The following is a 72,089-nucleotide window of genomic DNA, read 5'->3' on the forward strand; positions in this document are numbered from 1 at the left end:
AGAACACCTCTGGGAACTCTCGTAATATCAGGACTGAATCTAACGGAGAAGTCTCTCTACTAGTGTCTCGAATATAAGCCAAATAAGAGAGACAACCCTTCTCCACCATCCTTTGAGCCTTGAGAAACGAAATCACCTTCTTCAGATACTGACTAAGAGTACCCTTCAACTCTAAGTGAGGTATACCCCGCATGGCTAAAGAGACCGCCTTGGCATGACAATCCAAGATTGCATGATAATGAGATAATCAATCCATCCTAAGAATGCCCAAAGTCTCCACACTCAAAGCAACCCTTGGGAACTGTAGCTCGCTAAGAAGATGAACTATCACCCGAATGTCTCTCATGACCAGATATCCTATAGGAACTCTGAGACAACTGCCCCTGTGCCATATGAAGTACGCGATGATTGAACCCTCTCAGAAACTGGCATAGCTGCTACCACTGGCCTAGCAATTGGATGGTGATGACCTCCGTTGAAGTGTCCCCTACCTCCAGATGAGGTACCCACATGAGTGCTTAAATGGGGCCTCTTGACCATCCTCATGCCTAATGAACTCATCCTCTCGAACTGCATCAACAATATGTTGAAAGGAAGACCTTGTGGCAGCCATCTATGCTGCAATCAAATGAAAGGGACAAATCAATCCATAGGTGAACCTCCTCACCCTCTCAGCCTCATCAGGAAGAATCATCAAAGGATGGTGAGATAAGGCATGGAATTAGGTCTCATACTTTGTCACAGACATATGCCTCTGGCGTAACCCCTCAAACAGAGCCCTGCTTCTCTCTCGAATACTACGAGGCACACACTTCTCCAAGAAGGCCTGAGTGAATAAATCCCAAGTGAACGGAAGGGACCCTACTGGTCTTGTCTCAACAAATGAACTCCACCACTGCTTAGCAGGGCCAACTATCTGGAAAGTAGTATAATCCACACCACGAGACTCTGCTAACTTGAGATTACGCAACCTCTCATGAAAACTGATCAAAAACTCATATGCGCCATCCTCGGGGACTCTATTATACTTGGGTGGATCCATCTTCCTGAAATGCTCAAACATCTTCTGCTCCTCCACAGACATCATGGGTTGTGCAGTCGCAGGTGAAGCTAGGCCTGGCACTGGCATGGCCATGAATCAGGGAGCAATAGTAGGTGCGGGCTTAGTACCTGGAGTCTAAAATTCGGGAGCAAACCATGTGATCTAGTGTATGTCCTCCCACCCTAGTCTGGAAACTATCAGAAGCAGCTGGTAGTACTCCAGCCTATACCATACTATCAAGAAGACCCATCATACGAACCAGTGTATCCTGGAGCACAGCGCTAGCAATGAAACTCGGAGGTGCCTTTTCTAGCCCAACCTCCTCAGCATGAACTGGCTTATCCTGATCAATCGCCTTCTGCTCGGGAGATGTTGCTCTGGCACGGCCCTAAGGTGCCACTAGTTCTCGTCCTGGGGCCGGTGCTGCCACTCAAACTCTGCCTCTGCCACATCTCCTACCCCTTCCCAGAACAGTAGCCCTAGCAACGGGTTGGGGTCCAGGTGAAGGCTCTAGCCCTCCAGCCGCGGTCGATCTAGTCCTTACTATCTGTGGGAAAGAGTGAAACAAGAACTCAGTATTTGATATCGTCAAGGACACACGATAAGAATGAAAGAAATGAAATTTCCTAAAGGACCTTTAGCCTCTTGAAGATAGGTACGGACATCATCGTACCGATCCGCAAGACTCTACTAGGCACCACTCATGTACTTGTGAGACCATTGACCCTAGTGCTCTGATACCAAATTTGTCACCACCAAATTTCCCCAACATTCGGCTAAGTCGCGTAACACAATTAAGTACTGAAATTAAATAAAGAAAACGATCTAAGTCTCATAATAACTCTAATAAAACATGGACATAATAGTCTAAGTCGATACAATACCCCATAATCTGGAAGCCACGGTACATGAGCATCTGCTACGAGTACAAGTCTGAATACTAATACATGTACTGTTTGAAATGGGAATAAGATAGAAATAGTAAAGATAAAGTGAAGTCTGGTGCTATGGGACCCTCATCAGCCTAGCCTCGAATTCCACGAAATGCTCTAGCAAACTCCAAGAGATGTGCTCAACTCGTACCCAAGATCAGTACCGGTACACAAAAGGTGCAGTAAGTGTAGAGTGAGTACATAAAGCACGTGTATCCAGCAGCATCGTTGACCGACCCTAAACTATAGTGATGATGAGGGTTGGTACTTCTGATATTCCACTTCTTGCTTTGTTAGTTCAAATCCACAATAAATATAAGTATTCAACAAGTAATGTAGGTATGAACGCTAAAGGCACTCTTCCAATCCACTCCTATGCCAACTCACTTGTAAAGATTCAGTCTTTTACTTAGTTAAGTCCAATTCGAGAATAAAGATTCCACCCTTATGTTATCGATGTCAAGTATAAGCCTAAAGATCCCATCTTTAAGTCCCTTGTCACACATATGCCATGAAATCAAGTCAAATCAACATAAATAGTATGAGATGTAGAGAATGCATGCAATGCAAGTGAATAATATGCAATGCAATGGCCTTATGCACCGATATACACACGCTCCTGCAGTAGGTTTCACATGACCCATGGGGGACTCATGAGGTCCATATACCCACCCGAAATACTAGATCTCCCAAATCACATCGGATCTTAACTATTGGATAAATATCATCATCACTCCGTATCATGTACCATGTCCAATATCCGGCCTCCAGGCATCTGTTTTGCCATTTACCAGTCACATGCAACCAATATTATGAAAAAGTGAATGGATATGCATACATCATGAAAATGCAAAATAACAAGTCAATATCAAGATTTAAATTGCCTTTTTCCATAGATTAGACGAGATGTGGAGTGATGAATGCAACTCAAGTCATTATAAACAAGTACTTAGTCAATCATGGCTGTCATGGCCCAAATAAACAACAATCGCACCAACCTAAACGGATTTATCCACCATTCTCATGGCACGAAGGCTAAACACATAATCTCCATCAAAATTATAATACTTTCTTATTTTAATTACACAAACAGATAAAACGGTACCAGCACAAGTGCTCGTCACCTCACGAGTACAGGACCCCCAACTCCCATTTCGCCACTTATTACATGTACCAACACAAAACACTACATAAAGGGTCTAGTAAGTCTCAACTTGCCTGAATCTGAAGCCGAAGAGTCACTCCACGGCCTTGCCTTTCCTCTGAGCCTCCAAACGAGCCCACTCTTTTCAAATACACATTCTCGGTGAGAATACGAAGCTATAGATATCTATTTCTCCATAGAGAATTCAAGTTCAAAAACCATCCTAAAACCCTATCCCAAACCCCAAGGGTAAAAAAGTAATTAAACACGATTTTGGGCTCAATATGGTCAAATCAGTAATCTATACGATCATACAAACCCAACAACACCCATATTGCTAAGGTTTAGTCCAGAACCCAAAAAGGTAACCCCGACCACACTAGGTAAAATCTGGAATTTAAGCCTAGAATCATCTTAATCATAACTTAGATAGTCTAAAACCCAAAAATCATCAAGTTCTAATCACATTTGAACCCTCAAATTCATAAATTCATTAAACCGATTTCTATAAAAAAAAACCCCCCAATTTCTACTCTGGAAATCATGAATTCAAGCTTAATCTAAAGTAAGATATCAACGGAAAATCATTAGACGAAGGTTACGATCTTACCCCCAATGAAGAAACTTGATCTTGACACTTCTCTCAATTTGGAGCTCTCTAGCTTCTAAAATGGTTAACGAGAAATAAAACTCGGATTTGGGGTTTTGATTCACTGTTCAGGCCATTACCATTCGTGAAAGCGAACGCGACTTTACCCAGCCCAGACCATCGCGAACGTGACTGGTCGATCGCGAATGCGACCTTATCCAGCCCAGACCATCACAAACGCGACTGGTAGATCGCGAACTCGACTTCTAGATAGCAAACGCGATGACCAGGCCAGCCTGGCCCAGACCCCGACTACCCTACATGAACGCGAGCCGCATCTCGCGAATGCGATTCCCCACCTAGTCCCCCTTCATCTCGCTTCCGCACTCAGATTTCTCAAAAGAGGTCGTTTTGACCCCGAGTTGATCAAGGTCAACTCCAACACTACTAAAACTCAACTTTCCAAGCAAGTACCCAAAACGCACCCGAACGCCTTGGGACCTGAATCAAAGGCTCGACTAAGTCAAAAATGACATTCCTGACCTAATGAAATTGACGAAACCACAAAAATGACACATTCACCCCGGTGTTGACTTTGGTCAAACGTCTCCTTTAACTAACTCTCAAACTTCTAAACTTACAAAAACTAATCCGAAACTCGCCCGATTATCTTGAGAACCTCTTCACCCATCCATGCAAGTCAGAAACACATAAAAGCAACCTCAGGAAGGGTATTTTAGGAATTTCTAGGTGAAAATATTAAAACTACTTAGCAAGTCGTTACACAAGTCAACTCCAACCAAACCAAAACAAACATTTTCAACCAATGACCCACACAAACAGACGCCTTTGGACCCAAACAAAAAGTTCAACTTAGTCAAGAATCACATTTGGACCTAACGCAACTATCCGAATTTGATTCCGAATGCAATTTTCCAAAAGTCAACTATTGGTCAACTCTTTTTCACTTATTCAACTTAGAAATCTCTAAAATCCTCAAAACCAACGAAGACCCGCCCAATTGCCTCGGGAACCCCGCCACCTATCCCTGCAAGTCATAAATACATAAAAGAGACTATGGAAAGGGTATTTTGGTGAAAAGGATAAAAAACCCTAAAAGCTCAAAACGACCAAAGTGGTCGTTACATCTACTAATATGTTTCTAACCTAAATGATTAAAATCCCAGCGGAATTTGAAGATGAGTTTTTTATTTTTCATTTTTGTGTAAGTTTAAATTTGTTTTAAGTTCATTAATATTAAGTTTTTTTAAAACTTATTGCTTCCTTTCAAAAAAGAATTGTTCTAAGTTAAAACAATTCAGTAATGATTCTTTACATTTGGCAAAATTTAGCGTATTAATAATAATTTTCATAAAAGCTTGGTAATTTTCAGATCTTAGTTTAACTTAAAGATCTTTCTGCCTTTTCAAATTATTAAGTTACAGGTCTAAAATAATTATATTTGTCTAGTTTCGTAGTTGAATTTATTTCGAAGTCGTAACCCGGATAAGTATAATTAACCGATGAAATATTACTTAGCTTATTTAAATGTTGAATAGTTTCACAAAGTAAAAATTGTACAAACGGCTAAGTATTTATAAAGATTTATGATTCGATTTTACGCGTTTAAAATAATCATGTTTCTTTATGTAAAATAAACTCTTTTCTTAAATAAGTAAAACTTTTTTTCTCCACAAAATGTTTAAATCCACCGGTAGACGTGTTTGTGGATTTCCTGAGGTGCTTAACACCTTCCTTGGAAAATCATCAGAACCCCTCCCCTTTCTTTGGTACTAATAAAGGTTTTCGTAAATATCTTTTTTTTAAATGGTTTCCTTATTCCGTAAAAATTAGGTGGAAACTCTGTGTTCAAACAAAGAGCTAAGTTATTTGTACGTTTTTATACCCAAGTTTAAAGTGGATCGTAATAGGGATTAACAAGAGAAAAAATTTCAATTAGGAATAAACTATTTTAAAAAATGAGGCCGACATCAAATAATGTCAGTAGGGATGAAGAAAGAAAGAATGAGGTCGATAGAGAGGCGGAACTAAAACTAAAAAGAATACCAAAGGTGAATACATGTACTCACCACATAGGGACTTATCGACATAAATGAACTTAAAATAACCTGGTCCCTATCCCCTCACAGTTTATACCAAACCCAAATCCTACTAAAAATCGACCTGACATTCATATCTATCCTTGAATTTATGGAATGATATGTAACGGTCTTTGGTTTGGGTCATACGACTTAATGTAGTGCATGCAAATATTCCTCTGAAGGTTTAAACAAGATTTAGTTTTCAGAGCTCTTGTACTTACTTATTATATTTTAAGATGTCAAAAGGGAGAAGATATTTTATTCAAATATCTATTATCATATGCCAACAACAACTCTAACATATCAGGCAAAGACATATCATGACAAGAACAGATTATAGATGGTGCAATACTTGAAAGTTGCATATATATACCCATGTGCCACTTAGGAAGACACTTGTTGTAAAGCAACTGTTTCTTAAGTATAAAAGAACGGTCCTATTAGAGGCACCGGATGAGGAGTTATAAGGAAGGAAAAAATTGGAGGTATAAGGAAGGAGCGCTGGATGAATTATGTCCTGAGCTAAACAACCTAGTCCTTACACATCAAGGGACAACATATCATCATCAAAGGTTCTATACAACCCAGCCACCTAACAGGTTGCAATGACTGGAGGGTAAGTCCTGCGTAATTCAAGCAAATTATCATACTTGGTTAGCTCTATAACTTGGCCACCTACATGTGTTGCAATGAGTGGAAGGTTAGTCCCTAGATTGAGTAATCCCTCTTACTCAGTCTTACTGACTCAACGAGCTTACAAACCTTTTTGAACTCAAGGGTGAATTAATGCGAGCTTACAAACCTGCTGTAGTCAGCCTTACTTGTATCAACATGAAGTTGTAGTGTTGGAACAAAATGGAGCTGGTTCTAAGAGGGAAGATTGTCAACATAGTAGCAATGCTTAAGTGAGAAGAAACTTATGTAGAACTAAGGATGAAGTAAGCTTGACATGTGAAGATCATATGAAGTTGATCCATATTTGAAGATAATGTAAGTTGGACGCAATATTATTTGAAGATATATATGAAGCTAATATGTGTTTGTCATTATCATAAAGGAGGAAATTATTGAGTAGCTACTGGCTCAATAATTATGATCTATACATTGAAGTTTTGATGATTTGACAAATAATGTACCTAAGACAATCATCTAGAGAAATAAGGAGGAAATCATTTGAATAACCAGATCTCCAAAAGACTTAGTGAAGCAGTCGCAACATTCATGAAGAGCTGCTCAAAGGAACTGGTGGTTATGCAACTGGAGACTTAAGCTATTTCTTGAAGAAAACGGAATATTGATTGATTCCTATTCTACGAAGAGTTGGACTTCAGTTATCATAATATTCTACAATATACCATAAGTTGAATAACATGGAAATTAGCATTAAAGTAAGACAAAGAAGCCGACACGCATACAAGAAAAGAAAGGAAGATCCATGTTTACAAGGTTTGATTTTCAAGTACAATTAATGAAACCAAAACCTTCAAGGATTCAAGAACTGAAGGCGGCAACCACGACTATATATACACAACACTAAGGAGCATTGGAACTCGAACAAATCCAACTACTTCTACGAACATCCAATGGGAGACAAGTGTGACCACAATTAAGACCTTGTTCTCAGAAAGAACCAACTGACCAACAAAGAACCTGAGTTTTGTCAAGATTTATCCATCTAGTTCTCTTGTTGTAATAGGTAGGTTCTGATTATGGTTTCACTTATTTGCCTTTTCAAGTATTGGTGATAAGTGTTTGTGTAATATTGTTCCTAGGATTATGGTTTGACAATGAAGTTGTAAACCTAGTTATCGCTCCGGATTATAGTGAAGATTTCCATAAATAATATTGAAGATAGGTCGTGGTTTTTGACTCCCTTGAGCAAGAAGTTTTCCACGCGAAAATTCTTGTGTGATTATTCATATTTCACTGCAAGTCCTTCTTAAGAAAACTGCTTCAAGAATATGATTCTTGAGTGCATAGGAGTAGCACGATCCTAAAATTTCATTATTCTCTTAATCTACTCTGTAAATTCAATTGATTTTTTGTTTGAAAAATTTAACTCAAATAATGTATGCTTCCAGTTTGTCCTTGACTCGAAGGATTCAACTTTTTGGTGGCTTTGGAAGAATTGGTCATAACACAAATGCATAGGTTTTTCATAAGGAGGTTGGTGATTTACCCAAATGAGTACCAAAATACACTTACTACTTGGATCATACTTTGACTGGTTAAACCATCAAATGAGAAGTATTATATAAAATAGTTTTGAACACCATCACGATGGAAAATAATTTGATAGTTGAACTAAATTTCAAGGAGAACGTTACTACTATCTTTCAAAAGGTATCAATTTTTAAGAAAAAGCACATCAAACGTCTATATTAAATTTACCTTTTGTATGTAAATATTATTTTAAATATATTAAGTTCTTTAGGAGGACATTTTAGTAATTTAATTTTTGGCAAAAGGGCTCCCGACTTTTAATATAACTAGTACTAGTATATATTTTTTCCCTTAGGATATCTTTGTATAACAATTAGCATGTTTTAATAGTACAAGTACATGTAGAGAAGACCAAAAGAGCAATACAGAGTTTTAGCAGCCACTAAAAATAAGGTGTAGCCTTGATTGGAGGTTTGGTAGCTCTAGTAGGAGATATGTGTTTCTTGATCGACTTTTCACCTCCAGTATTCTTTGCGACAAGCAGGATTGATGTTTGGAAGAACCCCAAATAGTGTCTAATCATATTGGTAAGAATCCTCACAAGCTCTTTCCCGTTTCTCAAAGGCGTAAATCTAATAATTAAAATCAAGAGTAAAATTCACTATTTATTAGAGAAGTTATGATTTTAGAAAAGTGAAAAATAACTTAGACATTACATAATTAAATCATTAACAACATTCTTCAAAGATAGTGTTAACACACACACACATATACACACATACCACACACTAATGATCAAATTTACAATGTGAAAATCTTATTTAAAATAACACAGTGAATCTTATCTTCTAATAGTTAAAAAAAACAATTAGCATTTAAACATCAACTAAAGAAATTTTCTTCCAACAATAGATATATATACCACCTAATGCATATAAATTTGCTAGAACCAAATTTTAATTTCACTTCTTGGCAGCACGTAATAATTAAGAACCATTAGCCTTCCAAGCTCTTTTTCATTCCTCAGAACCGAGAGAATGTGTTGATATAGCATTTTCTGATAATATCATGTGCTTTAACAACATGAAAATTGGTTGAGAATCATCATCTATGAAATTTGGTGTTATGTATATGTATCGTTTGAATGCTAAGAATCACTATAATGAATGGTCGTATTCAATGCGGTAAAGACAACATTTGGCCGTTTTGTTTTCTTTGTAATTGAATTTAATTTTATCATTTACTTAGTTTATTATGATATCTTTCAGTAATTTTCTTTTTCGTTTACTACGTTAATTGCAGTATAAAATTATAAATTTACCGATTATTTATTAGAAGATAAATTTACTTCTTGGTATAAAAATATTTTGGCTTTACCAGAATATGCTGAAAAGTGATCGGTCATTGAGGAAGACTTAGCTTAGGGCTGAGAAGTAAGGAGACTCCAAGATTCATTTTCATTTTCTTTTTGTTTTTAAGCCTATTGGTCGACATTGGCATTAAGAAACGACGGTGGCTCCATACGGGGGATTGTCGGGTTCTTATGGGTGCATTAACTAGAAATTGGTTGGAATTGGAAGTAACTGTAAGCGAGGGAGGGAAAGGAAAAGGCCGCCTACCAATGATGCCTTTCACTTTCAGATAGTTCCTCGCGCATGAAAGGACTTCACTTAGAAAGTCAAGATAAGATATAAAAGATAAATGCAACAAAATTAAAGTTTAAGTAAAATGCAATTCTGCCATTGTTTTCGTATAGCAGCTTACAAGCATCTTTTACCAAGTTCCAGCTAAATAGATGTGATGACGACGTGCTTTGACTATTACCTTATTTGATATATTGTTAATATCCATATTTGAGCAATATAGCTATCATAATACAAATTCAAGATATAAAAATATTGGCAGATAAATAGGTGAAAAGGTCAACTAACATATCCCTTGAAATCCTCCTTGTTGCATGTATGTATGACCTATAAAAAGCAAGATGGAAAACCAACGGAATATCAAAATTTTATTTGCGATTAACAAAATTTTCTCCAAGATTCTTGGATCTGAGAAAAAATGGCTCAGCATTTCAGCCTAACCACCATCTTCCTTCCACGTTTATCTATTTTATGCATGATCACATCATTACTACTGTATCTGCAGGTCGCCTCCTAGAGATGCCTCTCCCTGAAATTCCTAAACCAGAATTCCTGAAAGTCCTAAACTTGAAAAAGCCTAAAATTCCAAGTGTTCCAAAGCCCAAGCCTCCATATTGGCCAAAGTTTGAGGTCCCAACTGCAGCCCCTAAGCCTGAGGCTCCAACTGTTGAGCCAAAGCCTGAGATCCCAAGTGTGCTAGAGCCCGAGCTACCAAGTTGGCCAAAGCCAGAGCTCCCAGCTGTGGCAAAGCTTGAAATCCCAAGTGTACTAAAGCCCGAGCTTCCATCTTGGCCAAAGCCCGAGCTACCTGCTGTCCCAAAGCCTGAGGTCCCAGCTTCGCCGAAGCCTGACATCCCAAGTGCCCCAAAGCCCGAGCTTCCAAGTTGGCCAAAGCCTCAGCTTCCAGCTATGCCAAATCCTGAAATCCCAAGTGTGGCGAAGCCCGGGTTTCCATCTTGGCCAAAGCCTGAGCTACCTTTTACCCCAAAGCCTGAGGTCCCGGCTGCGCCGAAGCTTGAGATCCCAAGTTGGCAATAGCCCCAGCTACCAAGTTGGCCAAAGCCTGAGCTTCCAACTGCGCCAAAGCCTGAGGTCCCACCTGCGTATTACACCTCGTAGTTTTGTCTGTTGAGATTCATTAGGCGTAGTTATCCTAATCGTGGAAACGGGAGTTACCTTAGGATATATGGGATTAAATGTTCCCATATTATGGTTATGGGGGTTTAAGCCCACGAAATGAGCTATGGAAGGATTTAAGAACAAACAAATAAAGGAATGGAGTTTGGGGGAACTTTGGTAAAACTTGGCAAAATTTTCGGACAGGATTTTGGTCCAGATTGGGGGAGGCATATCTCCTAGAATATGAGAATTTTTGGTGTGTTTATTTTGTCCAAATTGAATTTCATCTAGTCTAGTTTCCAACGCAATAAACCGTTCGTTAATGTGACATTTGAGTAAAAAGTTATGCATGTTTTACGACAGACTGTCTGAGCAGAAAATTTCTGCGGACCATTTGATGGCCCGCGAAAATTTTGACGCCCCGCAGAAAATTTTGCGGTCCGTCAAATTGTACCAGCCCAGCGTCAAATGGTCACAGTGAACCATATTTGACTGGGCAGTTCTGCGGACCATTTTGACGGTCCGTAGGAATTTTTACGGCCCGTCAAAATGGGCGCAGAATTGCCAACGGAATTTTAAGTTTCACTTTATATAATTTACTCCACTTCATTTGGACATTTCATTTCACCAAATCAGATCCAAAGGCTCTCCAATAACCCTCTCTTCCACTCCATAAAATAAGCCAAGCCAAGCCAAAATCCAAGGGAGATTAAATTTCAAGAGGCAAGGATCAAGATACCCATGTGCTAGAGGTCTTGCTAGGGTTAATAAACTCCAAGAATTCTTTGGATAGTGAAGCAAGGGTTTTTATATAAGTTGATAGCTTGCTCTAAAGCTCATTTTTATTAGATAAAAGGTTAGTTTTCATACTTATTACATGTTATCAAGAATGTTTAGTTGTTGAACAACTTGGATAGAAGCAGAAAGTAGAAAATGAGTTCTAAAGGTAGTTTTTATGATGTTTTTGAGTAGTATGCTAACTTGAGTTATGATTATTAGTGTGATATGGATATAATCTTGCTATGGGAGGTAATAATGGTGATAAGGAAGCATTATATGAAAATGTGCTAAAATGGGTATGAAGTGGCTAGCATAAGTTAAATATAAGGATGAATTTTGAAGGCTTAGAGAAGTGTGATCACTTGCGTATGATATTATGAGTATATTAATGATGTTATTGTGGTTGTTGGGAGTTGTTTTGTGATATGGTGGAAGTTGACGAAATAGGGGAAATGCTGCCCAATTTTCATTAGAACATGAATTATCCTAGTTTGAATTTAAGAGTACCATCAAGGCTTAACCATGGTATAAAATCCTTCTAAATATAGATTACTCAAGCTTCAACGGTGAACGTTAAATAGCTGAGGAGACTAGAGGTATGTAAGGCTAACCCTTCTTTCATTAAAGCATGGTTCCCGTGCTACATGTATCCTTTCATGAGCTCAATAATGTCTTCCAAATGACTCTATCTCTAAGATTGTCAAAGCTTACGATTCTCGATACGTTCACGATTCTCGATACGTTCACGATTCTATTGTCTCTTTTATATGATAGTTGATCCTCTAAGGATATATGTAACAAAAATGATGATGCCAATGATGACGATGATACTCATGAACTCCTACGTATACGGATTTAAGTATGTATGACCATTATGTAACACCGAGCTCATATGGCCGGGTATGATACCTATCGCGCGCACACCACTGCAGTTGGGTACGGATAACACTGAGCCTTGGTAGGGCCAGGTATGTATAACACCGAGCCTTGTCATGATTGGGTATGTGAAACCACCGAACCTTTATGGTCGGGTATGCTATGGTTATGAATATGTATATGAATACGGATAAGAATATGTATATGAATACAGATATGGACATAGGTATATGTATATATGTATGTACACGAGCACGCATTAGAAATGGAAGATCCCCATGAATGACAAGTAAGTAATTACGATAATGGCTACTATCCCCTGATTTTCCCATCTTATGTTATTTCTTATGCTGTCTCTTATGCTCCTATTATGATGTTGATTATGCTTTACATACTCAGTGTATTATTCGTACTGACGTCCTTTTGTTTGTAGACGCTGCGTCATGCCCGCAGGTGGACAGGGAGACAGGCTCGATCCCTAGATATCTTGTTCAGGGACCGCATAGAGGAGCTCCATTTCATCCGGAGCTACAACTTTTGGTATTTATTCTTTTTTGTACATACCTATGGGCATGGCGGGGTCCTGTCCCGTCCATATGATGTGGCATACTCTTCTTAGAGGCTCGTAGACAGTTATGTACGGTTAGATGTCTTGTAGCCTTGTCGCCTTATATTTTGTATATCATTTTGACAGCCTCTTCGGCTTGTATATATGGATATGGGCATTGTTATTGATGATGATATAAATGTGTTGTTGCCCAACGAGATTAGCACTATCGATGCATATAAATTATGAGTAAGCCATGTGGCTCACCTAGATGTGAATATGAGAGTATGATAAGATGTACCCGGGTGGGTTAGCACCGGGTGCCCGTCATGGCCCTCCGGTTGGGTCATGAAAAAGTGGTATCGGAGCAGTTCTATCCTAGGGTGTGTCTACGAGCCGTGTCTAGTAGAGTCTTGTATCTGGGTGTGTTGCGCGCCACACTTATAAATAGGAGGCTGCTGGCATTTTAGGAATGAATGACCTTCTTTCTTCATAAGATCGTGCGATAGAGCCATGATATAAGGATTTCTTTTTCCCTAACCGTGTATTATGTATTTTAGAAATGCCTGTAAAGAGAAAAGCTACGGCAGCCCAAAAGGGCAAGACAGTGGCAGGAAAACGGGCTGAAAGAGCACCGCCAACGGTTGTAAAGAAAAGTAAGTCCCAGAATACGGCTTATTCTCAGTCCTCTCACTCAGTTCCTATTTCTAAGAAGCATGAGGGAGCCTCAGCCCCAACTCCAGCACCCCCAGCTCCTCCACCGGATGCTTCAGGCCAAGATGTAAAAGAGGTCATTCATTTACTTGCTCAGTTGGTTGCCGGCCAGACTCAGCGGCAAGGTACAGGGCAAGGTGATAGGGTTGTTAGGGCAAGGGCCCGTGATTTTATTAGCTTGAACCCTCGGGAATTCTTTGGGTCTAAGCCGGATGAGGACCCTCAGAATTTTATTGATGGGATGTTGAGGACGCTTCGGTTAATGCATGCTTCGGACATTTAATCGGTGGAGTTAGCATCCTATAGATTGAGGGATGTCGCAGTTCATTGGTAAACAGTTTGGATGGCTTCACAGGGAGTCAATGCACCTCCCCCGGTATGGAAAGAATTTGTGGATGCCTTCCTCCAACATTACTTGCCCCCAGAGGTTCGGGGAGCTAGAGCCGATAAGTTCTTAAATCATAGGCAAGGAAGTATGAGTGCTTTAGAGTATAGTATCCGCTTCAACTCTTTGGCTAGGTATGCTCCGGCTATGGTAGCGGATATGGGTGACCGAGTGCACCAATTTGTGAGAGGCCTAGGGCCACATTGGATGGATAGGTGCTTGACTGCATCCCTTTAGGACAACATGGATATTTCACGCATTCAAGCCCATGCCCAGAATTTGGAAGAAAGCCAAAAACAACAAAGGAGTGAGCGTGAGCATGACAGAGGGTATAGCAAGAGGACTAGATCTTCGGGTCCGACGAGTGAGTTTATAGGCGGGCAGAGACAGTATTTTTCTAGGCATTCAGGACTTTCTATGACTAGTGCGCCTCCACAGTTTACAGGCCAGCGATTTAATAGGCTTACTTATTTCGGGCCGAGTCAGAGTTTCAGGGCTTCGGGTTCTCAGTTCAGGGGTGATTCGGGTCAAGCTAGGCCACCCGTGCCATGATGTTCCCAGTGTGGGAAGTTACATTGGGGCCAGTGTCGACTAGGTTCAGAGGTTTGCTATAAATGCGGTCGGCCAGGCCATATCATGCGTGATTGCCCCTCGGTTGGTGGTAGGGGTAGAGTCTAGCCTTCAGGATCGGCAGCCGGGTCTTCATCATCGATACACCCTATGGGGCAAGGTTCACAGGCATCGGTCAGCCATGGTAGAGGTAGAGGGAGAGCTCCTAGTTCTAGTGGTCCTTAGCACCGTATTTATGCTTTGGCTGGACGCTAAGATCTTGAGTCTTCCCCCGATGTCGTCGCAGGTATATCATCGGTATTTTCTCATGATGTATATGCTTTGATGGATCCGGGCTCCACGTTGTCATGTGTTACCCCATATATTGCGGGTCAGTTTGGGGCCAAACCGGAATCGATCAAACCTTTTGAGGTATCTACACCTGTTGGTGAACCGGTAATAGCTAGTCAAGTATATAGAAATTGTGTAGTCGTGATTTATGACCATCGTACTATGGTTGATTTACATGAGTTAAAAATGGTGGACTTTGATGTTATCATGGGCATGGATTGGTTGGCTTCTTGCTATGCCAATGTTGATTGTAGAATGAAAAATGGTTCGCTTCCAGTTTCCGGGAAAACCAGTTTTAGAATGGAAAAGAAATACTGCGTCCCCAAAAGGTAGGTTTATTTCCTATCTCAAGGCAAGGAAAATGATCGCCAAAGGTTGTATTTACCATCTAGTTCGGGTTCAAGATGTAGAAGCTGAATCGCCAACTCTTCAGTCTATTCCAGTGGTGAATGAGTTTTCAGATGTATTCCCGGAAGAGCTTCCAGGTCTCCCTCCCGAACGGGAGATTGATTTTGCTATTGATGTGCTACCGGACAAAAAGCCCATATCCATTCTCCTTACAGAATGGCTCCCGCATAGTTGAAGGAACAATTGAAGGACTTACTTGAGAAAGGCTTTATTAGGCCTAGTTCATCCCCGTGGGGAGCACCCGTGTTGTTTGTGCGAAAGAAAGATGGCTCCTTGCGAATGTGTATTGACTATCGGCAACTGAATAAGGTGACGATCAAGAACAAATATCCTCTCCCAAGGATTGATGATTTTTTTGACCAATTACAAGGCGCCAAATAGTTTTCAAAGATATATTTGAGATCCGGGTATCATCAAGTGCGAGTTAGGGAGAAAGATATTCCTAAGACAGCCTTCAGAACCAGATACGACCATTTTGAGTTCCGGGTAATGTCATTCGGGCTAACTAATGCAGCGGTAGTATTTATGGATTTGATGAACAATGTGTTCAGTCCCTTCTTAGATTTATTTGTGATTGTGTTCATTGACGCTATCCTGGTATATTCTAGGTCCGAGGCAGAACATGCGGATCATTTGCGTACATTGTTGGAGTTCTTCAAACTCAAGAGTTATTTGCCAAATTTTCTAAGTGCGAATTTTTGTTGAACTCAGTGACATTTTTGGGGCATATTATTTCAGCCGATGGTATTCGGGTAGATACCCAAAAGATTGAAGCAGTAAAGACTTGGCCAAGACCCACACTACCTACGGAGGTCCGTAGTTTTCTGGGCTTAGCAGGTTATTATAGGAGATTTGTAGAAGGATTTTCTTCTATTTCTGCACCACTCACGAAGCTGACCCAGAAGTTAGCTAAGTTCCAATGGACAGATGCTTGTAATTGTAGTTTCCAAGAGCTGAAGGATAGATTAACTTCTGCCCCAGTCCTGACACTTCCAGAGGGATCGGAAGGTTATGTTGTCTATTGTGATGCTTCAGGCGTTGGGTTAGGCTGTGTGTTGATGCAACATGGCAAGGTGATTGCGTATGCTTCAAGTCAGTTGCGGAAACATGAGAAAAATTATCCGAACCATGATCTGGAATTGGCTGTAGTAATTCATGCGTTGAAGATGTGGAGACATTATTTGTATGGCATCCGTGTTGATAATTATACAGATCATAAAAGCCTTCAGTATATCTTCAAGCAAAAATAACTGAATTTACGGCAACGGCGATGGTTGGAATTGTTGAAAGACTATGATGTTGTCATCCTGTATCATCCCGGGAAAGCAAATGTAGTGGCTGATGCTCTTAGCCGTAGATCTATGGGAAGATTATGTGATGTTCAGCCAGAGAAAAGAGAGATAGCTCGTGAGCTCCAGCAGTTAGCTAGCCTAGGAGTTTGAGTAGTGGACTCAGGTAGTATGGGAGCTATCATTCAAAATGCAGCGGTCTCGTCACTAGTAGTGGAAGTGAAAGGGAGCTAATACGAAGATCCCATGCTAATTCATTATAGAAATATACTCCCTCAGAAGGAGACGTCATCATTTGATATTTCTAGGGATAGATTTCTCCGATTTCGAGGCAGGTTATGTGTTCCTGATATTGCAGGATTACACCACCAAATATTGAGAAAAGCCCATTGTTCCCGTTATTCTGTTGACCTAGGAGCAACGAAGATGTATCATGATCTTAAATCTATATATTGGTGGAATGGAATGAAGAAAGATATAGCAGAATTCATAGCTCAATGTCCTAACTGCCAGCAAGTGAAAATTGAGCACCAAAAGCCGGATGGATTGTTGCAAGCTATAGAAATTCCAACTTGGAAATGGGAAGTAATTAACATGGACTTCATTACAGGCTTACCCCGTTCTCGACGTAAGTATGATTCGGTATTGGTGATTGTGGATAGACTCACGAAGTCAGGTCATTTCTTACCTGTCAAAACTATACATGTGGCAGAAGACTATGCAAAGCTTTATGTTAAAGAGATAGTGCGACTTCACGGTATTCCAGTATCTATTATCTCTGATAGAGGGACTCCGTTTACAACCAACTTTTGGAAATCATTCCAGGAAGGTTTGGGGACTCAGGTGAGCCTTAGCATGGCATTTCACCCGCAGACGGATGGGCAAGCTGAACGTACCATTCAGACTCTTGAAGATATGTTACAAGCATGTGTATTGGATTTTGGAGGTGGTTGGGATGATCACTTACCACTTATTGAATTTGCGTATAACAATAGTTATCATTCTAGCATCCAAATGGCCTCATACGAGGCTTTATATAGGCGAAAGTGTAGATCTCCAATTGGGTGGTTCGAAGTAGGAGAGACCAAATTGATAGGGCTAGACTTGGTCCAGCAAGCTATACGGAAAGTCAAGCTTATACAGGATTGATTATTAATAGCTCAGAGTCGTCGGAAATCCTATGCAGATAATCGTCGAAGAGACTTAGAGTTCTAAGTGAAAGATTGGATATTCTTGAAGGTGTCGCCAATGAAGGGCGTCATGAGATTTGGCAAAAAGGGAAAACTTAGTCCCTGGTACATTGGACCTTATGAGATTGTACGCAAGGTAGGCCAAGTGGCTTATGAATTAGACCTACCTGCGGATTTGGAGTCAGTCCATCCATTTTCCATGTATCGATGCTTCGTAAGTGTATTGGAGATCCTTCTAGAATTGTGCCAATAGATGATGTCCAAGTTACTAAACAATTGTCTGATGAAGAAGTCCCCATTGCCATTTTAGATAGGCAAGTACGAAAGCTCAGAACCAAAGAGGTAGCTTCAGTTAAAGTTCTATGGAATAATAATAATAGAGAGGAAATGACTTGGGAAGCTGAAGAGGACATAAAGTCCAGGTACCTGCATTTATTTTCACCTTCATAAGAGATTCAGGCATAGACACCACTAACCTCAGGTATGTAATGATTTTCTTGGTGTTTTCTTGGTCGTGTGTGGCCATGGTTATTGTCGTGTTGTTATAGCCCTGTGAGGCGATGTATTTTGGGTTGCTGTGCAGGATGGTAGTGTCATATTATAGGGAAAACTCTGGCGAAATTTTTGTAGAATCCCCAAGAGTCTATCATTCGAGGAAGAATGTTTCTAAGAGGGGGAGAATATTACACCTCGTAGTTTCGTCTGTTGAGATTCATTAACCGTAGTTGTCCTAATCGTGAAAATGGGAGTTAGCTTAGGATATTTACATGTTCCCATATTATGGTTATGGGGGTTTAAGCCCGTGAAATGAGCTATGGAAGGATTTAAGAACAAACAAATAAAGGAATGGAGTTTGGGGGAACTTTGGTAAAACATGGCAAACTTTTCGGACAAGATTTTTGTCCAGATTAGGGGAGGAATATCTCATAGAATATGAGGAATTTTGGTGTGTTTATTTTTTCCAAATTGAAGTTCATTGAGTCTAGTTTCTAACGCAATAAACCGTTCGTCAATGTGACGTTTGAGTAAAAAAGTTATGCATGTTTTACGACAGACTGTCTGAGCAGAAAATTTCTGCGGACCATTTGATGGCCCGCAGGAATTTTGACGCCCCGCAGAAAATTCTGCGGTCCGTCAAATTGCACCAACCCAGTGTCAAATGGTCACAGTGAACCATATTAGACTGGGCATTTCTGCGGACCATTTTGACGGTCCGTAGGAATTTTTACGGCCCGTAAAAATGGGCACAGAATTGCCCGACGAGATTTTAGGTTCCGCTTTATATAATTTACTCCACATCATTTGGACATTTCATTTCACCAAATCAGATCCAAAGGCTCTCCAAAAACCCTCTCTTCCACTCCATAAACTAATCCAAGGGAGATTAAATATCAAGAGGCAAGGATCAAGATACCCATGTGCTAGAGGTCTTGCTAGGGTTAATAAACTCCAAGATTTCTTTGGATAGTGAAGCTAGGGTTTTTATATAAGTTGATAGATTGCTCCAAATCTCATTCTTATGAGATAAAAGGTTAGTTTTCATACTTATTACATGTTATCCAGAATGTTTAGTTGTTGAACAACTTGGATAGAAGAAGAAAGTAGAAAATGAGTTCTAAATGTAGTTTTTATGATGTTTTTGAGTAGTATGCTAATTTGAGTTATGATTCTTAGTATGATATGGATATAATCTTTCTATGGAAGGTAATAATGGTGATGAGGAAGCATTATATTAAAATGTGCTAAAATGGGTATGAAGTGGCTAGCATAAGTTAAATATAAGGATGAATTTTGAAGGCTTAACGAAGTGTGATCACTTGATTATGATATTATGAGTATATTAAGGATGTTATTATGGTTGTTGGGACTTGTTTTGTGATATGGTGGAAGTTGACGAAATAGGGGAAATGCTGCCCAATTTTCATTAGAACATGAATTATCCTAGTTTGAATTTAAGAGTGCCATCAAGGCTTAACCATGGTATAAAGTCCTTCTAAATGTATATTACTCAAGCTTCAACGGTGAACGTTAAATAGTTAAGGAGACGAAGAGGTATGTAAGGCTAACCCTTTTTTCATTAAGGCATGGTTCCTGTGCTATATGTATCCTTTCATGAGCTCAATAATGTCTTCCAAATGACTCTATCTCTAAGATTGTCAAAGCTTATGATTCTCGATACGTTCACGATTCTGTTGTCTCTTTTATATGATAGTTGATCCTCTAAGGATAGATATAACAAAAATGATGATGTCAATGATGACGATGATATTCATGAACTCCTACGTATACAGATTTAAATATGTATGACCATTATGTAACACCGAGCTCATATGGCCGGGTATGATACCTATCGCGCGCACACCACTGCAGTTGGATACGGATAACACTGAGCCTTGGTAGGGCCAGGTATGTATAACACCGAGCCTTGTCATGTCCGGGTATGTGAAACCATTGAACCTTTATGGTCGGGTATGCTATGGTTATGAATCTGTATATGAATACATATATGAATATGGATACAAATATATATATAAATACGGATATGGACATAGGTATATGTATATATGTATGTACATGAGCACGCATTAGAAATGGAAGATTTCCATGAAAGACAAGTAATTACGATGATGGCTACTATCCCCTGATTTTCCCATCTTATGATATTTCTTATGATGTCTCTTATTCTCCTATTATGATATTGATTATTCTTTACATACTCAGTTCATTATTCGTACTGACGTCCTTTTGTTTGTGGACGTTGTGTCATGCCCGCAAGTGGATAGGGAGATAGGCTTGATCCATAAATATCTTGTTCAGGGACCGCATAGAGGAGCTCCATTTCATCCGGAGCTACAACTTTTGGTATTTATTCTTTTGTGTACATACCTATGGGCATGGCGGGGTCCTGTCCCCTCCATATAATATGACATACTCTTCTCAGAGGCTCGTAGACAGTTGTGTATGGTTAGATGTCTTGTAGTCTTGTCGGCTTATATTTTGTATATCAATTTGATAGCCTCGTCGGCTTGTATATATGGATATGGGCATTGTTATTGATGATGATATAAATGTGTAGTTGCCCAACGAGATTAGCACTATCGATGCATATAAATTATGAGTGAGCCATGTGGCTCACCTAGATTTGAATATGAGAGTACGATAAGAGGTACCCGGGTGGGTTAGCACCGGGTGCCCGTCATGGCCCTCCGGTTGGGTCGTGACTCTGCATCCACGACCACAAATTCAATTATCAGGGACAAATAATTTCGTCACTTATAAGTCATATTTCGTTACCAAAAATCTTGTGTGACGAAAAAAAATTTGTCAATCATTCGTCCCGAAAAGCGGGTCGCTAAAAGTATACAAAGACAACTTAGTGTTTCGTCGCTAAATAAAGTTTATTAACTACGAAATCTTCCTTTCATCCCCAAATGCGTAGTATTTGTGACTAACATATTTGTCATAAAAAGGATAGATTATCGTAGTTGATAGCGTGTTTTTGTCACTAAAGAGACTATTAATACCGACGAAACTACCTTGTCACTAACTATTTAGTTTGTTCAGTGACGATATCAATTGTCTCAAAAGTTATATGTATTTTGTAGCTGAAATAATGTAATTTCATCACTAAAGACTACCTTTTATATACAAAAAAATGTTTCGTCCCTAAACGTATAGGGATTAGTGACAAATTTGTTGTTATAAACAAAGTTTACAATTTTGTAGTTGAATCTATCATCTCGTCACTAATAGTATTGCTTTTGCTAATAAAAAAAGAATTGTCACTATAAATTGTCATGATTAGTGACAATTACAATTGTCATAACATAAAGCATTAATTCGTACCCAACAAGGAGGAGGATACTGGGACAAATATATTTTTGTCGCTAAATGTAGTCAACTTATGACGAACTAATTTGTTTCGTGACGAAAATATATTTGTCTAGAAATATTTAGTTTAGTCGTCGCCAAAAATTAATCCTTTAATGACTAAATATTTGTCACTAATTATAGACATTCAATGACGTTTAATTATTTTGTAGGTAATAATTTTTAAAATTAGAATTGCATAAATTGAAAATAAAATAATAAAACATGCCAGATAATGATACAATTCACCCATGATCATACAATTAACAACTAAAATTGTACTGAGATCATATCTCATTACAAACTCCTAAATAAAAGTAAAATATGTCTACTAACAAGAAAATCCAACTGAAATATACTAAATATTACTCCTAAACTAAGATAGACAATGCAGTTTCTTCCAAAGTACCAATCCAACTGAAATATACGAAATATTACTCCTAAACTAAGACAGATAGTGCAGGTTTCTTCCAAAATACTAATAATGTGGTGACACTTAGCTTGCAATCAGTCTTGATTCAATTCCCACATTTAATACCTGCGGAAAAGTGAGAAGAAAAATAAGATTAGATTTAAAGTGTAGAAGTTGAAGAATTCAAAGCTCAATGGTTATGAGTGCACAATCCAAAGCTAAATTGAGTTCATCAAAATGGTTTATCAATTTGGAACATCATCAATACATAAGCAACATTATGGGTATGAAAACATTGAACAACTCTGTTGCTTTCATTAGAAGAATAAATAGTATTGGAGTAGAAGGTACAAAACAATTTTTGGAACATGAAAGCTGTTATTGGTATTTCTTTTCCCAAATGTGATACTACACTGTCTCGGTTCAAGCTTTGTGGATTTGTGGTCTTTGAGACCTGGTCTTAACACTAAACAGGTTATGTGGAGTAAGCCTTTTGGTGGGACAATTCAGGATTAATACTGATGGTAGTTACATGAAAGCTAAAGGTCTTGCAGGTATTGGGGGCATCATTAGAGATTGCTCTGGTAACATGATCAGTGCCTTTGCTGTGCCTATTGACTGTAGCAGTAATAACCAAGCTGAAGCTATTGCAGCCAAGTTTGGTGTTCACTGGTGCATAAGTTTAGGTATAAGGAAATTCACTTTAGAAGTTGATTCTATGTTGATTGCCAATTTCTTGAATAACACAAGACTGATAACAGGAAGCTCACACAATTTATTGAAGACACGCTATAGATCTTGGGCCAAGCAGAGGTGCAAATAAATCATTGCTACAGGGAAGCAAACCAAGTCGCAGATGGTTTAGCCAAAAATGCTACTACATGGGATTAATCCAAGTACTACAACCCCTACCATCAATTGCCTAATAGTTGCAAAGGCCCTTTTCAGCTTGATCACTGGCGTTGCCAAGTTTTAGACGTAGATATGACAAATCTAATTTTTTTGTAAGTTGAACATAGTTGTTTTTCAATTGTTTAGGGCCATAATAACTACTCTTTGTTGTAATATCTTGGTCCAGGGGGTATGGATGTTACCCTACTTTTGGTATCCTTAGTTGGTTAATGAAAGCAACCCCCTACTTGGGTGGTTAATTAATTAAGAAAAAAGAGTAGAAGGAACACAACAAGAATATCACGTCTCAATCACGGAATGGGAAAAACGTATTCTCAACTAGCTATTTCAGTTTGGAGTCATTTATTCTTCTCCTTTGCCTCACACCATCATTGAATCCTGAGCTTAACTATGTTCAAGCAGAAAGGTAAACTTTTGAGCTATATACAGTTTTGGTCACAGTACACTAAAGCCCAGCTTAAGACTGAAAACAATTACAAATCCTTTCCAGGCCATGAGATTGAGAAGAATTTACTTGGGAACACTTTAGATATAACTCAATAGCCTATCATGATGCTATTTAAAGTCCATCAGTTTCTTTTCCCTCAATCAGATTACACAACAAGGTTATTCTTCACCAAGACAAAACGAATTAGTTCTGATTTTTTCTAGCACTACTGCCAAAATGCTTATTCTACATGAGGCTGTCTAGTATTTACTTAAGAACACTTTGGCCACAACTCATTGACTTTCACAACCATAATTCCACTCAAGCTATGATTTTCTTTTCGTACACTTTCTATGTCTTCCACATGTTTTTTTTATTAACTGTGGAAAATAGGACAAAAGAAAAGCTGTCTAAAGAATGAAAATAAATGAATATGATTAAGATACCAATTAGTAATGGCAAAAAAAGAACGTAATAAAGGCCTGAACGTAATGGGAGAGTCTTTAAGCAGAAGCAAAGATCTCGGGAGGCAATAGTGTGATTGATAATCCAGGAAGTTTACTATAGAGCTAGCTTATTTCCCAAGTTAACTAGCCAGTTGAGTAGATTAGACTAGTATCCAAACGTGGTATGAGTGGTATAGAGGATTTGTAGATGAGGAGAGTGTGCACTGGAAGTTGGGGAATGTCCAGTTCCAGTAGTGATTGTTTTTTTATTTTGTTTGAGTTGTACAGACTTACTTGGTAAACAATACAATGTTAGTTACCCGAAAAAAAAAAGAACTAAGAGTTTGCAGAAGCTTAACTGGAACATAAACTAATTACTGCAAATCTGCAATCATGAAAACAATCAACTATTCCTAACTTCAAGTCTAGTTTAGTATATGAAAGAGGACCACCAATTAATGAGTATTATCCTGGATAAATAAGTATCTCAAAGTTTAAAGACTGCTGCAACAACAACAATTCTAATATCTTCTCCTAATAGCAGTAACTCTTTTTATGTTTCAAGTGTCTAGCTAGATTTATGAGGAGTACTACTCTTTCCTTCATGTTTATTCCAGTTTTGATGAGTACAGTTGTATAAGAGGCATATATAATAAAAGAACAAAAATAGAACTTATCATGTAAAGTTGTGTTACTTCTAACCTTGATGGCGATGAGCTAGCAAAATGTTTCATTTTTTTAAACATTTCCTCTTGGCGTGCTGCTAAAGTAACCAATTGAGAATTTAATACTTGTATCTGGGCCTGCTGAGTTTCTATCTGGGACTGCTGGTTTTCTATCTTGGACTGTTGGGTTTCTACCACAACTTCAGCTGCATTTAATCGTTTCTGTAAATCATGTTGGGCACTAGCAGCTTCCTCTTTCGTCTTTCTAAGGGAGTCTTCTAACTCTGCTGTTCTTCTTTGTGTGGCTCTAGTAGTATCAGGTTTCGGACCATAACCGAGACCTTTTATGTACCCCGATTTTCTACCATGTACAGTATCCATAATTTGATCAATAGTCATGCAAGGCTCTCCTGGCTCTCCCGAAGTATATATATCTTTCAAATCTTTCATGGTGTTCTGCATAAGAATAGTAATATTAATTAAATTAATTATAAATCTAGCAGCAAATACAACTATATTGCAGTGAAAATCACGCTACCAAATAGCAGCACAAGACAGAAATTCTTTCAGCGAACACAACATCTAGATTGGAAATCAGTTTTCTGGGAAGACTATAACAAAATCAATATTCCTTGGTAAAATGGAATTCACCAAACTCGCTTGGGAATTGACTTGAGTAGTTGTTTATGTTGTAAAGTAGAATTTTTATTATTTTAAAGTTCAATCACAAGAAAAAATTTATTATGAATTATTCAAGGCTAATCTCGATTTCTAAGACAAAAAGAAGGAAGACACAACTTCTGAAGAATATTTACCCGAACAAATGCAATGGATATGGTATTAAAATAATAATTTTCTTACATAGTTTGTCTCAGCCTCTAGAGATGACCATCCTTTTTCAGTCGAGTAATGAGTACTCTTGTAGAACTCGATTCTATCAGGCTATACTCCATTTTCAGCCTATAAAATAAAATATTAATATGAAGTAGAACTAAAATATTGTTAGTAAAAATAACAAAAATGGTATAACTTACAAGTTCAGCACGAGCCGGTACAAACGCTTTTGACCCCATGAAATGATTAATTTTAAGCTTACTTCGATTGACCCTATTTATGTCGCATCGTTTCTACAAAGAACATATAAATATATGTAACTTAATCAACAAGGATAATAACATGAATATAAATTACCTTATGCTCTGGATCAGCCCAGATGTCACAAAGCTTATTCCAATTTTCTCGGGTCAACTCTGGCACTTCAATTTTACGAGCTTCTTCCTCCGAACGTGCACTTTCAAATAGCTGTTTTAACTTGTACCGCCATTTTAGGCTTCTATTTTTCAAAATATCCTCACAACTATCTTTCACGTAATGCTCGTCCAAATCAATTTCAAACTTCTAAAAAACAGATATGTTATGAAGAAACACACGAACAATCAAAATTCCTTTTATATTAAAACAATAATTAATCATCACATCGGCTAATATATCTGAACGGGAAACATCCTGTTAATGTGCAATGGTCAAAAGGGGGTTCTTATTCTTGGAAAGTTTTTTGTGGTATTAGAAGTGAAGTTGAATTCAATATCAAATGGATTATTGGCAAAGGGTACATTGATTTTTGGTTTAACACTTGGTCTGATAATGGTCCAATTCACCAGTTCATGCCTGAAGATGTCGTGCTGAACAAGATTAGTCTAAAGGATATATACAGAAAGTGCATACTTGAAGATGTCGTGTTGAACAAGACTAGTCTAAAGGTATATACACAAAAGGTAATTGGGGATGGAACTTACTTCAACATCAACCTTCTAATGAGACCAAAATTCATTTTGACCAGTCTTAACTTAATCTTAGAAGATTCTAAACCTGACCAAGCTGTTTGGACTTCTACTTGTTCTAAGAAATTCTCTGTTGGTTCTGCTTGGGTATTCTTTTCAGACAAACGAGAGACCCCAACTCTTTGGAGAGTAAATTCTGGCACAAAGATATACCTTTCAAAATGAGTGTTTTAACTTGGGGAGCCACCCACAATAGACTAGCCACTGATGCAAAAGTGGCTAGACTCGGAATCACCCTTAACACTGACTTTATTGTTGTGAACCTTATAATATGACTAATGAGCTTGAAAATATAGTGACCATTTATTTTGTGCAGGGGAACATGCTAGAAAAATGTGGGACTACTTTGAAACACCATTGGGCATTGAACTCAGGAACATGAATCTAAAAATGCTATTGCTCAACTGGTGGAATATCAAAAACAAAAATCCTATTGCTGATTATATCTTGAAAACATTACCACAAATAATTTGTTGGGAATTGTGGAGTACAAGATGTAGCAACAAGTTTGATTTCGAAAAACCTTCATTCTATAAAACTAGTACTAATATCCTGAATACTGTTTTGCAGGTTACAAAGAAGGAATTTGGAAATGCAAAGCTAGGAAACAGCTGGAGCTATCTATGCCAAGCCAGTGAAGCATCCATACAACATCATACTATCACTAGAGTCAACTGGTACAAATCCGAGGCCCCTTATATTAAACTCTATTTAGATGGAAGTTGCTTGAATGGAAATTGTGGAGGAGGAGGAATTATCAGAAACAACCAAGGAAAGGTCATTTTTGCTTACTATATCAAGATAGTGCCTGGCACCAGTAACCTTGCTGAGCAGTGGCTTTACTCTATGGATTGCAATGGTGCTCCAAGAATGGTTTCACAAGGATCTGGGGAGAAACAGATTCCATGTTGCTTACTAAGTGCATCAAAAGAGAATGGAAACCTCACTAGAGAATTCTCAATCAAATTATGGAGATCCAAAGAATTTTTGAAGAGCATGATTTCCTAATTAGTCATTGCTTCAGAGAAGCCAATAAACCAGCAAACAAACCTGCAGCTTTAAGTCATGATTTTAATGAAGACCATACCTTCAACTCTTTTCCTACTCTCCCTAGTTTTGTTAAAGGACTTGAAAATATGGATAGGTGGAACCTTCCATCATTTAGAATCAAACTCACTAAACCATCCCACATTAGATATGAACCCCCATGAAGCAGATCACTTTTTCAAACTTTGAGTTAGGACAAATCACACTAGCTTCATCTTAATGATCATGTATCAAGTTTAGTATGCCAAACTCAATATGTACATTTTTGCCCATCAATGATCAAAGGAGTCCTAGTTTGAATTAAAAAAAATATGGACAAACTGGACGATAGCAGGTCACAGGAAGAGTGTGAGATATTAAAGAACTAGCTAGAATTACCCGTTGTGAAAAACTTTGATATGTCCTGGAAAACGGGGATTTCACCTTAAAAGTAATTTTAATTCATATCTTGTATGGATAAAATTGCCTATGTCATATTTAAGTAGTAGTCATAAGGTTCTTGGTGAAAAGGAGATTGAGTTTAAACTAAACTCTTCCTTTTTTCATACAAACAGGCAAAAAAAAAAAAAGATAATGCAAATAGATTATTTTAAAAAACTCAGGGAAGAATAAATTGCAGTTCAAAAAATTTGTACTACATCACAGAAAATGATTGTAGTTCATGTGTGAGTACTCTAGAGCCATACGTAGTAAGCGAAGGATACATGAGTTAACTCACTACTAGCTTTCGATGGAGATAGATATAGTCGATGAGTTTGCCAAATAAATAGATGGATGAGTAACAACAATACCCAAAAGAAGAGAACTCACTATAATCACTACCATGTAATAAAATTACAAGAGTATAGAATCCTTACATGGCATCTAATTAGTTGTGCATCTTTGTCCTCTCTTGTGAGTTCCTTCCACTTGTTTGGAAGCGAAAGAAAATTTTGGCAATTATCCCTAGTTCATTGGATAATTTGGCCGATTGAGTTGGCTTAGTTGGCCTCCCTTTACCAACTGGGATCTCAATTTTCATCTTGCTTCCCATAGTCTTCCTCATCCTTTCAAGACCTTTCCCTCTAGTCTTGCCACGACCATTCCTGATCCTAGGGGAATCATCTGAAGGAAAAAAGTCAGTTCAAAATACCACCTATGAGTATCGCACAGGATTAAGAAAGCAACAACTTAAAATTTTGCTTCATTTATTTTAACAGACAACCAAGTCAAGAAATTCATCGACAAAACAACAAGAATATAGGACAGCTAATCCGCTAATAGCATCTCCTTTGATCATTGAGATCATACCCAGTGATTACAAATTTCACAGATTACATAAAATGTCGTTGGATTCCAAAGGCGTAGATCATAACAACTATCCATTAAGGAAAAGGTTTAAATTGTGCATTTGACGAAGTAGGTACCTTTACATATCTGGTTTTTATACCATGATGAGCAAAGGAGAGCCGATCAAGAATAAACCAAGTGTAACTAGCACTAGTTATCATGAAGAAACTATTACATGTAATCTATGCCAACATTTTCAACTTCTTAGACTCACGTATGTAGCTTATATAGCATATTGACAAAGCAAAATCAATCGCAACTGCTCATACAAAATATCCAATGGCTTGCATTTTAAGAAAATATGTAAGATAAAGGGTAATAACATTAAGCACTTCTTTTTAAAATGTTGAAATAACATCAGATAACTTTATGAGTTAAATCCGCAAAACATATCGGTTGATGATTGAATTACTGAAATAACAGTCAAGATCAACATAAGAATTATTTGAGAAATTCGGAAATGCAAGAAAGAGAGGTGAAAAAATTAAAGAACACAGAAGAAAGAGTACACTAAATAATTATTACAGATTTAGTACTTTCACTATTACAACCCCAATTCTAAGTATGTTAGCTCTAAAATTTTCTATGTTCCACTTATAAAGAAGCTCCACTGTGTATCAAAAAGAATTTCACTGTCCTGTCAAAATAATCGAAGGTAAACGAACCTCGTTTCTCAATTACCACTCCTAATTGATAACAGGTCGCCAAAGAATAATATACTGGGGTTGTTATATGCTGCAACTGTTTATCTATTCACCATGTGGATTCATGTACAGGGGAAGCTATTAACTACCGATCGTTTGGTAAAAAGGGGCATGGATATAGACACAAAATGTAGCCTATGTTTACAACAAGATGAGACAAATGAACACTTGTTTGGCTACTGTATAGTGATAAGATGCATATGGGATAGAGTTCTAAGATGGATGAACAAAACTACTCCACAAAATCTCACCTGGGAACAACATAAACAGTGGATCATTGGAAGTGTCAAAGGGCAATCACAAGAAGCGCAACTGTTCAAACTATTATATACAGAGTTTGTCTACAAGGTTTGGATGGAACGCAACCAACGAGTATTTGAGGCCAAAAGCAAAACAGGAGAACAAATTGCAAAGGAAATTATATATACATTTTGTGTTCGAGGTCCTCCGAGACTTAGGAATTTAGTAGACAACCTTGTATTTTAAAGCTTATGTTTCACTTTTAGGCTCTTGTTCTGTTAGATTTATTTGAGATAGCAGGCTGCGGTATCGCCTTGCTACCAGTTTTGTAATGACTACTTGGTGATTAATGGAAAGTTAGTTACCAAAAAAACAAAATAGTCGGAGGTTCCAACAAAAAAGGAGGGACAGCATGACCATCTTGAAGGACATTGCACAGGAACTGCCTATCGCTGGACAAAAACAGTACAAATGGACAGGAGTGTTGAATACTGTGCAAGCATATCCTTAAAAGCATTGTATAGCTATAGATAGGAATCCTTGTTATACAACTTAGTTTTCATTTTAATCTTGCCTTGAACAAGTTCCTGGAGTCACAAAGGACCAGTAGTGTAATTATGCTCAATTTGGTTGAATAAAATTTACACATTTGACCCAAAAAAAAAAACTTACTTATCATTCCAATCATTCGTGGTTGAATGATTTTCGCTAGAGTGAACTGAATCAACTTCATTTATCCCAGTACTTCGTTTGCCCAATATCACTCTCACCATCCTCAAATACTGAGCTAATGTCTATCTCTTTCTTTACTAGTTTAACATAAATGAAAGTTTCAAAGGTTAATGTTTTTATTCCAATTTGGCCAATAACTAAATAATTTAATTCTAACTAATATAATAAAACGTATTACCTGTATTAACAGCGGGAGTAAGGTTATTTGATTCATCCGGGGATTGAGTAGCTTGAATAGTTTCCCCTGTAAGTGTAGTTTGTTTGAAGATACGTCCTCCTGGTGCCATTGATTTGCAAAATTCTACAAAACACAATATCTAATTTTAGTATGTTCATAAGATGTAAACTGTATTAACAAATCAGTAGTTATATAAAAGCACCAAATCACCGATAACTAAAGGAAAATCCAGAAAGAACATAAATCGTGAAGCTGGAAAGTCTCACGCACGTCATTTATTAAGAAGAGTTCAATGTCTTCTTGTTGTATTACTGATTGAATTTTTCAAGCATCACTAGCGTACTAAAGAATCAGTATAACATACCAAAGATATATTTATGCAGGAAATTTCCAAATGTGAAAGCACAGAAACCTTTTCATAAACTTATATAGGCTACAGTGTTAACAAGAGGTTGTGGTCTGATAAATATCGAGCCTCGTGAAGAAATACCCATTGGTTTCGACAAAATATTTAATTAACCTACAAAATATTCATCTCAAAAGATATCGGTTCGATTCATCCGGATTCAATTTGTCATTACCCATCCGAATTCTAATCATTTGACACAAACACATGCTTTAATACCATGTTTTCACAATCAATCCTTCCCTCGAAACCCGAGGGGAAAACGCCAATATGAACAAAACGGAGGAGAAATTATTTCAATAGATGCCTTGAATAATGTCATACTTCACTCGTTATGTGCCACACACCAACGGTAAATATACACACCGCACGAAACTGTAGTCTACACAGTAAAGTAGAGTCTTTTTGTTTCAAAAACTTATAGTAATTTATTTTCTCGAGGTTCTAGATTGATTATATGAGACAAATATAAATCAAGATGAATGGATGTTCAACAAATAATCAATGAACAAATCATTCAAGATACCATTGTCACAAATAACTATCAATTTAATCTTGTTTAAAGATAGAGGAGGAATGATACATACCTGGTCTTCTTGCTCAGGTGCAGAAATTCTGCTTCACTTTCCAATGTAACTTCTTCGTTTATTTTCTCATATATATGGTGGTTATCCTGAAATTCTTTTGGAGTCAAAATTGTGAAAAAATGTAAGTGCCAAAAAACGGTTTCTTTTTCCATTTTTCAGCTTTCTGTAATTCTCTTTGGTGGGAATTAGAAGGACAACGAGTTTGAAGGAAGTGGTTCCTCTGATTAACCCAAAAACTTAGGAAGTGGAGAAGTGCTCAAACCCAGCACTATATATACGATTGTTAAGCTACATTTTAGGATTTTGTTGTTATGACCTGATCCCCTTTCCCCTTTTTAATGTTATGTGTTGCTTGAAGATAGTGGGACTTCTTTTTATTATTTGATTAATAAATTATCCACTAAGCTTGCTTAATGGTATTTAACTAAAAAAAATATATGAAAAGGAGATATACAGGGAGACAAATACTTTCATATATTATATATAAAAATATTATCTAGAAGATCAATGAATATTGATGAAGAATTTGGAAAGGTTTAGAAGTTTGAAGTCACTAAATAAGTATAAATACAAATAAATAAAGAGACCAAAAAAGAAAAAGGCTCTTGGCATTAATAATATGACTGAGCATTTTAGCTATTATAAATGTATTTAAGTTTTTGTATATTATTAACATTAATTATTTCATTATATTTTAAAAGGGGAGAGATGTTCATCAATATTTCCGTCTTTCAATACCGAGCCGAGCCCAACTAAGCTTTGTCAAAGTATCACCGAGCTCAAGTTGAGTCGAGCCAAGCCCGAGTTTGCTCTTTGATGTTTTGTTCTACGTACTGCTACACCATTGGAAAAATTAAAATTATAATAAAGTGGTTGATTGAATTCTTAAATTTAAAATGTTAATTACATTTCGCACCACCAACCACAAAGATATAAATGCTCTTCCGTTAACTAATAACTCCTAATATTGGATTATTTTAGTTCTAATATATCTTTTCATATGTAAAAACTTAAAGGATGTACACCATTTAGGGTGTGTTCGGTATGGTTTTTCAATTTTCTCATGTTCGTTGGAAATATTTCTTTAGAAAACAAGTTCTTTAAAAATGAGGAAAATGACTTTCTTAATGAAACTAGGGAAAGAAAGTTCACAAGTGACATTCCACCAACCACCACACTCGACCGAACCCCAACCACTCCATGCACGCCACCCCCACCCACTACCCCTCTACCACCCCAACACCCCACCACCTCTTCACATTTTTTTTTTCAAATAGACTTTTTTTTTACACCATCCCCCCCCCCCTCTCAAAACCCCGGTTGTTTTACTTTTATAAAACATGAAAAATTTGTGTGTAAAATTGGTGTGGGGTCGGTGGTTGTGGGTAAGGAATTTTTTTTTATTTTTAATGATTTTTTTTAAAAAAAAGTAAAATAAAATATATGAAATAGAATTGAGAGGGGATGAGTGGGGCGGTTGGGGGTAGCAGTGGTGTGGGTGAGGTGGGGTTGGGATGGGTGGTGGTATGGGGTAGGGGTGGCTGAAGATGGAGTGCGTTCAAGGGTGATGGTTGGGTGGTGAAGGATGGGTGCTTGGGGTGGGTGTGGGTGATAGGGGGTGGGGCTGGGGCTTGGGTAGGTATTTTCCGAAAAATATTTTCTACGAACTAACCGAACATGAGAAAATAAGTGAGAAATTCACTTATTTTCCACTATCCAACCGAACATGAGAAAATAAGTAGAAATTCACTTATTTTTCAAGAACAGATTTTCCAGGCAAACATTTTTCGTGGAAAATATTTTCATGTGTGCTCGGTATGAAGGAAAACATTTTTCAATTTTTCCATGTTCGTTTGATCAAAATTTTTGGAAATCATTTTTTTAAGGAAAACAAGTTTCTTATAAAAGGGGGAAATGACTTTCCTAATCGAAGTACGAAAAATAAGTCCACAAGTGACATTTCACCAACCACCCTACCACCACCAACACACCCCAATCACTCCTACAACCCCACTTAGCACTCCCCACCACCCCCACCCCACAATGTCCCCTACGCCCCCCTCCAATTTTGTTTTTTGAAAGATGTGTTCGGTATGGAGGAAAATATTTTTCGGAAAATGTTTTCCAATTTTCTCATGTTCTTTTAGTCAAAAAATCTGAAAAATATTTTCTTTAGGAAAACAAGTTCCTCAAAAATGGGGAAAATAACTTCCCTAATAAAAGTAGGGAAAACAAGTCCACAAGTGCATGCCACCACCCCCACCCGACACACCAACACCATAACCCCCCGTCCTAAAAAAAAATTATAAGTTTGTTTTGATAAAAAAGTTTTGATTTTTTTTTTGTTTTTTTGCACCACCCACGCCTACCCCCACTCCCAACTACCAAACTCCAACCACTCCTGCAACCCATGCACCCTCCCCCCCAGCCACCAAACCCCAACCACTCCCGCAACTCATGCACCACCCCCGCACCCTACCGCCCTCCCCACTTTTTTTAAAAAAATAAAATCTTCTAGGTTTTCTACACCAACACATCCCCCCCTCCCCTAAACCATTTTTTTTTCTTTTTTTCTTAAAAAATGTTTTAAAAGTTTCCCTTTTTATTTTTTCACCCCACCCATCCCCACGACCGCCCCCCCTCCCGACACCCCACCACCCCTCCAATTGTTTTTCTGAAGTTTTGAAAAGTTTTCTTTTTTGATTCTCTACACCCACCGCATGCACCCCCTACCCCCTTCCAAATTTTCTACTTCCTATTTAATTTTATCATTATTAAAAAATTATAAAAATTGAAAGTTTGTGTGGTTAAAAATTAAGATTTTTGGAGGGGGTGGTGGGGTGTCGGGGGGGGGGGTGTAAAAATCCAAAATAAAAAGTAACTTTTAAAACTTTTTTTAAGAATATTTTTAGGGGGGGTGTCCCGCGGGGGGTAGGGGTTGTGGTATAGAAAGCCAAGAAAAGAAAATTAAAAACTTCAAAACAAAAATGGGTGGAGGGGTGAGTGTGGGGGTTGGTGTGGTATGGGTCCACTGTGTGTGTGGGGGGGGGGGGCGGAGATGTGGTGGTGTAGAAAACCAGGAAAAAAAATTAAAAACTTCAAAAAGAAAAAAAATTGGGGGGGAGGGGGGGGGGGGGGTTTGTGTGGTATGGGGAGGTGGGGTTGGGGTGGAGTTGGCGGGGCTTGGGTGGGTATTTTTCGAAAAATATTTTCTACCAACCAAACAAATATGAAAAAATAAGTAAGAAATTCACTTATTTTCCACTACTCAAAATGAACATGAGAAAAATAAGTTGAAATTCACTTATTTTTCAAGATCACATTTTCCTGAAAAACATTTTCCTCCATATCGAGCATGTTATACCCTATTTTAACCAGGGTCAAAATAGTTTACAACATTCCGGTAATTCCGGGGTTATTTAAAGTTAGGGAGTCGCCACCTAATTAATTATGGTGAATTAGGGCACCTAAAGTTCATTAAAGTAATTATCTAAAGTTGATTTTATTTTAAAGTCTACGAAACCAAAAAGATCTATGTAAGGGTTCAATTAGTCTAAAGGGAAGGTATTAGGCATCCTTTAAGACCCATTAACAATGGTTAACCGACCGGACTTACAATTAATTAGGCTATGTGTAAAATGTGAACATTTTATGAAAGAAAGTATATTGAAGATCTGTTTATAAATATAGTATAGAGTGTAAATTGGTTAACATGATGTTTTAACAAAAAGGCCGATATGATTTTGAAAGTAGAACTTTGGTTTGAAGACTTAGGAAAGTTTGGTAAAGAGGGGGGGGGGGGGGGGGCGCTTAGGATTGAATACCAATTTTAATAATTGACTAACTTAATTAGATGTAGAAAGGAAAATATGTCTGGCTGTTGGAGTTGTTAAACGTCCCATAAAAAATGATACAGAATAGAGTTTTGCAAAAAACGTTACTTTTATAACATATCTTTCCTTCTAATTAAAAAAATGCCAAACTTACGAGGAACAATTAAACTCACTTGATTTAAAACCCAAATTTACTAATTAAGGCATCCTAATATAAAATAAGCTCGGTTAAACATAAAGAGCTAAATATTTATCATAATCATACAGTTAGGTAAATTTTAGTCACACAAGTCATTTAAATCACGCCAGCAAATAAACAAAGTGACATAAAATAATTTTAGCCATTTGCGGCTTTCACGAAGGGATAATGATGCTCTTGCAATTCTCTGTTTGCAAAGTGGAAAGCGAAGACGGTGGATGATATGTGGATTCTGTAGGAAGTGTCGATGAGTCTCAAAGTGAAACTCTTTGGCTCCGGTTGTACATGCGAAAGAAAAGAAAAATGTAAAGGATTAGAAAGCAAGCCCGATTAAAACGATTATGGAGGATAAAGAAGAAAGTTAGAGAACTTACACTAAAAAAAGACAATACTTTTACAGATCATGTTAATCAAAGTAATAAAGACACTAGCTAACCAAATGAGACATCATAACAGCAGTAACTTCATAAAGCGTAGAGCCTTCAAGTACAAAAGACAATTACAAAGGCCTGTCCCTGTTTGTACTACCAGCCTTCTTAACGAACTGAACAAAAAATCCATATGCAAACCAAGTATTTCATGCAAGCACCCATATGTATTATGAGAATTCCCTCACTAGACAAAAATCTTGGGGCAGGAATCAGAAGCAAAAAAAAAATATATCATTTGATCGCAGATAAACACATAAAGTTTCTTCCTTAGTACTGTTATCTTCGCCCACACATTCTATTGTTTCAGGAAACTAGCAGATTGCAGGTACTTGTTGCATGCTTAAGAGGTTAAGATAGATAAACAAGCATGGCGATCTATTAACAAACTTAATAATTTCTAGCTAAACTGCTCACAGTTAGTGTATTAACAGCCCCAAACAAACAGCAGAAAGACTTCCACGAGTGCAGCAGTTTTGATTCATTTTAAGATCTTAGAACAATGTCGGATAACGAACTTCATGCTTAAGACCAGACTGTACTAGACTTAACTTAGAAAATGAAGAAGAATAATTGTCCTGTTCATCTTTTAAGAAGCAGATTTCTGTGGGGGAGAGACACGAGAAGAAACCCAATGCATATGATCAATCACGGCAGCCTAACACAAATTGCAATAAATCATAGAAATCTAAGATATGGGGGCTGGCTGAACTCACAAAGATAAGCTATAGACATGGAACTAAGACACTAAACGCTTCTGAAAGTACTAACTAATCTATAGGTCTAGGTTCAGACTGTAATATACATATATGAGCAAGCATGAGTCGAGGTAAAATAACAAGAAGGGTCTGTAACAAGTAAACTGGGTATGGTTACAGATGCACAAGATAGAAAATAATGATCAAAGGCAAAGTCTGTACAACATCAAGCAGACTCGGGTAACATATAAGCAAGTAGGATACAATATATCAATCAATTAAATCAGCTTCACACATAGGTTCTCATATGTACAAGAAAGCTTAACATACTAGTCCATTTTTCAGTATGAACGTTTACAGTATCATGACAGTGTTGCGCGCCAACATAAACATGAACAACAGTAATCGAACACAGATTCCTAACTAGCCTACTTGACTTTAATAACAGCATTTGAGCTAAACATGATCATTTAACCAACGTATCATATAAACTAACATCTTATCGCATACTTGCTAATTGACAAATAAATCACGAATAGATATGTTGGTCTACTGACTACAACACCGAAAGAACATCCTAATACCACCACTTAAGTAAAATATGAACCAAAACAGCAAGTAATCGACCAGAAACTAACTAAATAATTAAGGGAGGAAAAATCACCTTTGTCGGGTGCAGTGAACTAGGGCGTCGACGGCGTCGAATCTACTCTCTCGTTATGATTAGATTCAAACCTCGAATCCCAAATGAGTTCTAAATCTCTGTTGCAACTAAAGTATAAACCGAGATTGAAGAAGTAATTTTGGACGATAAAAGCTCTAAAGTATGCAGATATTGTATGATATTTTAAATCACTGTCAAGAAACGAATAAGACTGTTTGCTATTTTTTGAGAATTGAGGCGGCTAGAAAAATGAACTCCCCCCAACAATGAAATAAGAAGCGACCATTTATAGCAGACCAAAGCTAGGGTTTGGTATTCAAATTTCGAAATCGAAAAATGTCAAAAGGGTGTCACGAGTTTGAAAATTTGGGCGGGGCTTTCCTGTTCAACGTTCGGATTTTTGGTCTACATCTTAACTTATTCGATCAGAACCCAGAGAAATGGACAAAATCCATTTAAAACCCGTACTCGAGAAATACAAAGAAGTTGATAAGGAAAAGATTTTCCCTTCACAAATGGATGAAAAATCATTAAAGTGGTTTCAGATAGCAAACAGAAGCTCACTGCTCACTGTTTTGTTAATTATTAAATACGGCCAGAGTTTACGGCCCGTATTTTGAAATACGGTCCGTATTCCTGGGCGTATTTCACCAGCCGCCAACTGTGTATTAAATAGTGGGATTCAGTTAATTTATGACTTATGCTCATTCCCATAAACCCTAAGGATGAAAATCTTTTCTCCACGTCTCCTAACATAAAGGTAAGAACATCTTTAACATTATTAACCAATCCTAGCATTTAAACCCATGACTCTTAACATGATTCTTGAATGAAAAACCTAGGTTTTTTAAAGTAGTCCTTCTCAAGGTGACTCAAGCTAGGGTTTTGGGTGTTCTTCGTTGTAAAAGTAAATTGTTGAATTACGTAAGGCTTAATTAAGGTATGTCTCTCTTTTAAAAATTTTATTATGGATGTATGTCTTCTTCTCAAAAGTTCTTATCGAATAAAAAGGTGAACTTCTCGTACAAAACCCTAATTCATGTTTTGGTTGTGGTTGGTGTGCGTGAGGGGACAAGCCCACATTAAACCTTGATTGTATTATCCTCTATATATGTACATGAAATCATAATCGTTTTCTTCTGTAAGAGTTAGTCATTAATGAGGGTTAATGTTGGCATGGATGTTTTAAAAATGAACTATGACAATGGAATCTTGTTGAAAGAAGTGGAAACGTTTTCAAAATTATCTATGAAATTATGGATCTTTGTAAAGGCACAATGAACCTTAATGTTAATTGATGGCGTGACATACTTTAAAACAAATTGTGAATCGGCTTCTATGCTATGAAATTTGTTGTTGTGTTTGGCCTAGCTACTCGGGAGGAAAGGTAGCAACTATGGATCCTAGTGTGGTAATTGCCTAGCCATTTTGGGAGGAAAAGTGGCCACTACCGGGTTCGCTACCCGGAGTACGGTTTATGCCTAGATATTCTGGAGGAAGGATAGCCACCGAGAATTACATACTCCAGTGTGGTGCGCTGTGATTAGGGAACCTCTACGGTCATCCCTTCGATGTGCTTGATTCTTGGGCCTGTATTGGCATGTGTGATATTCTTATTCTCACATGGAATTGTTGTTGATAATCATGATCAATTGAAAGGTATATTTGAAGTGGTAACTTGACAAGAGGCTTTATAATCAGTTTTGATCATTCTTATTGAGATACACAAGTCGAATAATTGTTTTTACATTATTTTCACATGATATCAAGACTGATTTCTTTATGTATTGTTGTACTCTATTTTCGTATTACTTATTGTCCCCGAGGCCCTCACTGAGTACGAAGTACTCTGGCATACGTTGTTATTTCTGTTGATATGTTAGGTAACGGAGAAGAGCAGGTTCTTGATACTTCAGACGCTCAGAAAGGACTTGCTGTTGCTGCTGACTTGGTGTGCCCACATGTTCATTCGTGGGACACACTCATTATATTTATTTATTAGTTAGCATTTTAGTGGGTTGTGTCCCGATGTGTTAGACAATCATTCTTTATATTAGAAGCTCCATAGCATTAATTATTTTGGGTAGTTATTGAGTTGTTCAACTCTTGGGCATGTGAATTTATAAAGACTTTCGCTAATTTTATTCTTATATCATGATTCATTTAAATTTATTTATTAAACTGTTGGAGGTGAATGTTGAGCCTGGCGGGTTCAAGTGTCGTTATTGCATCTTTTAGGTCCTTCCGATGTTGTTCATGACTTTGGATGCCGGTCACGTCTAGGGTGGGTTTCGGGGCGTGACAAGCTTGGTATCAGAGCCTAGGTTAAATACGTCCTAGGATTATTGTTGGTGTCTGTGGAGTTGTGTTTAGTGGAGTTTTCCTTGTGCAGCATGATCACCTGCATGACCGAGAAACTCCCAGGACATTTATAGGTGTTTCCTATTCTTCTTGATTCTAGATTGTGCTGTAGAGCTTGAAGTCCTTTTAGGATCGTTCTAATTCGCTCGTTAACTCGAGCCTTGCAGAGATGGCTCTGACGAAATCCAAAAATGGTAACCAAGCACAACCCATGATAACTAACCGAAATCTTAGGGGCGCGAATGCTGATAATAGAAAAGATGCTGGAAAGCTAGCACCACCTCCAGTACCGCGTGGTCCTCCTATTCCTGTTGCGGGTATGCTTGAGATTGGTACTATGCAAATGGCTATTCAAATGTTGACTGCATTGGTTGCGGGTCAGGAGCCGCCTAGAGGTGTGGGACCCCATGGTGGAGGCGGACTTAAGTAATTCCTCGACTTAAAGTCACCGGAGTTCTTCGGGTCACGAGAGATGGATGGCCCCCAACAGTTTTTAGATGAGACCTTCAAGGCATTGAGGGTAATGGATGCCCAGGATTCTGAAGCTGTGAGGCTCGCTTCTTATTAGTTGAAGGATGTTGCTCACGCATGGTTGGAGATGTGGGAATCTGAGAGGGGTGATGCTGCTTTAGCTCCGACATGGGCTGAATTTGAAGAGGCGTTCGTGGAAAGGGTTTTGTCTGATGAGGAAAGATTTGCTATGGCTAAGAAGTTTGAAAAGCTGGAACAGGGTAACAAGTTGGTTCGTGAGTACAGTTTGGAGTTCACCCATTTATCAAAGTATACTTTATATATGATTCTGATTGAAAAGCATAAGTTGACTCATTTTGTGAAAGGCTTGGTACCACGTATCAAGTCTGCATGTGCTGCTGTTGCTATGTCTCCTACTTGTACTTTCTCATCTTTGGTTGGGTTTGCTGAACAACAAGAGAGTTTGAAAAATGAGGAGAGGGTAGATCGAGATCAGAATAAAAAGGTCTGTTCGGCGGTTGGTTTCAATGGTAATAATTAGAAGGGAGGGTAGAGTAAAGGGTATTCTGCCCCTGCTCAGTCTGGCGCATATTCGAATGCTAGTGTGCTTTCTGGTAGGCAAGGTCAGCAGAATAATAACCAAAGCAGGTTCTCCCAGGGTAGTAGTCGGTCCGCTGTGTGGGAAGATCGTATCTGTCATCACTGTGGTAATAGGGGGCATCTTAAGAGGGAGTGCAGGAAGTGGCTACGTGAGGTGGCTACTATGTCTAAACAAAGTAATGATTCAGCTGTTCCTCCATCTGCTAAAAATCTGCCTGCTGGTAATGCTAACAATAACAATCAGAATGCTCGTAACAATGGCAAAGGAAATGAAGTTGCTAACACTTCTAGTGGAGGGACAGCTCGGCTTTATGGGATGACTCGTAAGGAGGTAGTTGAGGCTTCTGACGCTGTGGTTACAGGTATCCTTACCATCTGTTCTCATGATGCTTACTCATTGATTGATCCGGGTTCAAATTTATCCTATGTGACCCCTTATTTTTCTCTTAATATGGGTATGAAACCCGAACCTTTGTTGGAATCCTTTGATGTTGATACGCCTTCTGGTGTTCTTGTTATTGCTTCTAGGGTATATAGAAATTGTTTTGTTGTGATTAAGGGACGTGAGTGGCTGATTTGTATGAACTAGAGATGGTGGATTTTGATGTAATTATGAGGATGGACTGGTTGTCCGCGTGTTATGCTAATGTGGATTGTCGCCATAAGTTAGTTCGTTTTATCTTTCTCGAAGAGCCTGTTATTGTGTGGGAGGGTGAAATTGCTAAGCCAAGGGGTAGATTTATTTCCTATCGTAAGGCTCATAGGATGATTACTAAGGGGTGTATTTACCATTTGGTTGCGGTTAATGATACAAAAGTCGTAGTACCCGAATTTGCATTTGTTCCCATAGTCAGTGATTATCCCAAAGTATTCCCTGAAGATCTCCCTAGTATCCCTCCGGATAGAGTTATTGATTTTGGGAATTATGTTATTCCCAACACCCAACCTATTTCTATTCCACCTTATCGTATGGCTCCAGCAGAGCTAAGGGAATTAAAGGATCAGTTGAAGGACTTGTTGGATAAAGGTTTCATCCGACCAAGTTCCTCACCTTGGGGTGATCTAGTATTGTTTGTTAGGAAGACAGACGGTTCCCTTAGGATGTGTGTTGACTACCGTCAGCTTAATAAAGTGACCATTAGGAATAAGTATCCCTTGCCTGGGATAGATGATTTGTTTGACCAACTTCAGGGTGTTATGTTCTTTTCGAAGATTGACCTGAGGTTTGGATATCATCAATTGAAGATAAAGGATGAGGATATCCCGAAAACTGCTTTTCGCACTCGCTATGGGCACTTTGAGTTTCTAGTCATGTCCTTTGGGTTGACTAATGCGCCTCTGCATTCATGGATTTGATGAACCGTGTGTTCAAGACGTATCTGGACCCCTTCATTATTGTGTTTATTGATGACATTTTGGTGTACTCTAAGAATCATAAGGATCATGCTAATCATTTGAGGATAATTTTGACAACACTTGAGGAGAACGAGCTTTATGCAAAATTCTCTAAGTGTGAATTCTAGCTTGAGTCTGTGTCTTTCTTGGGTCACGTGGTGACTGGGGACGACATTAAAATAGATCCTCAGAAAATCTCAGCGGTTAAGGATTGTCCTAGACCAACTAGTGCGACTGAAATTCGTAGTTTCTTGGGTTTGGCAAATTATTACAGAAAGTTTGTGGAAGGCTTGTTGTCAATAGCCTCTCCATTGACCAAATTGACACGGAAGACTGCTAAGTTTCAGTGGTCTGAAGCTTGTGAAAAGAGTTTCCAAGAGCTTAAGACAAGGTAGACTTCGGCTCCTATTTTGACTTTACCTTCTGGGTCTGGTGGATATGTGGTGTATTGTGATGCTTCTATAATTGGTTTGGGTTGTGTATTGATGCAGAACGGTAAGGTGATCGCTTATGCTTCGTGACAGTTGAAAAGCATGAGAAGAATTATCCGACTCATGAGTTGGAGCTGGCTGCCGTGGTATTTGCCTTGAAAATTTGGTGTCATTATTTGTATAGTGAGCATTGTGATGTTTTTACTAACCATAAAAGCTTGCAATATATCTTTAAGCAGCGAGAGATGAATCTCAGACAGAGGAGGTGGTTGGAGTTGTTAATAGATTATGACTTGAACATTTTGTATCATCCTGGTAAGGCTAATGTGGTTGCTGATGCTTTGAGTAGAAAATCTATGGGCACGTTGGCTTATTTGTGTGCACATGACATGCCCATGGGTAAGGAAATTCGAAGACTTACTAGCCTTGGGGTCAGACTTGATGAAACTAAAGATGGGGAGTTAGTGGGAATCACGCCATCACGGTCTGACATTGTGGAAAGGATTAAAACTAAGCAATATGATGATGAGCTTCTGGGAAAGTTGAGAGATGGAGTGGAAAGAAGTGAGTACACTTCATTTACTGTTGGGACTGGTGATAGTGTTCTGTGGTTGCAAGGAAGATTGTGTGTTCCCGATGTTGATGGTTTTCGACAAGAATTAATGATGGAAGCGCATAGTTCCAAATATTCGGTTCATACAGGATCCACCAAGATATATATGGATTTGAGACAACACTATTGGTGGAAGAGCATGAAGGTTGATATTTCTAACTTTGTGGCGAAGTGTGTGAACTGTCAACAGGTGAAGGGTGAACATCAAAGGCCTGGAGGCCTGGCTCAGAATATCAAGATTCTGCAGTAGAAGTAGGAGGAGATCAATATGGATTTCGTTGTGGGTCTACCCCGCACAAAGGCCAAGTTTGATTCGATTTGGGTGATAGTGGATAGACTCACGAAGTTCGCCCATTTTCTCCCTGTGAAGATGTCATATACCACGGCAAAGTATGCCGAGCTATACCTAAAGGAGATAGTTAGATTGCATGGGATTTCGACATTCATCATATCTGACAGAGGTACGCAATTCACTGCTCATTTTTGGACATCCTTTCAGGAAGGTTTGGAGACTAGAGTGAAATTGAGCACTGCCTTCTATTCTCAAATTGACGGGCAGGCAGAGAGAACTATTCAGACTCTGGAAGATATGCTGCGAGATTGTGCTATAGATTTCGGAGGAAATTGGGATGAACATTAACCTCTTGTGGAGTTCGTGTAAAACAACAGTTACCAAGCGAGTATTCAAATGGCTCCCTATAAGGCTCTTTATGGGAACCATTTTCTGTCTCCAAATGGTTGGTTTGAACCAACTGAAGTGGAATTGCTGGGTCCAGATTCAGTTCATGAAGCAATTGAGAAGGTCAATCTTATTGTGCAAAAACTCAAGATAGCTCAGAGTAGACAGAAGTCCTATATGGATATGAGGCGGCGTGAGCTAGAGTTTTCTGTTGGTGACAAGGTGTTCTTTAAAGTGTCGCCGATGAAGGGAGTAATGCGGTTTGGTAAGTGTTACACCTTGGAAGATTCCCCATTTGCGTACAGTGAATAGACGAATGAAGAATACGAGTATACAATATTTTAATAAGAAAGGAATGACGCTTGACGACCCTAATTAAGATTTCAAAGGCATTTGAGATAAGAGAAGAAAGTTTGCCGAGAGAAGGCAAGGCATACGATGTGTGTTGGAAAGAAATTACGAGTACCGAGTTAATGATAACTAAATGGTGCCTTGAAGAGGATTTATAACGTCCCTTAGAATGTTAATGAAATGATAAACAAGTGCTGAGAAGGTTCCCTAGGGGTTGGAGATCACATAAAGTGGCAAGAAAATGATCAGTGAAAGGATGGATTATACGGTCGATTATACGGACCGTAAAATGTTATACGACCCGTATAATGGACCGTAGGATTGTCACCGAATGAAGTTGCTGAAGGGTCAATTTCACGGTCAAATTATATGGACCGTATAATTGCAAAAGCTGTCCCGACGTCATTATACGGACAATTATACGGTCCGTATAAAATTATACGACCCGTATAATGTGCCGTCAAAGTGACACAAAATGAGACGCTCACTGGAGAAGTTTTACGGTCAATTAAACGGACCGTATAAATTTATACGGACCGTATAATTGTCCGTATAATGACGTCGGGACAGCTTTTGCATTTATAAAATAATGACCCAAGTTCATTTAATTCATTCCATTTTCTCTCTCCACGACCCAATAGCTCTCTAGAACTTTCCAAACTCTTCCAATACAAGAATCCAAGTAAACATTTAAGATCAACTTCATCAAATCCACAAAACTAAGTATGAGAAACACACAAAGTTCATCCAAGTCAAGAAATTTCAAGAGAGGTGAACTAGGGTTTTGGTGCAAGAAGAGTAATACCACTCAAGACTTGTTCCTACACTATCTAAGGTAAGTTTTATGGTATTTTCATGTTATTTAAAGTATGGAGAAGTGGAGACACTTGGATTGTAAGATATAGGAAATGGGTCATGAAAGTGTGAACATTGACATTGTTGAGTAGTAGTTGGAATGAATCATGAAAATGGATATGTTGAGATTGTAAATAGGTTATGAATGACATGTAGAATATGGAATGAGTATTATATGTGAAAGAACACGATAGTGAACTATGGTCATGATTATGGATGAATTAAAGTGAAATTGTGAAATGTGGATAATATAAATGAATGATGTTTGTCGTTTATGATATTGTGAATGTTGTTATGAATGTTTGGAGTTGATATAGAATATGGGAAAATTTGTATAAACGAAGGAAATGTCGTCCAATTTTCTCTAGCTTTAGCAAGCACGTTCTTGTAACCGTTTAGCTAATGTCGATACGAATTCTCTTGAAGGTAGAACGAGTGCATTAAAGGAGAACGAGCAAGCAATAAAATAGTTAAGCGACAAAGGTATGTGAGGCTAGTCCTTTCTTTCTATGGCATGAATCCAATGGTATGATTCTCCTTTCTCTCCATGAATTCCCTATATATATCCCGGAAAGTCAAGAGCCTATGATCATGAATAGGTATATGAGATAAGAGATATGTTATGAGTCCAATGATGATGATGATAAGCCTGAGTCTAAGGATTCTAGAGTTCATGATATGACGTTCCTATAACGCTAATAATGTCGTATGTTGTAAGCACTCACCTCATACATCATTCCCTTCGAGGTAAGGCAGAATACTATTAAGTTAAGTATGTCATGTATTGTACACACTCACCTTATGTATTGTCCCTTCAAGGTAAGGCAGAGTACCATAAATTCGATGTTGTTATACATTGTACACACTCACCTTATATACTACTTCTTTCAAGGTGAGGCAGAATGCTTGCGAATGCTCCATAATGAAATTGGGGGATCACGACCTTACATCACCCCAATAAAGTATAGTTGTCCTTGAGTCTTCATGCATGTATTACGATGAGTATACTATGATGAGCATACTATGATGAGCACATTATGATGACCATGTGATGATGATATTACACCGTACCTATATGGTCGGGTAGACATACACACCACTATAGTGGGCCGCTTATACCCCGGATGCGGGAGGCCTGGACGCAGGTTGATTATTATCACACCGTACCTATATGGACGGGCAGCTTATACTTGTATATTTATGCATACATGATACGATGATGAGTATGAGTAAGTCAGCATGTGTTATTCCCTCTTATATGTGACAGTCATATACAAATGCTCCCTATTAATATTCCTTTCATCTCATTGATGTATCATTATTGTTTATGCCTCTCATACTCAGTACAATGTTCGTACTGATGTCCGTTCTCTTTGGACGCTGTGTTCATGCCCACAGGTAGACAGGGAGGTGATCTTGACCCAGACTCGTAGGAGCTATTAGCAGATCTATAGGAGCACTCCATTATTTCGGAGGTGCTAGTTGGTTGATTCTTTTATGTATATTCATGTATATGTATTTTGGGCATGACGGGGTCTTGTCCCGTCCTTATGTCTAGCACTCTAGTAGAGGCTCGTAGATGTGCAGTGTGGGTTATATGGTCTCACAAGGTCACTACTATATATATGTGTATATTGTCATTTTGATAACCGAGAGGCTTATGTATATAAAAGTATTTATATTGCCAAATGAACTATGATTTTCTTATGATTTGAGTATAAATTTGATAAAAGAACGTTAAATTAGTATGATGAGTAATAGAACGAGCGGTGCTCGGTGGTTAGCCCCAGGTACCCGTCGCGGCCCCTAGTTGGGTCGTGACAGTAAGAAGGGGAAACTTAGTCCCCGTTTCATTGGACTTTACGATATTGTTAGGAAAATAGGGGCGGTAGCTTATGAATTGAAGTTGCCATCCGATATGGCCATGGTGCATCCAGTGTTTCACATTTCGATGTTGAGATTGTACAAACTTGATCCTTCCCATGTATTGAACCTTGAAGAGATTGAAATTAATGAAGGGTTAACCTATGAAGAAAAACCGGTTCAGATTCTAGATCGTCAAGTTATAAGGTTGAGAATGAAGGATGTGGCCTCGGTCAAGGTGTTATGGCGAAACCATAATACTGAGGAAGCTACATGGGAAACAGAGGAGGGCATAAAGAAGAGATATCCTCACTTGTTCCCTATAGCAGGTATGAGCTAGCGTTTTAAATTATTCATAGATGAATCGTTGTGTGTGTTCGAAATAACTTGTGGTTTAGTGAATTCTTTCTGGGCTGTGATTCTCATTTGAGGACGAATGATCTTAAAGCGGGGAAAATGTGACACTTCGTAAATCCGAGTTAAGTGTGAAAGTGTCTTGGAGGATTGGACTTTACAGTTTTTGGGTAATGTAAATACGGCCAAGAATGCGGCCCGTATTTTGAAATACGGTCCGCATTCCTTGGGCGTATTTCACCACCTTCCTGGGTTGCTCACTGTTTCTGTTATCATTAAATACGGCCACAGAATACAACCCGTATTTCAATATACAGTCCGTATTTCTAGGTGTATTTCACCCATTCCCCTAGACTGCTCATTGTTTTGTTAATTGTTAAATACGGCCAGAGTTTACGGCCCGTATTTTGAAATACGGTCCGTATTCCTGGGCGTATTTCACCAACCACCAACTGTGTATTTAAATAGCGGGATTCAGTTAATTTTATGACTTATTCTTATTCCCATAAACCCTAAGGACTAAAATCTTTTCTCCACGTCTCCTAACATAAAGGTAAGAACATCTTTATCATTATTAATCAATCCTAGCATTTAAACCCATGACTCTTAACATGATTCTTGAATGAAAAACCTAGGGGTTGCAAAGTAATCCTTCTCAAGGTGGCTCAAGCTAGGGTTTTGGGTGTTCTTCGTTATAAAAGTAAATTGTTGAATTACGTAAGACTTAATTAGGGTATGTCTCTTTTGAAACCTTCCTTGACGTATGTCTCTCTTTTAAAAACCTTATTATGGATGTATGTGCTCTTCTGAAAAGTTCTTATTGAATAAAACGGTGAACTTCTCATACAAAACCCTAATTCATGTTTTGATTGTGGTTGGTGTTCGTGAGGGGACAAGCTCACATTAAACCTTGATTGTATTATCCTTTATATACGTACATGAAATCATAATTGTTTCCTTCTATAAGAGTTGGTCATTAATGAGGGTTAATTGTTGGCATGGATGTTTTAAAAAGGAACTATGACAATGGAATCTTATTGAAAGAAGTCGAAACATTTTCAAGATTATCTATGAAATTAAGGATCTTTGTAATGGCACAATGAACCTTAATGTTAATTGATGGTGTGACGTACTTTGAGACAAATTGTGAATCGGCTTCTATGCTATGAACTTTGTTGTTGTGTTTGGCCTAGCTACTCGGGAGGAAAGGTAGCCACTATGGATCCTAGTGTGGTAATTGCCTAGCCATTCGGGAAGAAGAGTGACTACTACCGGGTTCGCTACCTGGAGTGCGATTTATGCCTAGCTATTCGGGAGGAAGGATAGCCACTGAGAATTACATACTCCGGTGTGGTTCACTGTGATTAGGGAAAATCTATGGTCATCCCTTTGATGTGCTTGATTCTTGGGCCTGTATTGGCATGTGTGATATTCTTATTCTCTCATGGAATTGTTGTTGCTAATCATGATCAATTGAAAGCCATATTTGAAGTGGTAACTTGACAAGAGGCTTTATAATCAGTTTTGATAATTCTTATTGAGATACATAAGTTGAATAATTGTTTTTACATTGGTTTCACATGATTTTCAGGACTGATTTCTTTATGTATTATTGTACTCTATGTTCGTATTACTTATTGTCTCCTGGCACTCACTGAGTATGAAGTACTCAGGTATACCATTGTTGTTTTTGATGGTATGTTAGGTAACAGAGAAGAGCAGGGTCTTGATACTCCAGGCGCTTTGGAAGGACTTGCTGTTGCTACTGACTTGGTGAGCCCACATGTTCATTCGTGGGACACCCTCATTATATTTATTCATTAGTTTAGCATTTTAGTAGGCTGCGTCCCGATGCGTTAGACAGTCATTCTTTATATTAGAAGCTATATAGCATTCATTCTTATGGGTAGTTGTTGAGTTGTTTAACTCTTGGGCATGTGATACGTTTTGATTGAGGTTAATGTTATTAAAGACTTACGCTAATTTTATTCTTATATCGTGATTCGTTTAAATTTATTTATTAAACTGTTGGAGGCGAATGTTGAACCTGGCGGGTTCAAGTATATTTATTGCATCTTTTAGGTCCTTCCGATGTTGTTCATGACGTCGGATAGCGGTCACGTCTAGGGTGGGTTTCGGGGCTGACACTTACGTGTACGTTCCTCCTTTAAAAAATGCACTTGCTATATACATATCTATTCTTTATAACAAAAGTCCGAATTTCATTTTAAGAGATGAGATCTTTAATTAAAATCGATTCTGTTCTTAGGAAAAATGTTTTTCCTTGTCCGTTTAAACAGCGGGCCTTTGCCCAGAAAAACATTGACCATGATTTTATCATTTTAGAGAAGGCCAAGAGGGTTTTAACCAAAGAAATAATTTTATTTGGGTTTTCTTTTAAGGGGAAACTGCATGGGCTTCGGCCCAAAATATGTCTTATCTCAAGCCATATAGAATATGGGTTTTAGCCATGTTTTCAATCACAGATTTATATATAAAAACCAAACGGGATTTCCAACACAAATAATGGAATATGTGGTTTTTTCAAAAGACCAAACTAAGCGGGCTCTGGCCCAAAGAATTTTCGACGGACATTTTTCTTAAGAAAACTCAGATGGGCTATGGCCCAGAAGTATACATTTTATTAGCCAACTCAAAGCCCAGAAAAGAAAACACTTCAACAATTTTGAAAATAAATGTTTTTCGCCTAACTTACTCACTTTCACACGTTATACCATCTCTATTTTCTCAAAAAAAAAAACCTTTCTGGTTCGCCATTTATCAAGACTAAAAGCAGTTTTGTCTTTCCACTTTTTAATCTTCAAAATCAATATGCATTTTTCCAGATTTTTCAAAAAGATCGTTTTAGGTGCTAAAGTGTTATATCCCGTATTTTGTGCATTGGGACATTTTAAGCCAACCGCAATAAGTTAAGGACAAGGCTATTTTTTTCGATTTTGTTTTAATGCACAAGTTGCTTATAAATTTTATTGGTGTGGAAATATTAAGGGAAATTAGAAGTTAATATATTCATGTTAATTATTTCATGAAATGAAAAAGGCCACAAGTGGCCGTGTGGCATGTGTGGGTCCCACCCATGGCTTGGTCAATTAACTCAAGCCATGAGTGGGGGCATGTGTCCACCTTATATTTGTAGGAGCAAAGTATATATAGAGATAAGTGATGACCAAACAAGACATGTTCATCTTTTTAATTCAAGAAGCTTGGAGAAGAAAGAAAAAAAAAGAAAAAGAAGTATTCGGCCATGGTTGGCCGAATTTGATGCTCTTGGAGTTGATCACAAAAAATAATTTTCTTCTAGCATTTCAACCAATTGGAAGGCCCTTATTAACGTGGAGTAGTTGTTGGAGCAAGCAAAGAATTCATTGTGCAAGTTGTAAACCCTAGCCAAGTTGAGAGGTTAAAGGGTAAAGGTAAGATTTAATCTCCTTTTCTATGTGTTAGGGATGATTTGTGAGTGTTGTAGTATGTATAAATGGATGAAATTCATGAAATATGTGTGTGTAGGCCGTGGCCGAATAGGGACTGTGTTGGTAAGATGTGGTGAATTGATTTTATTTAGTATTTTTGGTTGTTGTTGTTGTGGATTCCATGATAAAAATGAAGGTTTGATGGCTTGAAATGAAGTTGTAATCGTTGTGGGATTGTTGTAGAAGTTAATGTGACGTTAGCATGGTTTCGTATATTTCTATGAATGATGTTGTTAATGTGTGGTTGTTGGTATAATTCATGAACTTGGAAGCGAGGAATGTGTTGTTGTTGTTGTTCTTATTGAGTTTGGAAGATTGTAAGTTGGGTTGTTGTGGTTAATTTGAATGTAAATGAAATGCCGTCAAATTATGTAGAAAGGGTTGCTAACGTTAGAACGCATGTTGAATTAATTGTTGAAGTTGAAAATATGATTGTTGGTATTGTTGTTGGTGATTTGGCCGAGTTGAATTCTCGGGGTTGGTTGAATTTATAGGGGAAATGCTGCCCAAATTTCTGTAGGTGGATTGCTAGCTTAGAACCGGATTCCTAAATACCTATAGCTAATGTTTGATATCTTTTGACGTTGTTGTAGATCTTGTGAAAGCCGAGACTTAAGTTCGGATTAGCTTAGGAAGCGGGCAAGGTATGTAAGGCTTACCCTTTCTTTCTTTTAGCATGTCCTAGAGCTAAGTAAGGTATGACACGCATCTTGGGGTAACTCTATTCTTTAACTCCGAGCTTGTTTACGATTCTTATTCACTTCTTGACACGAGCATACTTGGTATAGTCGAGTCTGTTGTATGATTGAATAGCGAGCAAAGCATAAAGAGTCCCTGTTCCTAAAAGGGTTCTATAAGGATTAATGTCCCTAACTTTCATAGGCGGTCTCAGATTGCTTTGAAACGTTCGTAGAGGTTTCTGTAATGAATAATGTTCATAACTTTCTTATGCAAACTCGAATTGACTCGAAACGTATTTATGATCCTTCAAGTGTCGATTAGTGTACTTACCTATTGAGCCCGAAAAATTTATTTATATGCTTATGGTTTCTCACTACTCTGCTCGTGCACACTGTTGTTACATCTTTCACCGAGTCCCGGGCTGGGTATGTTATCGTGCACAGTGTCACTGCATTATTCACCGAGTCCCTCACTAGAGGGCCGGGTACGGTATATATATATATATATGATGACATGATGATATGATGATATGATGATATGTTATGGCGGCCAGGAGGGCATATGATGACTTTATTCACCGAGTCCCTCACTAGAGGGCCGAGTACGGTATATATATATACATGATGATATGATAGTATGCTGACATGATGACATGATTTTATCCACCGAGTCCCATAATGGGCCGGGTAAGGTATATGATAATGGTATGCATGATTTTGTTTCGTAATGCACAGGTACAGCGATTTCTTGATTATCATACTTGTCTCCTGGAATCTCTATTTCAGTTATGATCTACCTAATCGCATTTCATGCCTTACATGCTCAGTACATATTCCGTACTGACCCCCTTTTCTTCGGGGGCTGCATTTCATGCCCGCAGGTACAGACGCTCGTTGTGGTGACCCGCCAGCCTAGGATATCCATTCTGCTATTTGAAGTGCTCCCTTGTCCCGGAGCCTATACTTTTGGTACAGATCCTTCTGTTGTGAATATGTATATATATATATATATATATATATATATATATATATGTCTAATTAGGGTACGGTGGGGCCCTGTCCCGCCATATGGCACTGTTGTTACTCTTAGAGGCTTGTAGACATGTATGTGGGTCATGGGTGGTTATCGTTCAGTTATGTCAGTATGGATTACGTTTTGGCAATTCCCTACATTACGATAGCCTGACCGGCTTGTGTGTGATATCATACGTGACAGTTTTATACAGCATTTTGTCTTGCATTTATAAAAGCTCTTAATATGCTAAACGCTAGTATAATAAGTGTCCATCTGGTTGAGTCGCGATAGTACAGGTTGAACGATAAATAGTATGATAAGGGGTGCTCGGTAGCCAATACTGGGTACCTGTCATGGCCCTCTGGTTGGGCCGTGACAGAAAGTCAATCTAAACGGCATATGCACCGTTTTGCCTAAGATGCCAAATTCACAAATAATGGTTCCAATAATGTTTGTGGGTTTTACAAATAATGAATACAATACAAGAAAACAATATCAAACAAGTAGAGAAAAATATAATGAAGAAAGTAAATTGGGGTGTACCAAGCCCCAACCATTTTCACCCATGGTTGGGCCTTCATGTCATTTTTACCCATGACTGGGCCTTCAATATATTAGCTTCCTTTTCTTCTTTTTTATTTTGACTCGATGACTTGAAAGAATTTTCCCTATTGGGCTTTTACCCAATAGGGTGGCTGGACCTCGGCCCAAGTGGTCATGCAGCGGAGAGGGGAAAAAACAAAAGACCCCGGTTAGTTTATATTTTACTGTTCCTATCATACGCATGATATACATACACAATATACACAACGCACTACTATTTACAAGTCCTATTCTATTTATAAATATACACGTATAACAGCAACATATCATATTTATTCATAAGCTCATGTGACGGGCATATGTGTTTTCCATGTCCTTAAACGCAAACCCCAAACTGGGTGGTGGAAGGCCAAGTCATCACCCCCCTTATTCCTGATGCCGCACAAGTTCCAAGAGGTTTTATGAACCTCCAGAATGGCTGGTCACCAGGGAAGGGTTCAAACTAGACCTCCCTTTACCTAAACTGCCTCTCAACCAACAACAGACATGAAAGACACAAATCCAACACACACACACACACACATGGCTTAGAATAAATAGTATAAGTCCAATATACATGTATATGGGGGCAATTAAAAGCCAACAAAAATAGATAGGACAAAGAGAGAATGTATGAATAGATCTAACATGCAAGTTAATCTAATGAACCAAAGCCAAAACATCACTTATGTCCTAAACATAGAAGAAACAAAGTGACCTGTATGAACATGAAATAGCCTAGAATAAAATTAAACCAAGTAATTACAACACAGGCATTCACTTGTAGACAACACAAGTCTTTACAATGTTGAATCAAGTAGATATGGCAGAGTATAAAGACACATAAGGATGAGGAAAAAACCAGCCTCTAGATATGGTACCATCACAACAGGTTTGGTCTTCATAAAGTGTATGTAAAAACTATCTAAGTATAATCCTCGAACGAGCCTAGACATTTTATGGATAATTCAAATGAATATTCTTGTCACTTTTTAGAAATTATGTTCCAAAGTCTGGATGATCCCCCTTAACTGGTTTTAATGCTGTTTAGAGGGGAAAATACTCCTATCCAACATGACCAATTAAGTTCTTTATCTGCTTAGACCTTTTTAGACTAATGTGCTCAGAACACATCTCAAAAAATGGAAAGAAAACATGACATTGTCCAAAGTATTACAAAGGAAAGGGTCAACTATACCCCTCAGCCTATACTGCTACCTTGAATGAATGCAAACCATTGACTTCCTCATTTTTAAAGATATTATTATGACTTAGGATACAAGGTGAGAACAGATCATCTTTCAAGCACAAGTTGGACCCATATCAATGCACACAGAATCCATATAAAGGTCAAAATCATGATCCTAACTTAACCAAATGTTAAAGAATCTATTACATGTTATCATATCATCTTCATAAAACTTTTTTACCTTATTATCAAAACAATCAGTATTATCTTTTGAAAAAAAAAACTTTTCCTCTTTCTAGTTTTATTACAATTTTTCAAATCATCACACATCACCTAAACTGGTCCAACCCCTTTTCTTAAGACATATCGAAAATAAACACAGCAAGGCCAGACTATCAATCCTAATGAAAAACTAGTAGATGCACAAGTAATTTCATTTTTTAAGACCCAATGAGCTTAACAAAATGGCAAGGAAACACCAAAGGTGCAAAGGCAGGAGGTTATACCCTATAGGCTTGTGAGGGATGCCGTGACAATCTCTTATTTGGGAGGAAAGATATATTGCTTGACCCTTTCTCATCCTAAGATGTCTTTTAAACGACCTTCCCCATCTAGCGAAGTGGTTTTCAACCTCACCCTCTACACTTATGACCCTTTTGTTTCGCTTTAGCACATACCAAAAGAGACTGGACAGTTCACAGATCAAAGACAAATATTTTCTTAAGTTCTCCACTACTGTTTTTCTCTTCTTTTCCCTTTTAGCCTCTTCTTTCATGCATACTAGAATCATAGGACCTTTCCTATTTGTTTTCATCTTTTAAGTATAGACAACCAAGGATCATAAGTTATTATCACCATACTTTTCACTTATGCACACAGGAAAGAGAACAAAATTCCATATCTCAAAACAAAATGCCTCAATCCCCAAACTGTTTAAGACTGGACAAATCAAAACCAAATTGCTTCCTTTTATTTTCACTTTTCCCCTTTTTACCAAACTCTGCAAATTTAGGAATAAATTATTTTCAGGTGAGGGGCTTATGACATGGTCTACACAGAACAATTTATGGACTCTGCATGTTTAAGCACCAAGTTCAGACAAGAAAGCCAAGCCTTGAACAAACCAAATGGGAAACAAAATTCACACTCAAATACCTTAATCATAATTTTCTTGGATTTGCTATATGCCATGGACAATTAGCACACATTTGTTACAAGTCATAGGCAACCAGCACACATTTACCACAGACCATAGACAATTACACAATCAGGCCTACACTATGTGAGATCATAATCACAGGTACTTCCATGAACAGTTTATCAGTCTACAAACTTAAAACTAAACTTGATACCCCTTTAATTGTAGTATGAATTGACAAAGCAAACAAACTATTGATTTATCTTGTCTTAACTCTATTCTAAGTGAGCAAGATCATTCAAGAGAAAAAGGAAAGGAAAAATAAAGTCATCTACTGTTACACCTTCCAGGAACCAACAAGCAGATTCAACCTACATTTAAGTATTTATTCATTTGTAAAAGAAGAGAACACACCAGGAACTGTATCTAAACCAATTTGTTAAACCAAAACATCTGTTGTTAAGAAAATCCATATAAGAGACTTTGTTTCACAACAGAGTAATTCATGACTAATTAGTAAGAAGATGTGATTTCAAATTAGAAGCACCGTCACACATTGTAGGGAAACTATTCATATCCATCGAAACCAACATATAAACTGCCTTATTTCCTTTAAACAACACCTAGGATTAGACTTCAATACATTGGTCCTACTTAGGATTATAATTAGCAAACTAATGTGACTTTAATAAGGAATGAAAAAAGGAGGAAATACATGAAACTTCTAAAGTACTTCAACCACATCTTTTCACAGCAAACATAGGAATACTAGAATCACATGATAAAACAAACCAATGGGAAGTTAAAACAGCCTAATTTCCAAGTGAGTTCCAACACAAGCTTTCACACGAATTCTACTATATCTACCTCAAACAAATCCAAAAGTTAAGCACAGAACCAAATAGGCAACCCCTCAGCAGTAGGAACCACCATTAAAAAGTATTAATCACAAACCAACTTGAATATATAAATACACCTAGACAAGGAGAAATATAAAAAACAAACTAAAATGAATAAGGAGTTACCTTTTGTGTGCACAGCAAAGAAAACATCTAATTTGGGAGCTTTTGTGCTTCCAAACCTCAGTGACTCGGCCGCACACGAAGATAAATGAAGTAAGAACAAATGTTTTAACTAGGTTTTAAAATTCTTTTTACTGAGAAGTTTCCAAAAAATTTGAGTTTTTTCACTTCTTTACTTTCAATTTTTTCGTCTATTTCCTCTCTACTATTTTTTTCTGACCTTCCAAAACTTATCGTAAAACTTTTTCCAACCTCCCATTTGTAAGAGGGTTGGGATTCTATTTATAGAACCCCAAAAGTTCAACCAAAACAAATTAACAACGATGTGAGATAAAGCCCCTTTTCACAATCAAACTCAGTAAGCAACAAATCAACGACCCAAATCTAAGGCATAGCCAACACACGATCAGATCTGACCCTTCTTGGGTCGATCTTGTCATGACCCAACCAGAGGGCCATGATGGGCACCCTGAGCTAATCTACCGAGCACCTAAGAACATACCTCTCATAATCATTTCTAGGTGGACCACAAAGATAGCTCATGGGCATCATAATCTATAAGGGCATACATCACAAGATAACGACACATCTCTACCAAGACCCTACCCCTACCACCTATCGAGGGACAGTCACGCATGATATGGCCCGGCTGACCGCAGGCATAGCAAACATCTGAACCTAATCGGCACTGTCCCCAATGTAGCTTACCGCACTGGGTACATCAGGGTAAGGGTGTCTCATAGACTGAATCACCCCTGTACTGAGAACCCAAAGCTCTGAAACTCTGATCCGGTCTGGAGTGAATAGGTCTATCAAATCTCTGGCTTGCAAATCGTGGTGGTGCACTAGTCGCTGAATGGCCTGAGTGCCTAGAATACTGCTGCTTCTACCCTCCTCTAAACTTACTAGCCAGACTTGAGGATCTAGCCCTCTTACTATAACCCCTATCATGCTCACGCTCATTCCTTTGCTGTTGTTGCCGTTCTTCCAGATTCTGGGAATAGGCCTGAATGCGAGAAACATTCATTCCTTCCTAAAGTGAGGCTGTCAAGCACTTATCCATCAAATGTGGTCCTAAACCATTTTCAAACCGAAGAACAAGATCTCCCATATCGGCGTCGGAGCATACCTGGCCAAAGAAATAAAACGGAGGCTATACTCTAGAGCACTCATACTTCCCTATCTAAGATTCAAGAACCTGTCAGCTCTGGCCCGTCGCACCTCTAGCAGCAAATAGTGTCGGAGAAAAGCATCTACAAACTCTTGTCATACCGGTGGAGGTGCATTGACTCCTCTAGAAGATATCCAAATAGTATACCAATTAACCCCAACATCTCGTAATCTATAGGAAGCTAACTCTATCGACTCAACATTCGAAGTATGTATTACCCGTAATGTTCTCAACATTCCATTTATAAAGCCCTGCGGGTCTTCATCCGGTTTTGAGCAAAAGAATTTTGAAGGATTCAAACTGATAAAATCACTGACTCTAGCACTGACCGCTCTATCACCGTGACCCGTACCTTGCCACTGAGCCTGAGCGGTAACTAACTGAGTCAAAAAATGGATAGCCTCTTGCACCTCTTGGCCTGAGGGGTCGGGTGGAGGGATTGGGGGCATTGGAGCTGGAGCTGAGGGCCCTTCATGCTCCTCTGAAGCAAGCGGTGAGTGAGCGGACTGAGATGGAACCTCATTATGGGACTCGCCCTTCTCTACATCTGTTGGTGGTACCCTCTCAGTCCGCCTTCCTGCCACTGTTTTGCCCTTTTAGGCTGCTGTAGCTTTTCACTTTACTGGCATCGGTGAAAACATAACACACTGTTAAGGAAAGAGAAACTCTTGTATCATGGCTCTACCGCACGATCTATGATGAAGAAGAAGGTCATTCATTCCTAAATGCCCACAGCCTCCTATTTATAAGTGTGGTGCGCTTCACACCCATAAAAAAGACTCTACTGGACACGGCTCGCAGACACACCCTAGGATGAACTGCTCTGATACAACTTCTGTCACGACCCAACCGGAGGGCCATAACTGGCATCCGGAGCTAACCTGCCGAGCACCTATCATCGTACTTTCATAATCATATCTAGGTGAGCCACATGGCTAACTCATAATCACCATGCATCAATAATACAAATTTCATCGGACTAAGGCACCTTCGCATAAACATCGTTATCTATACCCATATATACACAAGCCGACAAAGCTATCAAAATGATATACAAAATATGAGCCTACAAGGCTGAGATATCTAGCTATACACAATTATCTACGAGCCTTTACGAAGAGTACATAAAATCATAAAGACGGGACAGGACCCCGCCATGCCCATCTATGTACACCAAAAGAATAGTACCAACTACAACAACTCCGGATCAAATGGAGCTCTTCTAGGAAATCTCTGAGGAAGCAGCCTAAGGGTCGAATCTGTCTCCCTGTCTACCCACGGGCATGAACGCAGCGTCCACAAACAAAAGGACGTCAGTACGAACAATGTACTGAGTATGTAAGGCCTGAATAGTAGCATAACATAAGTACGAATAATAACATAAGGTGAATAAATCATTTATACCTCATAATACTTCTTAAGACGTTCATCATGCTTACTCATCCTTTTCTAAAGAAGACATTTCATACATGTACATAAAATGGTACCATACCCGACCATGTAGGTTCGGTCTCATCCATACCCGACCATAACAAGGCTCGGCGTTGTTTGTACCTAACTGCAGTGGTGTGCACACAATAGATATCATACTCGGCCATATAAGCTCGGTGTCATAACATAGCTACATACATATATGACATACATAAGAATCCGAGAGAAACATTACAACTCTATCGGGGTGACATAAAGTTAGTAAACCCCCAATTTCTATTATTGAATCACCATCATCATCATCATCATTATCATCTTCACTATTATCATCATCATTATCATTATCACTATGAGGCCCTTTTACCAAAAGTATTTCAAGAATATTGAAAGTCATGAACTTTTAACATCTCTAGGAATAGGACATTACTTATATCTTAGATGGTATCTCTAGAATTGAAATCATCATCATAATCATTATCATTATCATCACAAAGAACATTGTCAACAATATCAAGAGAATCTCGAGAATAATGAGCTTATAGCATTTCTAGGAGTAGGAATATTGCGGATATCACATATAGGCTCAAAGTAAGGAAATCATCCCTTTAGAAAGAAGGGTTAGCCTTACATAACTTTTCGTCTTCTTAACTATTTAAAGTTCTCCTCCAAGGTCCAAAAAATATACATTCAAGAGGATTCGCACTAAGGTTAAGTCTTGAAAACACTTATAAGTTCAAACTAGTGCAATTAACAAACTAACGAAATTTGGGCAGCATTTCCCCTATTTTGTCAACTTCCACAAAATCACAAGTCAACTCCCAACAACAATAATAACATTTACAATACCATATTCAATAAGTTACACTCAATTAAATCTCAAGTTTACCCAAAATCCCTTTTTCAAGTTCATCTCATAGTCATCTTCTTCACTTCAACACTTTATAACTTCTCCACTTTAATTCTTTTCCTTTCCAAGAGTTACTAAACCTTGATATAAACTCAATCATGTAAATAATAGGAAGATCATACCTTATTATAGAAGAACTTTACCTTCCCCAACTCCTCTCAAGACCAAGGTTATCACAACTTTGAAGAGAAGCTAGAACAATCACCTTTCATGGATTCTATTTGGGTTTTGATGTTGATCTTCTCTCTTGATGTTATGGAAAGGTTTGGAGTTTTATGGAACCTTCAATAACTCTCAAGAACTCTCTATAAGTGTAGGGAAATAATTGTGGAAAGTTGGAATGAAAATGAGGTCTCTTGGGATTTAAAAAGGTGGAAAAATCTCCCCCCGCTCAAGTATGCGGTAAGTATGCAGCCTAGCATACTGAGTATGCAGCCGCATACTCCCTCCACCACTTGGGGATGATTTTGGGCAAAAAGCTCACCCAAAATATTTTTTGTCTAGTATGCGGCCCCGCATACTCAGTATGCGACCGCATACTGCCCTAACTTTTCCGGTTTCGCGAAATCACATTCTTTTCGATTCTCTTGACCTCCAATCCTTACGGAACCTTTTTGGCAGTTATATAAAATTCATTAACCATCTAGGGGGCCCTATATCTCTCCCCTCAAGGCAATGCTAAGCAATATATAACTCAAATGATATGAAACCTTCCCAAAACATGACTCAACTCCAATTCTCCAACGAACTTACTTCCATCACTACATATGACTCTGAAACCTTAAGGCACATAATTGGAATTGTTAGATAACATCCTTAACCTTATAAGGGCTTCCCATGACCTTTAGGCTTACGCTAGTTTACTCATAATGCAACGACCCGAAATTTTCCCAAGGTGTAACATTATCAACTCCTCCATTTTGGTCAATACCCTATTTATGGAATACTCTATTATCCTTAATTGCCTTGAAATTCCCTGAATTTCCAATAAACCTCCCACTTGATCATTCTTGCAGAGTTGTGATAATTCCTATATCTATTGTTTTCCTTCATCTTTTGCCTTCATCTTTTGATCCTGAGGTTTAACAACCTCATATTTATGTAGTTGTTTACCATTCTCCTGATTCTTTCCTTTTTCCTGACTGTCAACTTGTGTATTAATATCCTTCTGTTTAGGGTCCAAAGTACTAGGAACATCCTGTTGCATATCCTCAATGACTGGAATTAACTCCAGATGCAATACTCGACACTCCATTTCATTATGCCCTTGCAGTTTACACTCTTTACAATACTTAGGAAAATAATCATACCTAACCTTCACTAAATCAGTTCCTACACCGCCTGTTCCCTCATCAATAATATCCATATTTATAGATTTTGGTAGATCCGATAATAGATCCACCAATACCTTAACCTTTACACAACTAGGCCTGGTTTTATGTATTGTCACCATATCCAATTGCATTGGCTTGCCCACCACAGATGCTAAGGAAAATAAAGATTCCTTAACATAGAATGTAGGGACTAAATCTAGAAATAAGATCTAAGCCATGACTTGGGACGTTTCTTCATCAATCTTAAAGCGAGAATCATATATTAATGGCCTCATTTGATAAGTTTAACCATCCCTAGCCGTAATATAGTACACTCCTCGTGAAGTTAGGTTAATAAAATCCTCATATAGTGAGAGTCATATCAACACATGGCGATGACGAAAAAACTGACTTTACACTCACCTTTCATTCCACATTGATCCGGAATTATCTCCCTGAGATCCTCTAATTTTGGCCACCCTTATGAAAACTTGCTGGCCACAGCATATTGCAAATTTTCAAGCACAGTCATATGTCAAACTTCTACTTCTATCCATGCAATCATTGGAAGACCATTAATGAAAGTAACCTTCTTCATGGGAATTGGTTCTACATTCTTGATCTGCATGTTCATCGAGGGTTTAACCATATTTGTGTAGTTTGTAGATGACGCAACGTGATTAGTAGATGTTTGGGCATTGTGGTCCTTTGTAGGGTTTAATTGAGGGAAATCCTTCTCTAATAGGCTAGATGAAGGCAAACTAACCCCCGGAGGAGGCTGGTCGCCGGCCATACTGGCCATGAAAATAGGGTTTAGACAAGGAGATATTGTTATCTCATGCAAAACCTAGGAGAGAGAAGAGATAGGGTGTATAGTAGAATTGGCAGAATACTAACAAACAGTGATTCAATGACAATACTACTAGACTAAGAGGTTCACTATGTGAATGCAGGACTGTATGATCATTCTCCTGGGATCATCAACTGGGAAGGAGTAAGTCAGCAAAAATACATGTTTAGATACTTTAATATGTGGAGTCTAGCTCCTAAATATGAAGAGAATGTGCAGGAGGGATGGAAAACAGATAGTAGAGAAATAAAAATGTATGAACTTGGTAAACTGAATAAGCAAAATGGTGTATTGAGGGGGCTTAACAAAGAAAAGTTTGGTGATGTGGAGAGAAGGGAAGACCAGGCTATGGTATCACTACTAGAATTCCAGGATTAGCTTCAGGAAAATCCAACTGCTTCACATCTTGTTAGTGAAGAAAAGAGGCTGACACAAGAGTGTTTGACCTGAAAAAGGCAAGAGAACGGTTTTTTAAGAAAAGAGTAAGGTGTTGTGATTACATAAGGGGATGTCAATACTAAATTATTTCACTCCATGCTTAATCTACGAGGAATACCAATAGAATGTTCACAACAAAGCACAGTCAAGGACAAGTACATAATGAGCTTTGGGGGGGGGGGGGGGTGTTGGAGCATTCATTGAGTTCTATACAAACTTGTTGGGCAATAGCAAGGAGGAAGGGACCATGTGTGTACTAGCTTAGTTAGGCAGGGGCCTATTTTACAGGAGGACCAAAGAGTTCCATTGACACAAAATGTTACTGCAGAGGAGATAAAAAAAGTAGTATGGACTATTCAAGGGGACAAATCTCCTAGGCCAGATGGATATGGGAGCCAGTTCTATAAAGACAGTTGGGATACAGTGGGAGTATATCATGACTCAGCAAGGGGCTGTGATGGGTACCCGGGGCTAAACACCGAGCACCGCTCGTTCTACCACTCATCATACTTATTAAGCCTCATTTTTCGCTCATAAACTCATAATCATAAGAAAATCATTTTCTTTGAAAAACGTAAACACTTTTATATACATAAGCCCTTTTGCTATCAAAGATAATGTACACATATCTACGTATATACAATAGTGACCTTGTGAGACCATATAACCCACACATACGTATCCACGAGCCTCTACTAGAGTACTAGACATATGGACGGGACAAGACCCCGTCGTGCCCAAAATACGTATACATATATACACAAAAGTATAAACCCGATTAACACCTCTGGAATAATGGAGTGCTCCTGAAAATCTGCTGATAGCTCCTATAGATCTGCGCCGTTTCCCTGTCTACCTGTGGGCATGAACACAACGTCCAAAGAAAACGGACGTCAGTACGAATATTGTACTGAGTATGTAAGGCATGAATGAAATAAACATGATAGAGAATCATAAGTCATGAGGTGAAGGAAAAACCTGCGCGACCTTTAAGGATGAATGCATTTCATATATATATATCATATATACATAATCGTCGTACGTGAATCACCATAGCGTATACATCATCACGTCATATAATTCATCATCATAATACCGTATCTACTTATATACATAAAACATTATCCGTATTCGGCCACTTAGGGCTCGACAAAATTCGTATTCGGCCACATGGTGGCTCGACAGTATCCACGTAGTGGCTCGACAGTATCCGTATTCGGCCACATGGTGGCTCGACAATATCCGTATTCGGCCACATGGTGGCTCGACAGTATCACATGCATATCTTCCATATTCGGCCACATAGTGGCTCGACCCTGTCACATGCATCACACAAGGATCATTATATCTCATCATCATCATTGTCATCATATACATCTCATAAGATTATCGTAACCTTTCATTAATGCACACATTTAAATTCAAAGACAATTTATGAAAGTTACATCGTATTCGTAGCATGAATTTCATATAATAATCGTATGATAGTCTTTATAATCTTTAGGCTTAAGCTAAACATTACCACTATCGTTTATATAGCATATCTCCTACCTTTATCTCATATGAAATCCTCTAAGAACATAGACTCATAACTTTGCGGAACATTGGTCATAGAACGTGCATTAGGGCTTATGGACAATCTATAACAATTTCGGGGTGACATAAGGTCGAGAACCCCCGAGTCCATTATGGAGCATTCATAAGCATTATGCCTCACCTTGAAGGAATTAGCATATAAGGTGAGTGTAGTCAATGAACAATATCAATGGATCGTAATATGGATCATTAGCCTTGTCGAACTACGATATTGTAGGCCTTAGTATCTTTAGACTTAGACTCATCATCGTCATTACTGTATTCGTAACATGCCTCTTATCTTATCCCATATGGCTATTCATGAACATAGGCTCTTAGTTTTCCGGAAGGTAGGAAAGTCATGGAGAGGTAACAAAAATACTATCATAGGAATTATATAAGGATCATTAATTTCGTAGGAATATCACATCACGAGCTTTATGACTTCTAGACTTAGATTCATTATCAATATCAATCATAACACGTCATTATTATACATCTCAAGCCATAGCATCATATTATCATTTCTTAGTGTTCCATGTATCCCATAGTGTTACAATTTAGCATTACTTATCATCTTATTGTCATAACATACATTAGCATTAAGAGCATTCATTAGGCTTTAAGACAACCATACTATGTCGGGGTGACGTAAGGTCGTGAACCCCCGATTGTATTATGGACATTTATGAGTATCATGCCTCGCCTTGAAGGGAATAAAACATAAGGCGAGTGTTAACAATAATAACATCATTAGCATTGTAGGAACATCATGCCACAATTTCTTGATTCTCTAGACTCTAGCTCATTGTCGTCACTATCATGCTCATAGGGGATTTAATATATAGAAGGACTCTTAAGCTTCATCTTATAGAAGGATTTGTGGAAAGCTTGAAGGATTCATGCCTTTTGAAAGAAGAGTTAAGCCTCACATACCTTTGTCGTTTAGCTATTCTATTGCTTGCTCGTCCTCCTTTGATGACACGTCTCTACCTTCAAGAGAGAATTTATACTAACGTTAGTCAATTGACGACAAGAACACGCTACTATTTCTAGGGAAAATTGGACAGCATTTCCTTTGTTCTACTACATTTCCCATGTTTTATTTCAACTCCCAAACATTCATCATAACACTCACCATATCGTATTAATAATCGTCATTCGTCCACATTTACCACATTCCACTATTTTTACCCAATTTCTCCACATTTACTAGTTTTGGGCTCATCATCACATTTTCTCATACATAATACTTATTCATGGTCTAAACATCATTTGCAACATATTCATAATCACAACACACTATCATTCATGATTCAATTCAACTACCATTCAATCATGACACTATTCACTCTTGAATGACCCATTTGCTATGCTTTTCTACCATTCGGGTATCTTAACCTTCCAATACCTTAAACAATGTGAAATGGTCATGAAACTTACCTTGGATGATGGTTGAACAAGTCTTGGATGAAGTTTCTCTTCTTAGCACCAAAACCCTATCTCACCTCCTTTGGTTTTCTTGAGGAAGATGAACTTTTCTTGAGTTTCATACACTTTGATTCATGGATTATGTGTTGTTGATCTTAGTTCCCCTTGGGTTTTTCTTGTAGTTGAAGAGTAGGGAAGGTTCTATAGGTCTCTTGAAGTATGGAGTGAGAGTGGAATGAAATATGAAATGAAAAAAAGGTCCTTATACTTAAATTAAAAGCTGGTCGACCATCATTATACGGACAAACATACGGTCCGTACTATTTATATGGACCGTATGTATGGGCGTACATTTGGTCCAGTGGCTGGTGGCCTTCTTGGCCAATTATACGGTCCAATATACGGCTGGTATAAATTATACGGTCCGTAGATTGGGTCGTATAATGCCCAGTAAGTCCGTTTTCGTTCTCGTCGTCTCGTTTGATCTCCGATCCTTATGGAACCTTCTTGACACTTGTTTAACACTTCGATATCAATCTTAGGGACATTATTACACTTCTCTAAGACATCATTATGCCATCAGGGACTCGTTGCTCAAAATTCTTATCCGATACATAACGTATGATTCGCTCTCCTTAGCAACTTTCTCTCCTTGCATTGTATGCCTTTAAAACCTCGTTGAGGGTCATCTAATACTCTCTCTTGCTCGTCAAAACATCGTATACGCCGTGTCCTCTGTTACCCTATTCACTGTACATGTACGGGGGTTTTTCCAAGGTGTAATAGAGTAGATGTAAAAAGCGGTGCAGGATTTCTTTAGATTTGGCAAACTATTGAGTGTGGTAAACAGCACCCTCATCACCTTGATACCAAAGAGTAGCCATGTTGAAGGATCAGTGATTATAAGCCTATTGCATGTTGCAATACAGTTTATAAAGTGATCTCAAAGGTATTATGCAACATAATGAAACCAGTTCTCCCAATAATTGTCTTAGATAACCAAAGTGAATTTGTAGCAGGCAGGAGCATAGTGCAAAATATACTAATTTTTCAGGACTTGGTGAGACTATACAAGAGGAAGAAGACAACTCAAATTTTCCTTCTTAAGATTGATCTTCAAAAAGTATGTGATTCAGTGGAGTGGGATTTTTTGAAGGATATGATGGAAGCGTTTAATTTCCCTGAGTGGGTCATGTAGTGTATTACAACTACTCAATACAGTATTACATTAAATGGAGGGGTACATGGAAGCATTAGGGAAAGAAGAGGACTTAGGCAAGGGGACCTATATCCCCTTTGTTATTTGTCATATGCATGGAATAACTCACTAGGGTGGAAAATAGAGTAGGAGAACTGTTAGGCTTTAAACTCCACGCTAAATGCAAGGTCTCAAGTTGAATTATGTTGAATTATCTCTGCTTTGCTGATGATATGTTACCCTTTTTCAAGCGTAGCTATCAATTAGTGCGGTTATTACTTAGAGGGATGCAAACATTCTCAAGCACCTACGGATTGCAAGCAAATGCAGGTAAATCTAATATTCAGTGATAACATGGAATCTCAATGCTTTGAGGATATTTTGTGCTGTCACTGGATATCAAAAAGGCAAGTTACTAGTTAGATATTTGGGGGTTCCAGTCTGAGCTAGGAAGATTACTGCAATTGATTGTGAAATATTGATAGACAAAATGGGGACAAGAGTTACGGCCTAGAGCTCAAGGAACTTATCTTATGCAGGAAGAGTTCAGCTTATAAACTCTGTGCTACTAAATGTGCATTCTTACTGGTCTTGTATTTTCATTCTTCCGGAGGAAGTAATAAAGAGGATTATAGCTATTTGTAGGAATTTTTTATGGGATGGAAAAGAGGTGTCTAAAAACTCTCCATTGGTTGCATGGGACTTGGTGTGTATACCTAAGAGTATGGTGGGCTAGGGATGCCATATAGTATAACTTAGAATGAAGCAGCAGTTTCAAAATATGGGTGGAATGTGGCTCAGAAAGTAGATAATCTTTGGATGAAATGGGTCAATCACTTGTATTTTAAAGATCAGGACTGGTGGCAATATTCTCCTCTTGCTGATTGTTGTTGGTATTGGAGGAAAATATGTAGTATAAAAGAAAGATATAAGCAAGGATATGTAGAGGATGGTTGGTTGAAAGTAGATGGAAAGTACAACATCCAGAGTGGGTATTATTAGAGGAAAGAATACTGCTGGTTAGCAATTTACAAGAGACTGCTAACAAAACAAAAACTCCAGAAGATTGAAGTTGTTGATGATACCAATTGTGTCCTATGTGGAGGTGCAGTAGAAAGTAGTGAATGCTTATTCTTTGGCTGTCAGTTTTCAAGAACATGTCTGAGCAATATCATGAATTGGATGGGGATGGGGGTTCAAGACACAGAACTCCAAGGTATCTGGAGGAGGATGACAAGGTAGAGAAGGGAGAGGAATTGTAGAGATTTCATTACAGCTGTGTTGATGGCACTGATATACAATATCTGGAGGGAAAGAAATGAAGCAGTTTGGAAAATGAGTGTCCCTCTACCACGCAGTGGCGGATCCAGGATTTTCACTCAGGGTGTTCGGAAAAATAACTGGACCTAAATATACACTATAATATATGTTTAGGGTGTTCAAAAGTTAATATATGTACATGAACACAAAAAACTTACCCTAAATATACACTGTAATTTTTTGTCCAGGGTGTTCGGGTGAACACCCTGGCCTCTTACTGCATCCGCCCTTGCTACCACGGCTGGTGTTTGAGCAAGTCAAGCAGGATTTATATAAAAGAGCAAGAGGATTCAGAAGGAAAGTAGACAAAGTAAGAGGTGGATAGAGAATTTATATACATAGATAGATAAACGTATAGATTATTTGTTTGTTCTTTATGGTTCTTAGGATTGGAGGCTGAAGGAATGCCTTAGTCTCAATAGCAGAGTAGAGTATGATGTAACTGTTTGGTCGGCCGATTAATAAAGCTTTCTTTTCACCAAAAAAGAATGCACTAAAGTACACAATATTAGAGCATCATTTTTATACAGATAAAAGAATAAGAGAATATTTATAGGGGAGGATACATGTTATATTATAATTTTGAATCAGAAGCAAGAATTTAATAAATGAAAGATCTATTCCTTGTACCAATAACAGAGCCGGATGAAATGTATTATAAAAGATTTATCTTTGATGATATAGAAATAAGAAGTAACTGTCTCTAATAAGAGAATCAATAACCTAAAAAATTAAGAAAAACAAACTGCTCTAATGGTTAAATAACACTAAATATTACAAAAGGTTTTGACACTCCATGACAGAGTTTCTAAACGAAGATCTGTTTTGTAGTCCATAACAAATGTTTTTTTAGTTAAATGATCCTTTTTATAGAAAATCCATAAAAGATAACACATGAAATCAATAAATAAGATATTGAAGATTCTTGTACATTATTTTCCTTTATTTTAATTATAACTCGTAAGTCGTAAACTAAATCCTATCTCCACTAATTTCTGCTATCTTCAATTCTTATCACGAGAGAACTGGAATGCTACATAGGAGACTGGCTATATGTTCGAATCAATTGAATAAACATGCACTTTAACACTAGCTGATTTAGTTGATGGCTCATTTTTTTTTATTAATTGGGATTGGATATGACTATCATTGTACTCAGAATGGGTATACGACCAAATATGGGGCAATTTGCAGGATTAGCGGTGGTCTTTAATTTTTGCCCCTCTGCCTTTGCAAATTCTGTCTTACGGAAATTCTACCTTAAGGCAGAATTTCGTAAGGCAGAATTTGCAAAACTATAAAACCCAAATAAGGCAGAATTTGCAATGGCAGCGGGCAAAAATCAAAGACTACCAATTTGAGAGGCACTTAAAGACTACCAATTTGAAGGGCAAAATTAAAGACCACCCCAAATGAAGGACAATCCACGCAAAAAAAAGCCAAGTATGTGGATCTTGGATAATGGGATAAACTGTTGAATGGGCCTAAATGATAATGAGGGAAATGTAGAAAATGGACATGCCTTTGCTACTCTAATCTATATTGAATGGACTTTGATCGCACTATGTGTTTTTCTGGTAATAGAGTATTAATTGTTAATAACTGAACTTCTCTTTTAGAGTGTTTGCGTTACATTTCAAGTTTTGAACCTTCGTACAAGTCAATAGAATTATTTTAGACTTGCTGGGCGGTTTGAATTGAAATCTAAGGGGCTCAGATTGGCTTCGGCACATTTGGAACAAGTTGGAACATTGCAGAAAACTGCAGCGCTGCGCTCTGGTGCGTAGGCTACACATCCATCGCGCATGGCTGATCGTGTGTTGGGTGCCCGTCGCGCAGCATGTGGCACAAGGTAAACATATGCAAAGTACAAATAGCCCAATATCGCAAATTTAAGTCATTCTTCATTATTTATGAGACATTAAAACTCACCTTTGTGATTGTAACACTATTTTGACGTTATAATGTGATTACCTACACATTAACATCTCAAGATCATGAATTGAATAGACTAAATCATAATTTCATGAATAAACTCAAAAGTCACTAAATTAGGGATTTGAACATCTAGATGGACTCCAAATGAGATTTTAGGTATTTAGTAGCGTATTGGGTGTCGGGTTACGGAACGGTTGATCCAAGGGTTGATTTTGGGGTTATCATTGATCAAGACTTGACCTAAAAATATAGGATTGAGTCTAATTTGTATAATTAGCTCCGATACTGCATACCTAGATGATTAATTGTTAGCGCCGATACATTTTTTCGCATGGATTACCCTTCAAACGCATTGGTCTTTAATTTTTGCCCCTAAAATTGCTGGTCTTTAATTTTTTTCCCTTCGCTTGAAAAAGAGGCCGAAAATACCCCGAGGTTTTGGGTTCGAACCCCCGCTCAGTCAAAAAAAAAAAAAAAATTGCAAGGCAAGACTTTCGTGAAACCTCTGCCTTAAGGCCTAGCATTTGCCCAAAATTAAGCCTATTCAGGCAAAAGTTAAGCCTTAAGGCAAAGGTTTGCCTTAAAGCCTAATTCTGAGCAAAAGTTTATCTTACGGCAAACCTCTACTACGAAACTCTGCCTTGCATTTTTTTTTATTAAGCCGAGTTTCTAACTCAGAACACGGGGCATTAGGCGAAGGACAAAAATTAAAGACCAGCAATTTGAGCGACAAAAATTAAAGACCACCCTCGAACAAGGACAATCGTGCAAATTGCCCGCGCAGATATCCACAATAAACAACTTAGTTATCATACTGGATGAGGACCATAATCTGCATTGCTAGTTAATTGTTCAAGCACATAGGTAAGCAGTACAATATTTACTCAGAAAGAGAAACTAAATTAAAAGATGGATGCATGATGCATGATGCATTGTCAAATATTATCCAAAAGATCAATTCAATATTTTTACTGGACGGTTTGTACTATTAATACTTCTATAAACAGAAATTAATTAGTATGCCAGACAAAAAGGATGATCAGATAAATAACATCAATTCAGCTGCCTAAATACACTAATGGCTGTACTTCACAAAAAAAGACAAAAAAATAAAATAAAAAGTGGCACTTCGGACGAATCTAAAACATCATACCAAATTAACAGCTTCAAAGACTAATATCATACAGTTAGGAACCATGGCCAAAAACACTTGTGAAGAGTCCAAGTCACCAGTAAAGAAACTAGTCAGCGTCCACCGAACCAATATCTTTGCTCACGATCTGCGATGGGAATAGTTCAAGGATTAGTTAGTAAGTCCGTTTGGATTTTTGGAGTTGACCAAATGGCAAGTTTGTCAAATTGCAACAAGCATAAAGTATCAATGTGAAATTAGACACACTTTGTAGGATTGGTTGCTATCATTATCACCCCAGCTTCCCAAATAGGGAGAAAGAAAGCATATATTTTGTTGATGCAAAGATTGTGGTACCTTAGAAATCTAGTCGATAAATTCTTGCAACAAATAAATTACAGCCACATAAATCTACTCGATAACAATTCAGGAACCATAAGGACGCAGCAAAAGCTTATTAACACAATGATTGACAGTTCATAATCAAAGTGAATGCAACTCCCTTTAACCCTTATTACCCTTGCACAAGATTGAAATAGCGCCATTCAAGAGATAATTGCATAGTAAAAGCGCCATTCTGAGATAATAGCACCATTCTGAAATAATTTTGTTTAGCTAATTCAATAAAAAGTTTATTTTCTTTTTAAATTAAATTTGTTACGTCACTAAATCTTCCCAAAAAATACAATCTAGTAAAGATGATCATTGAAGCTAATTAGGTAAAGTGACTTTTAGAAGACAAAAAAAGGCCCGCTGACTTTGATGGCCAATTACATAAAGTTGAGTGACCATATAAGCAATTAACTCTAAAAGCATAAGATGCAACAAAAGTCTGAAGTATACCTTTGCTATAC

The 72,089-nt window shown here is 38.1% G+C and overlaps 2 protein-coding genes, 1 long non-coding RNA gene and 1 pseudogene across 4 annotated transcripts; 1 reads left to right on the forward strand and 3 right to left on the reverse strand.

The window, feature by feature from the left end:
- The first annotated feature begins 10,134 nt into the window (after positions 1 to 10,134).
- LOC132613075 (protein PELPK1-like) lies at positions 10,135 to 10,653 on the forward strand. Its single transcript, XM_060327134.1, has one exon. It carries the CDS (start codon positions 10,135 to 10,137, stop codon positions 10,651 to 10,653), a length of 519 nt encoding a protein of 172 aa, XP_060183117.1.
- An 11,276-nt stretch (positions 10,654 to 21,929) lies between these two features.
- LOC132642821 (uncharacterized) lies at positions 21,930 to 25,974 on the reverse strand. 2 transcript variants are annotated; one of them, XR_009583376.1, is made up of 5 exons: positions 25,747 to 25,974; positions 25,590 to 25,682; positions 25,417 to 25,515; positions 24,593 to 25,011; positions 21,930 to 22,231 (listed from the first exon to the last, which is right to left on the reverse strand). It is a non-coding gene; the product is annotated as an uncharacterized LOC132642821 (long non-coding RNA). The 2 variants fall into 2 exon arrangements; XR_009583356.1 differs by having other exon boundaries at positions 25,590 to 25,974.
- Positions 25,975 to 28,296: 2,322 nt separating this feature from the next.
- Positions 28,297 to 31,910, reverse strand: LOC132642945 (uncharacterized). Its single transcript, XM_060359897.1, has 3 exons — positions 31,620 to 31,910; positions 30,627 to 30,749; positions 28,297 to 28,547 (listed from the first exon to the last, which is right to left on the reverse strand). The coding sequence occupies exons 2-3, from the start codon at positions 30,733 to 30,735 to the stop codon at positions 28,312 to 28,314; spliced, it is 345 nt and encodes a 114-aa protein (XP_060215880.1). The 5' UTR covers positions 30,736 to 30,749; positions 31,620 to 31,910; the 3' UTR covers positions 28,297 to 28,311.
- Positions 31,911 to 71,043: 39,133 nt separating this feature from the next.
- Positions 71,044 to 72,089, reverse strand: part of LOC132636649 (uncharacterized) — a 10,133-nt pseudogene continuing 9,087 nt past the window's right edge.

This window comes from Lycium barbarum, chromosome 1 (genome assembly GCF_019175385.1).
Source record: "Lycium barbarum isolate Lr01 chromosome 1, ASM1917538v2, whole genome shotgun sequence".
NCBI classification, from domain to species: Eukaryota; Viridiplantae; Streptophyta; class Magnoliopsida; order Solanales; family Solanaceae; genus Lycium; species Lycium barbarum.

Coding starts and splice junctions, on each gene's coding strand:
- LOC132613075 (XM_060327134.1), top strand. CDS start 10,135: ATGCCTCTCCCTGAAATTCCTAAACCAGAATTCCTGAAAGTCCTAAAC.
- LOC132642945 (XM_060359897.1), bottom strand. CDS start 30,735: ATGGCACCAGGAGGACGTATCTTCAAACAAACTACACTTACAGGGGAA. Junction 28,548..30,626: donor TACTCCCGCTGTTAATACAG/GTAATACGTTTT, acceptor TTTTTCCTTCAG/ATGATTCCCCTAGGATCAGG.